This window comes from Bidens hawaiensis, unplaced genomic scaffold, assembly GCF_021521415.1.
Source record: "Bidens hawaiensis isolate Kalapana, Puna unplaced genomic scaffold, B.hawaiensis_p1.1 tig00001685_1, whole genome shotgun sequence".
NCBI classification, from domain to species: Eukaryota; Viridiplantae; Streptophyta; class Magnoliopsida; order Asterales; family Asteraceae; genus Bidens; species Bidens hawaiensis.
In genome coordinates, this window is record NW_027491095.1 from 494,397 (window position 1) to 566,485 (window position 72,089).

At 35.3% G+C, this 72,089-nt stretch overlaps 6 protein-coding genes, 1 non-coding gene and 1 pseudogene across 8 annotated transcripts; 4 read left to right on the forward strand and 4 right to left on the reverse strand.

Annotated features, from left to right (window-relative positions):
- Positions 1-15,256: 15,256 nt before the first annotated feature.
- LOC143591830 (uncharacterized) lies at positions 15,257-17,622 on the reverse strand (annotated as a pseudogene).
- Positions 17,623-26,350: 8,728 nt separating this feature from the next.
- LOC143592640 (uncharacterized) lies at positions 26,351-29,707 on the forward strand. Its single transcript, XM_077072515.1, has 3 exons — positions 26,351-26,634; positions 27,242-27,393; positions 27,485-29,707. The coding sequence occupies exons 2-3, from the start codon at positions 27,273-27,275 to the stop codon at positions 29,443-29,445; spliced, it is 2,082 nt and encodes a 693-aa protein (XP_076928630.1). The 5' UTR covers positions 26,351-26,634; positions 27,242-27,272; the 3' UTR covers positions 29,446-29,707.
- A 5,361-nt stretch (positions 29,708-35,068) lies between these two features.
- Positions 35,069-39,060, forward strand: LOC143592651 (uncharacterized). The gene is made up of 2 exons (XM_077072523.1): positions 35,069-36,236; positions 37,389-39,060. Exons 1-2 carry the CDS (start codon positions 35,216-35,218, stop codon positions 38,831-38,833), a joined length of 2,466 nt encoding a protein of 821 aa, XP_076928638.1. The 5' UTR covers positions 35,069-35,215; the 3' UTR covers positions 38,834-39,060.
- A 6,000-nt stretch (positions 39,061-45,060) lies between these two features.
- LOC143592660 (protein NETWORKED 4A-like) lies at positions 45,061-47,605 on the reverse strand. Of its 2 annotated transcripts, XM_077072532.1 has the most exons (3): positions 47,549-47,605; positions 46,669-46,776; positions 45,061-46,477 (listed from the first exon to the last, which is right to left on the reverse strand). In XM_077072532.1, exons 2-3 carry the CDS (start codon positions 46,757-46,759, stop codon positions 45,123-45,125), a joined length of 1,446 nt encoding a protein of 481 aa, XP_076928647.1. In that variant the 5' UTR covers positions 46,760-46,776; positions 47,549-47,605; the 3' UTR covers positions 45,061-45,122. The 2 variants fall into 2 exon arrangements, with proteins under 2 accessions (XP_076928647.1, XP_076928653.1); XM_077072538.1 differs by lacking the exon at positions 47,549-47,605 and having other exon boundaries at positions 46,669-47,183.
- Positions 47,606-48,952: 1,347 nt separating this feature from the next.
- LOC143591840 (methylesterase 17-like) lies at positions 48,953-49,928 on the forward strand. Its single transcript, XM_077071924.1, has 3 exons — positions 48,953-49,348; positions 49,424-49,558; positions 49,635-49,928. Exons 1-3 carry the CDS (start codon positions 48,953-48,955, stop codon positions 49,926-49,928), a joined length of 825 nt encoding a protein of 274 aa, XP_076928039.1.
- Positions 49,929-52,263: 2,335 nt separating this feature from the next.
- Positions 52,264-52,337, forward strand: TRNAI-AAU (transfer RNA isoleucine (anticodon AAU)). The gene has a single exon. It is a non-coding gene; the product is annotated as a tRNA-Ile (tRNA).
- An 89-nt stretch (positions 52,338-52,426) lies between these two features.
- LOC143592676 (putative inactive receptor kinase At5g58300) lies at positions 52,427-55,488 on the reverse strand. The gene is made up of 3 exons (XM_077072546.1): positions 54,860-55,488; positions 53,441-54,746; positions 52,427-53,182 (listed from the first exon to the last, which is right to left on the reverse strand). The coding sequence occupies exons 2-3, from the start codon at positions 54,693-54,695 to the stop codon at positions 52,551-52,553; spliced, it is 1,887 nt and encodes a 628-aa protein (XP_076928661.1). The 5' UTR covers positions 54,696-54,746; positions 54,860-55,488; the 3' UTR covers positions 52,427-52,550.
- A 2,120-nt stretch (positions 55,489-57,608) lies between these two features.
- Positions 57,609-61,717, reverse strand: LOC143590804 (uncharacterized). The gene is made up of 3 exons (XM_077071173.1): positions 61,213-61,717; positions 59,258-59,530; positions 57,609-58,116 (listed from the first exon to the last, which is right to left on the reverse strand). The coding sequence occupies exons 1-3, from the start codon at positions 61,450-61,452 to the stop codon at positions 57,850-57,852; spliced, it is 780 nt and encodes a 259-aa protein (XP_076927288.1). The 5' UTR covers positions 61,453-61,717; the 3' UTR covers positions 57,609-57,849.
- Positions 61,718-72,089: the final 10,372 nt, after the last annotated feature.

Genomic DNA, 72,089 nt, shown 5'->3' on the forward strand with positions numbered 1-72,089 from the left:
CTTTTTTTAATTAATTTTAACTCTTTTTAAAAAAAACATTGGGTCATATATGCTAACTTATTCAAAAAAAAAAAACAAACTCTTTTAACTGTCTTCTAGGTTTTTATTTCAAAATAAAAAGTAATACACTAATGTAACCTTTTAACATTTTATATATTTTTGTAAATTTTTTCGCATTTTTTTTATAAATTTAGTAATATATTCTTTATTCATTCTTACAACCGTTATGAAAGTGACATTGTTCATTCTAAACCGGTATTTTGAAACTAAAATCTTTATTTTTGTTGAAGAATTCTTGATAGGACAATTTGCTGGAAGGTTTCATGCAACTACGAATGTTGGTATTTTGACTTTACCAAGTCAAGCTAGAATTTGAGATGCAAGTTCTTCATTTTACTCTAGGTGCCAAACTGAAGGGCTTTGTTCAACTATGAATGTTGATTTTGGAAAGTCAAACTAGAGTAACTGCAAATTATAATTTTTTTTTTTATTTTTACAATACTGAATATATTTCAAAACTATTAATAAGTTTATCTTAAATGTTTATATTATGTTTAGCCTATTGATATTCACCTCCTCGAGTGTGTTTGCTTTAGTTTAATAACCAAGAAATGGATAATATTTTAAGCCATTTGACCAAATGGATGGTATTTAAAGAGTATGAGATTGAGAACTGGAAATTGATTAGAGCTGCTGTTATGAAAAATATATGCAGCAACATAATCTGAAAGTCAACAGGTAGGGATGAGTTAAAATTAAATGACAATTAAGAAAGTGAACATTTCTTTGTTAAGAATATATTCTCACATCTTTTTTTCTACGCTTGTTAGCTTTTGAAGGATAGTTCGTAAACGAGAATCTTTTCCAACATTAGGGATCCGCATGAGTAAGTTCTCTAAAGTAGCGCAATCAGGCATAAAACCTTGAATAATCATTTTTTCAAGAAATGATTCATTATTTAGTGTCTCTAAATCATATTCATTTTGAACTTTTATAATAACTAAAACTTGTGTTCTTAACTATTCAGTCGTCTCTTCTTTCTGAACCTGTTAGTTTTAGAAGGATGGTTCGCAAACGAGAATCTTGTTCTACATCTGGTAGTAGGTGTAGCACCATTGAAAAAGTAGTAGAATCAGGCAAGAAACCTCGGTTAATCATTTCCTCCAGAAAACTCTCTGCCTCTACATACTCGTTTTTCCTCCAACAACTCACGAACAATGACATTGTATGTGACACTATCTGGCAAACAACCATTCTCTTCCATCTTTCTTACCAATTCTTTACCTTTAAGTTATGAACCTATTACATGTTATTAGCTTTTTATTCTCTAAAAAACCATTTATAATATTAACACATGTTATTATTTATCTTACTATTATACTAGTTTTTTCCCTGTATTACGGGGTTGTTTACATTATTCGTTTATAATATTTATATAATCTTTTGGGTTTTAGTTTTATTTATTATAAGAAAGTTAATAATATACATAGGGTTTAATGATGAAATGGTTTCACATATAAATGAGATTTTTATAACCCGGTTTAAAAGCTATCTGGGTTTGGTGAGACGCATAACCCGCTTATTTTTTTACTATAAAATTGTTTATTAGTTATAAATAATATCTTTTTTTAAAAAAAATATGATTTTAATTTTTAGTATCTTCCTATTTTATATGATTTCATAACAATTAAATGGTGAGATTAATTTTTAATTTAATGAGGTGTTATAACCCGTTTAAGGGCTATCTGGGTTTGGTGAGACCCATACACAAGAATTCGGGTCAAATGAATGAGGAGTCTCCATTTACAAATAAAGCAATCTGGTGGCTTAATAGAATGTAGGAAGCAACCAGAGAGCTTTTAAAGGTTTCGTTTATATATATATTTAAAATTAAGATTTAAGATATACTAGGCATGTTTAAAATGCTCGACATTATAAACTCACTAAACACTCGATCAAACAATGCTCGTTCGATTTTATTTCAGCTTGTAAACGAAACAAACACGAGTAAACCCTCGCCTAGTTAGATTTGTCTAGTGAACAACCCTATCACATACACACTAGTAATATAAATTTTTTGGGGACAAGTACCTCCGTATAGTATGCAAACCCACTTAGACCATGCGTAGTGAGAGAGTTGTGAGTGGCGTTTTGCCCAAACTTTCCCCTACATTTCCCACTGAAAGATGTGGGTTTAAATGTTGTGTACGCATACAACGTTAGAGAAGAGGTTGTTTGGACGCACACAACGTCATGTTTAGTCAAAACTCAAAACTCTCCACCCTTGCATGAAAGTTGTGGGTCTTTTACCACCACAACAGTTTTTGCATTGTTAACTGAGACGCCACGTGACGTAAAAATAAAACACCCAATGGTGGAGAGTTTTGACTACACATGTACTTAGGGATGACAAAGTAATATGAGCCTGACGGGTATACCCGAAACCCGAAGCATCCGGGACGAGTATACCCAAATCCCAAAGGGTATTGTGCCAGGTATGAGATTGGTTATGAAAAATTTCGAGTGGTACGGGTCAGATATGGGATTTGGTGATACTCAACCCGATTACCCTAAAACACATACCCGTTTACCCGAGCAATATACCCGAATTATAAATCTGAAATTTTTTATCATTTCAATTTTCCTTAACTCTTGTCTAATAACATTTTATTTTTGTTAGTTCACCATACAAAAATAAATACTTTGTATTTAATAAATGTATATAAAAAAATATTATTTATGTTTTATATGTCATCGAGTTTATAAAAATTATAGTAATATTATTTATTTATGATAACGTTTATATGTATGTAATGTACCATATTTTAATTTGTAATGGTCATATATAAATAAAAAAAATAATAATTATATATGATAATTATAATGGTAAAATATTATCATTGGAAATCCTCACGAAAATCTTTTTAACAATCTGACGGGTATACCTGAAACCCGCGGGTATACCCGACAAGTAATGGGTAGGGTATGAGACTGAATTTTATAACCGAGTACTTGGTAATCTCAATCTCATACTTGGTTACAAAATCACATCTTGAACCCGTAGATATCGGGCATACCCGGGATATTGGGTATACTCCACAGTTTGTTAAATAAACTCGTTGGTGAAAATGTTTATAAATAATGATGAAGAATAAAATAAATAACAAATGGCATATTCATCAATTTCACCACGTAAATAGATCCAATCTGTCGGATTATAATTAGTTCGTATATATATTCGTTGAAACCGGTATGGGTGAAACCACTTTGGACCGTTTTAAAAACTAGTCGTTATGCAATGTGACTGTTGTTTATCCTTTTGCTTCTCATTTATTAGTATTTAAAGGTATGGGACGTGTTTGTTTACTTGTAAATTCATCACACTCAAAAAAACCCTCTACAATGATATACCCTATGCTATTGAATGTTCACATTTGACTTTCTTCTTCTTTAACCATGTTTTGACAGTTAGCACAATCCCAGTCTATTCCAACATATATTTGCTGCAGTACCCTTTATACCATAAGCTAAATCTACACCACACCATAATTTTGAATAAATTTACTGTTGACTTCTAAAGTTCAAGTTATTCTACAAAGGGTAACAAAAATAAGAAGTGTGAGAAACCATAAACAATTGACATGTGTCAAGTGGGGACTAAAAGAAAAATGGTATAAAGGTAATTGTACACATTTTCTCTCTACACATGCAAGACACATTTTAATACCCGCATCATTTTAGAATGTTTATAACTTTTTCGCATGATATTTTTTTTAAAAAAAAAATTCATCATAATAACAGGTGTTTTTTTATCTTTAATATGAGTATGATTTTTGTTATAAAAAATTTAAAACAAAAATCACGTCATTGTGTCTTTTTGCTTATCATTGTGTCTTTTTTCGTCATTGTGTCTTTTCGCACACCATTGTGTCTTTTCGCCTATCATTGTGTCTTTTTTCGGCATTGTGTCTTTTCGCATATCATTGTGTCCTTTTTCGTCATTGTCTCTTTTCGTCTATCATTGTGTCTTTTTTCGTCATTATGTCTTTTCGCACACCATTGTGTCTTTTCGCCTATCATTGTGTCTTTTTTCGTCATTGTGTCTTTTCGCACACCATTGTGTATTTTCGCCCGTCATTGTGTCTTTTCATCATTGTGTCTTTTCGCACGCCATTGTGTCTTTTCGCCCGTCATTGTCTTTTTCGTCATTGTGTCTTTTCGCACACCATTGTGTCTTTTCGTCCGTCATTGTGTCTTTTTCGTCATTGTGTCTTTTCGCACACCATTGTGTCTTTTTTCGTCATCGTGTCTTTTCGCACACCATTGTGTCTTTTCGCTTATCATTGTGTCTTTTTTCGTCATTGTGTCTTTTCGCACACCATTGCGTCTTTTCGCATATCATTGTGTCTTTTCGCACACGATTGTGTCTTTTCGCATACCATTGTGTCTTTTCACTTATCATTGTGTCTTTTTTCGTCATTGTTTCTTTTCGCTTATCATTGTGTCTTTTTTCATCATTGTGTCTTTTCACACACCATTGTGTCTTTTCGCTTATCATTGTGTCTTTTTTCGTCATTGTGTCTTTCAACTCATCATTATGTTTTTTTTAAATACTATTAACACCGTTGTGTAATAATAATATGTAAAAATAATGATAAAATAACAACAAATTATCTAATACATAAAACACAATGGTTAATACATGTTACACAATAACTTGAAACGTAAAACACAATGGTAAATACGTATAACACAATGACCTAAAACGTAAGACACAATGGTGAATACATATAACACAATGACCTAAAACGTAAGACACAATGGTGAATATATATAACACAATGACTTGAAACGTAAAACACAACGGAAACAACATATTACACAATGACACAATGAACAACAAAAAAACACAATAAAAGAACCCATTAATTTTTTTATAACAATATGATACTCATATTAAAGATAAAAAGCGCTTATTATTATGGTGATTTTTTTTAAAAAAAATAATGTTGTATGAAAAAGTTATGGACATTTTAAAATGAGGGGGGGAATTGCCATGTGCCTTGCATGTGAAGAGAGAAAGTTAACAAATATGGGTTATTACCTTCATGCCCCTTCTATTAATTTTTATTTATTAAATTAATCTGAGTCATTCAAATCTAAGATCAATGGACTTGATTCCTTCTTATCCTTCTCATTTTTGTAGTCTTTTGTATTTTACCTTTACCCTGCCTTCTAAATTCTCATGCCAAGTGACTTTCCAATTTTGACACCCACTGTTGCTTTTACAAATTATCCACTTCCAATCAAATAACTTGCTGCAATAACTCAGTAAATTCAAACGATTACACGTAGTATCATCATAAACCATAGCCCCATGTGATAATATCTTGACCCAATTTCATTCTTCCATCAATATTATAGGCCAAGAAATGACTGACTTAAATGAAAAGATAAAAGGGCCAATATTATGAGTAAAGATTTGGCATGGGGTTACGAATGCACCAATACTTGTCAAAGTTTAGGAAACGAGCCGAGATGTTAAACTAGGTATACTGACATCTTTTCTTTCAATACTTGTAAGCTTTTGAACGACCGTTTGCAAACAAGAATCTTGTTCTCCATTTGGGATACCATGGAAAAAGTAGTAGAATCAGGCAAGAAACCTCGCTTTATCATTTCATCCAGATCATTTGCAGCCTCCTGACACTCGTTTTTCCTACACAACTCTTGAACAATGACATTGTACGTGACACTATTTGGCAAACAACCAGTCTCTTCCATCTTTCTTACCAATTCTTTAGCTTTACTCAATAACCCTTCTTGGCAATACAAACTTATCATCACAGTATAGGTCTTAACATCCGGTCTCAAACCCTTTAATATAAGTTCATCAAACAGATCCATAGCCAACTTAGGCTTCCCACATTTTCTACAACCATCAATCAGTATGGTATACACCCATATATCTTTCATCACCTCCTTGTTCCCCAGCGAACGAAAAAGAACCAACGCGTGAGAACTCTGACCATTATCAAACATTCCACGGAACAAGATACTAAAGGTGCACACATCCGGAACCTGACCCTTTGCTTGCATGTTCTTAAACAGTTCTCTAGCTGCTGCAGGATTCTTTGATTCAAACAAACCTTGTAACATGATATTGTAAACAATAACGTTTGGAATCAAACCCTTGTCTTGGATTTCTTGAAAGAGATGCCTGGCCTCATCGATTCTCTTCTTCTTACAGTATCTTGAATCAAACCTTTGTTTGAAGCATTTCATCGAACACTTGGAGTGCATCTTCTACCTTATTTGCTCCTGAGCCACTTTGGAGATGCAGGATTCTTGCATTGAGATGATAGGGTGAAGCAGAGTAATAACGAGATCTAATTCTTGTAAAGCAGCTCATCATCATCCTGAAACCTTCAATTTCATGTATCAAAAACCAACCATTTAACTGATAAAGCCAGAGTAATACATGAAGGAAACTGAGCATGAAATATTTGAGATATTATTTTCCTGTCTACCTATATACATATATCTTTTTTCATGAAATACAATACATCTTAAATACTTGATAATAAAACTCTTTGATGAATTTATTATGTTAGATGCTTGAAATTGTCTTAGGTAAATAACTTGTATCACCTTGGGCAGGGGAACACAAACGTAAATCACCCTAGGTATGTGAGTATCGGGTAAATTTAAAATACAAAGGATAAAAATGAGAAGGATAACCACACAAAAAACTCTTTAAAAATAAGTTCAAAAAATAATAATAAAAAAACTTTAATTTAAAATATAAATAAAAAACGAACAAAAATTTTAAAACTAAAATGTATCCGCCATCATTCCCGTTAAAAAAAAATTGACGAAAAGACACAATGCTGAGATCAAAGCCACAATGACGAAAATGAACAAAGACGCAATTATAACTAAAAAAGACACAATATATCGCAAAATATAGCACAATGTTGAGTAATATAACACAATATAAAAAAAAGGCACAATGTCAGGGAACTAAAACAAAAGGGTTGGTAAAACTCGGGCGTTATTAAAACCCGATTGTTGTTGGACACACGCATTGCGGCAGTGAGTCGACGCCCAGGCGTTGCGGCGGTGAACGCGAATCTTGTTGGTTTAGGTTGCGTTCGTTAAGGTGTCAAAAAAATTAAGGTGATGTGGCCCACTGTTGTCCGCCACTTGAACCAATGGTAGCCTTGCATCTTGGTATTTTAGTCATTTTGTTAGAATTCAACAAAAGTTAATGTTAATACCAAAACTCGTTACAAAATTGAAAAATTAAAACCCAAACTTGTGTAATTGTGTCTTTTGTTAACATAAAATAGAGATTCAACACCACCAAATGCTCATTCAAAAGTTTGAACTCCGGGTTAGTTTGTTTTAATCTTGTAAAGTGTATTTGGTCTAACATTAGTTTTCGTTAACTAGACTGATAAGTTTGATCTAAATGAGTCGACGGAAGTATTAACTAGTCGACTTCGAGCTCAACACTTCAATTCGTGAAAATAAACAACGCAAGTCAAGCTAGCCCGCTTAACTTCAAGCCTTACCTGGTTCGGCTTGGCTTGACTCGGTTATAGCCATGCTTAAAAAGCATAAGCGCAGTGGAATAATGCTACATCTTTACAATAACATTGATACAAGCGTGGTGTAAAGTAACCGGTCTGATTACGTGAAACATGTGTACTCATTAAGCTTAAACATAACATAAACATTTTCTTTTTATTTTTCTAATTTCCTTGGTTTCAAATTTTTTTATAGTAAAAAATGTGTTTGAAATCACAACATAATTATTAGCAAACTGACGGTATACTCAATACCGGTAATTAATTACCCGACACATATACAATGAACATTGAGCAAAGTATCAAATTCATAATCGAGTATGTTACTGGGATTACCCATACATCTCATGTTGTCATCCTTGCAACCAGGGGGTCACTTTCGACATTCATGTAATCTAGTTGTTAGGTGTATCATACGTTTTACACATTCTCATACAAAATAATCAAATATGTCAATCTTTAAAATCATTTTATTTGTCATTATTTTTTAACATGTCTTTTCAATAAGATGAGATGTGCTATCAGTCTACATTAGTAGTGATCCTATGATATATTTTTACTTTTACCAAAATATAACACCTTTCATTCTTCAGTTTTAATCTAGTTGTTGAATGTGTTTGCTAAGATGTATGATGTATCAAGTAATTTGATCAGCAAGAATTTATTGTTTTCCCATCTTAACACTCCTTATCTTGAGTCAACATTGGTCTTTTAACCTTGTAAGTTAAAACCTTGTTTAAGCACCAAGTTTGAATCTATGTTTTTTATGACATACATGAATCTGTGGGTGCATTTTTCATACTAGACACTTAGTTTGCTAAACATAAATATGGCAACAAAAAAGCTAATGACAAAAGTTACATAACTTCCATGTCCACCAAAGCCACTGAATTGGTCACACATAATGCCAACCATAAATGACAAATCACAGAAATTTTCCCTTTTTTTTTGTGTTTATTAGTACAGAAGATTTTGAATTCTCCATTTTGACAGATTTGCAAAAGGCGGAATCGCTAAAGTTTTCAGTTTCCTTCAAATGTAGAATAACATATATAATATGTAAAATATATATGACAAGAAATAACATGAATTAAATCAGAATGAATAGATGTGTAACATCCCGAAATTTCAAAGGTAATATTAATTATATTACTTAATAATAGAGGGAAAGTTTACTCGGGTTATCAGGAAATAAATAAAAGAATAGGAGTTGGTATGGGTCGGGCTAGTGTCGGGTAATGGATGCGGGTTGTGGACTTGGATTATTTGAGATGGGTTAAATGAGAATGGGATTTAAGGGATATAAATATCCCCTAAACCCAAAATATCTTCATTCTCACCCTACACCCTAAAACTCCTAACACACACATACACACACATCCTAACCGATCAAGATTCGGAGCCGAGACCCGAGGTTTTGTTGATAGATCTGCGTTGGTAAGGTAAGAACATATCCAACAAAGCTAATATTACTGAAAATGGTTAGGATTGGATGGGTTAAACCGGACCCGAACCCAAACTGCCCAAATCGGACCACTAAAACGTCGATTTTAGGCCGATTTGATGGTTAGGGTTTGTAGGCGCCAATCATACGATTCCGTGGGTACCAAAATCGAGTTATTTGGCTAAGAAACGAAGGAGTTATGGGCAAACAGATCTGCAGCGCGACAACTTCGCCTGCAAGATTAAGTTCGCTTGATGAACTTCGCCTTCAAGCGTAACTTCGTCTACGGCCAAGTTCGCCTAAGGATAACTTCGCCTGAAGCCAAGTTCGCCTAAGGATAACTTCGCCTGAAGCCAAGTTCGCCTAAGGTTTAACTTCGCCTGAAGCCAAGTTCGCCTAAGGTTTAACTTCGCCTGAAGCCAAGTTCGCGTAAGGTTTAACTTCGCCTGAAGCCAAGTTCGCCTAAGGTTTAACTTCGCCTGAAGCCAAGTTCGCCTAAGGTTTAACTTCGCCTGAAGCTAAGTTCGCCCGAAGGGTTAACTTCGCCTAAAGCCAAGTTTGATTAGAAAATAAATTATAAAGCGATAAGTTAAAGTAAGCTAATACTAGGCCACCAGATTAGGTCAGGCGAGTATTGATACGTGTAACTTGTACAGTTAGCCGAGCTCAGTTAAAGAAGGGATTTACAGCTATCAGAAAAAGAAGCAGTATTCAGGTGAGTTTCTAGCCCCATTCCTTGTTATGTTTTCGGGGCTGTGTGCATACTCGATGTGTTGTTAATACATTTATCCTAAGTGATAAGTGTATGTCATATGTGATATGTGTGATAGATTTGAATGATTGTTTGTCGGTACGCGAACGATCTTCGGATATTGCGCGTACCGTCAGGTTAAAAATAAAGGTACGAATATTATATATCGTAGATGTATGAATATTTCAAATGATTGCTTGATGGTGCGTGAACGGTCTTCGGATATTGCACGTACTGTCAGGTTGTAACGTTATAAATATGGCAAGTATGATATGTATGTTTATGTGTATGAACGTAATAAAGTTAATAAAAGAAGGAAATGACGGTTGTATGGTTGTATGGTTACGAAAAGGGTACCGAGCCCTAATAATACTCGAGGTATGATGTATGGTTGTATGGTAACGAAGAGGGAATCGAACCCTACTAATATTCGAAAACAAGGGACCAGACCCTAATAATATCTGTGATGTTAGGGACCAGACCCTCATAATATCTGTGATGTTAGGGACCAGACCCTCATAATATCTGTGATGTTAGGGACCAGACCCTCATAATATCTGTGATGTTAGGGACCAGACCCTAATAATATCTGTGATGTTAGGGACCAGACTCTCATAATATCTGTGATGTTAGGGACCAGACCCTTATAATATCTGTGATGTTAGGGACCAGACCCTTATAATATCTGTGATGTTAGGGACCAGACCCTTATAATATCTGTGAGGTTATAGGGCGAAAGGCTCTTTAAAACGTATGATTATGAATGTAAAGAAAGTATGTAAGTAAGAAAGAAAGTATGTAAGTAAGAATGAAGGCATGAGTATTTATGTGTGTATGAAAGAAAGTTATGAGGTTAAGTACGTATGTATGTAATAAGGTATTGTATGGTATTGTATGATTAACTAGAACTCACTCAGCGTAGCTGACTTTTAGTATGCACGCAGGTGAGTAGGTTGAGACAGCTGGCTTGAGTGGAGGACACATGGCAGAAGACTAAAGCCTGGCATCTGAAGATCTGATATGTTTTATAAGTTATGTTTTGATTTTGAAAGACAAGAGGAATGTTTTAAGACATGATTATGAATCGATATGTAATGTTTTATGAAAGTTTTATATTCCGCGTAAAGTTTTTAATTAACTCTGATATTTAGAACTGTGTTTATGAGGAAATCCAACACGAAAGTAGGGTTACCGGTAACGGGGCCTTACAAGTTGGTATCAGAGCAAAGTTCAAGAGATTTAAGCATCCTACATGCTTAGACTTGAACAGAGAATGGGATTTAAGTAAGAAAAGAAAGAAGATGCCAGTTCAAGAATGCCATGTGTCGCTCGAGCAAGATCAGTAAAGGTGAAAGGTATGATTAAATGATATACGTTAATGAGAAAGAAAAGATATGAGAATGGTACGGATAGGAATAATTGATTGTTTGAATTGACTAACTACTTAAGTAGAACCAGCACAAATAGACTCATAAAAGGAAGTGTATAGGACACGGAAAGTAACGTGATCAGCTAATCACAACTGGCCACTGTTATTACCTGTTAGCCTTACTATCCTTGTACTAGATAGTTCCTTGAGTGATGATGTTTGTGTTTTCCCTTAGAATACTAATGGCTGGAGCAAAAAGGTTTGTTGGTAAGGGAGGTCACACTGGACGTCCTCTTGGAATACGCGTTGTCCGAGAACCTTCTGAAGAACTAGTTACTACCACGAAAAAGGATAAAAGTGAAACTTTGCAAGGACCAAGCAGCAATGAAGGGTATCAGCTGGATCCTGTTACTCAATTTGCCATTTCTTACGCTGTAGCTGCTGCAGAGAAGAAATTTCGTACTGACAAGTCTGCCGAAAACCATGCAAGGGCCACTGAGAAGGCAGGAGGAGACGGAAAGAAGGGTGATGATTATAAGGGAGGAGCGAAAGGAACCAAAGGATCTGTAGATGTCGTGGAGTATGCGGGGAAGAAGATACCAAAGGTCGCGGGAAGGGAAACATGCAAAGTGTGCGGGAAGATGCACCTAGGAGAATGCAAGGCTGGTCCAAATCAGTGCTACCGATGTGGGAAGAAGGGACACATAACTCGTGATTGCACCGAGAACCAGAAATGTTATAAGTGTGGTAAGTCGGGTCACTTAGCTAGGGATTGTGGGGGAGCAAGAACGGTGGGGGAAAAGAAGAAAAAGAACCCAACTCCAGAACCAGAGGAAGCCGATGAGGTGGATCCACGCAAAAAGAAGGCAAGGCAAGTGGGGTTCACTGCTTGTGAAAAATGTGGGAAGAGACACCCCGGAGAGTGCAGAAAGGGATTAGGTGTTTGCTACAGGTGTGGAAGAGCAGGACATTCCTCTGGGGAATGTGATGATTACCATAGGTGTCACAACTGTGGAGGACGTGGGCACCTAGCAAGGGATTGCAAGAAGCCAAAGGAAGGACATGAAGGAGAAAAGAAGGAGAAGAAATGGGCTACCTCTGCTAAGCGGTCTGGCGAGATGGTGACAACAACTGATGAGAGGAAGGCCAAGGTTGGGAACAAGGATGCGTGTAAGACATGTGGGCGAGTGCACCAGGGAGAATGTAAGACTGGGACAGACAGGTGCTATCGGTGTGGAAAGAGTGGGCATTATTCTCGAGAATGCCCTGATCGTCCAAAGTGCTTCAATTGCGGAAAAGCTGACCACATGGCTAGGGATTGCAAGGAATCAGGGGCGGAAGGTGCGAAAGGGTGAAGACTTGGGGAAACTGCAGAGAGGGACGCTTGATGAAGGAATAATTGCTTATGCAATGGTGTTATTAAGTTGCTTTTGCTTAAGGACTTGTTGTGTGTTAAGGTTTAAAACTTATGGTTATCAGTGACGTGTAATATATATATTGAGTTTGGTTATGAATGATTATTATGTTGTGATGAAAGGTTGTTTTAGACAATAGTGTTAAAAGTACTAATCAAAGCCCTTGGAGGTATGAGATGAGTTGTGGTACATCGAGGGTCTCATGGACAAGCTACCTTAAATAGCTAAAATGCATGACCACTATTCGATGACTGTAAAGTCAGAAGTAAGAAGGATAACTCAGAAAGCGAAGGCGATTCGATAAAGCGTGTAAATATAAGAAGTTTTCCTTTTATAGGGAATAAGTTAGGTTTCGGGGACGAAACCTCTTTAAGGAGGGAAGACTTGTAACATCCCGAAATTTCAAAGGTAATATTAATTATATTACTTAATAATAGAGGGAAAGTTTACTCGGGTTATCAGGAAATAAATAAAAGAATAGGAGTTGGTATGGGTCGGGCTAGTGTCGGGTAATGGATGCGGGTTGTGGACTTGGATTATTTGAGATGGGTTAAATGAGAATGGGATTTAAGGGATATAAATATCCCCTAAACCCAAAATATCTTCATTCTCACCCTACACCCTAAAACTCCTAACACACACATACACACACATCCTAACCGATCAAGATTCGGAGCCGAGACCCGAGGTTTTGTTGATAGATCTGCGTTGGTAAGGTAAGAACATATCCAACAAAGCTAATATTACTGAAAATGGTTAGGATTGGATGGGTTAAACCGGACCCGAACCCAAACTGCCCAAATCGGACCCCTAAAACGTCGATTTTAGGCCGATTTGATGGTTAGGGTTTGTAGGCGCCAATCATACGATTCCGTGGGTACCAAAATCGAGTTATTTGGCTAAGAAACGAAGGAGTTATGGGCAAACAGATCTGCAGCGCGACAACTTCGCCTGCAAGATTAAGTTCGCTTGATGAACTTCGCCTTCAAGCGTAACTTCGCCTTCAAGCGTAACTTCGTCTACGGCCAAGTTCGCCTAAGGATAACTTCGCCTGAAGCCAAGTTCGCCTAAGGATAACTTCGCCTGAAGCCAAGTTCGCCTAAGGTTTAACTTCGCCTGAAGCCAAGTTCGCCTAAGGTTTAACTTCGCCTGAAGCCAAGTTCGCGTAAGGTTTAACTTCGCCTGAAGCCAAGTTCGCCTAAGGTTTAACTTCGCCTGAAGCCAAGTTCGCCTAAGGTTTAACTTCGCCTGAAGCTAAGTTCGCCCGAAGGGTTAACTTCGCCTAAAGCCAAGTTTGATTAGAAAATAAATTATAAAGCGATAAGTTAAAGTAAGCTAATACTAGGCCACCAGATTAGGTCAGGCGAGTATTGATACGTGTAACTTGTACAGTTAGCCGAGCTCAGTTAAAGAAGGGATTTACAGCTATCAGAAAAAGAAGCAGTATTCAGGTGAGTTTCTAGCCCCATTCCTTGTTATGTTTTCGGGGCTGTGTGCATACTCGATGTGTTGTTAATACATTTATCCTAAGTGATAAGTGTATGTCATATGTGATATGTGTGATAGATTTGAATGATTGTTTGTCGGTACGCGAACGATCTTCGGATATTGCGCGTACCGTCAGGTTAAAAATAAAGGTACGAATATTATATATCGTAGATGTATGAATATTTCAAATGATTGCTTGATGGTGCGTGAACGATCTTCGGATATTGCACGTACTGTCAGGTTGTAACGTTATAAATATGGCAAGTATGATATGTATGTTTATGTGTATGAACGTAATAAAGTTAATAAAAGAAGGAAATGACGGTTGTATGGTTGTATGGTTACGAAAAGGGTACCGAGCCCTAATAATACTCGAGGTATGATGTATGGTTGTATGGTAACGAAGAGGGAATCGAACCCTACTAATATTCGAAAACAAGGGACCAGACCCTAATAATATCTGTGATGTTAGGGACCAGACCCTCATAATATCTGTGATGTTAGGGACCAGACCCTCATAATATCTGTGATGTTAGGGACCAGACCCTAATAATATCTGTGATGTTAGGGACCAGACCCTCATAATATCTGTGATGTTAGGGACCAGACCCTTATAATATCTGTGATGTTAGGGACCAGACCCTTATAATATCTGTGATGTTAGGGACCAGACCCTTATAATATCTGTGAGGTTATAGGGCGAAAGGCTCTTTAAAACGTATGATTATGAATGTAAAGAAAGTATGTAAGTAAGAAAGAAAGTATGTAAGTAAGAATGAAGGCATGAGTATTTATGTGTGTATGAAAGAAAGTTATGAGGTTAAGTACGTATGTATGTAATAAGGTATTGTATGGTATTGTATGATTAACTAGAACTCACTCAGCGTAGCTGACTTTTAGTATGCACGCAGGTGAGTAGGTTGAGACAGCTGGCTTGAGTGGAGGACACATGGCAGAAGACTAAAGCCTGGCATCTGAAGATCTGATATGTTTTATAAGTTATGTTTTGATTTTGAAAGACAAGAGGAATGTTTTAAGACATGATTATGAATCGATATGTAATGTTTTATGAAAGTTTTATATTCCGCGTAAAGTTTTTAATTAACTCTGATATTTAGAACTGTGTTTATGAGTAAATCCAACACGAAAGTAGGGTTACCGGTAACGGGGCCTTACAAGATGAGGTCCTGCATATTATTATACTTTCAGTATTCTCTCGTCTTTTTCTTTTGCACTTGTTAGCTTTTGAATGATAATTCGCATACGAGAATCTTGTCCTACACTTGGAATTAGCTGTAGCACCATCGAGAAAGTAGAAGCATCAGGCAGGAAGCCTCGGTTGGTCATTTCTTCAAGAAGAATCTCACCCTCTTCAATCTCGTTTTTCTTCAATAACTCTTGAACAATGACATTGTATGTGACACTATCTGGCAAACAGCCAATCTCTTCCATCTTTCTTACCAATTCTCTGCCTTTAACCAATAACCCTTCTTGAAAATACACACGTATCATCACTGTGTATGTCTTAACATTCGGTTTCAATCCTTTAAACACAAGCTCATCAAACAGATCCATAGCCAACTTAGGCTTCCCACATTTTCTACAACCATTAATCAGTATAGTATACAACCAAATATCTTTCATCAACTCTTTGCTTCCCATTGAATGAAATAGAGCTAATGCATCTGAATACTGACCGTTATCACACATTCCATGCAACAAGATACGATAGGTGCATGTATTGGGAGGAATTTGGCCCTTTGTTTGCATCTTGTTAAACAGTTCTCTAGCGGCTGCAGGATGCCCTGACTCAAACAAACCTTGTAACATGGTATTATAAGTAACAACATCAGGAATCAAACCCTTGTTTTGGATTTCTTGAAAAAGATGCCTAGCCTTGTCAATTTCCTTCTTCTTACCGTATCCATTTATCAAGCTGCTATATGTGAAGATATCGGGCATAATATCCTTCTTCATCATGTCATCGAGAACTTTCTCTGCTTCATCCATCTCACGACGTAAACAGTATCCATCAATCAGTGCATTATAAGTGATTACATCTGGGTGTAGACCTCTTTGTACCATTGCTTGAACAGCAAGCTCTGCATCTTTTACACAACCTTGCTTGCAAAAGGAATTCACCAAAGTATTGAAGGTAACGACTGATGGAGTTACTCCTTCCTTGTCCATATCCATCAGCATTTTTGCAGCTTCCGTCTCTCTACCAAAGTTACACAGACCCTGAATCAAAGAGTTGTAAGTGATAAAATCGGCACGGACACCCTTTTCAGTCATTTCAGTAAATAGTTGTAGTGCATGATCAACCATACGATCTTTGCAGAGGCTATCAATGACTGTTTTGTAATGATGTACACATAGGGTTTACACGAGCCTCCTGATTCCATGAACCTAAGTAATTGAAGGGCCTTGGTAGTGTTAGCTGCTTTACAAAGGCCATTAATAACGGTTCCATACATAAACTGATCAGGCTGACAGATTTTATCTCTTAGCAGTTTCTTGAACAAGTCAAGAGCTTCAGAAACCCGATCAGCCAGAACAAGGCCGTGAATGAGAGTGTTATAGGTTGTGAGATTTGGGTGATGACCCTGCTTGAGGACGGTTCCTAGTAAGGCGAAACCATAAGCCATCTGATTAAGGCGGCAAAGACAGTTAATAGAGATGGTGATTGTGTAGGTATTAGGAGGAATACCCTTCACCTTCATTTGCTTAATAAGTGAAAGAGCAGTGGAATAGTGTTTCATCTTTACAATAGGAGTAATGAGCTGAGTGAATTCGACGATGGAAGGCTGAGGTTTTCTTTGAAGCATTTCATCGAACACTTGGAGTGCATCATCCAACTTCACATTGGAAGCATTTTTGAGGTGCATAAATCTTTGATTGAAATGATAGGATGAAGCTGGAGCATTGGAGTAGTGAGAACGAAGTCCAATTCTTTGAAGAGGCTATCAATGACTGTATTGTAATGTGGCAAAAGGGGTTTACACGAGCCTCCTGCTTCCATGAACCTAAGTAATTGAAGGGCCTTGGTAGTGTTACCTGCTTTACAGAGCCCATTAATAACGGTTCCATACATAAACTGATCGGGCTCACAGATGTTATATCTAATAAGTTTTTTGAACAAGTCAAGAGCTTGAGGAACGCAATCAGCCAGAACAAGGCCATTTAGGAGAGTGTTATAGGTGGATGACCCTGCTTGAAGACGGTTGCTAGTAAGGCGAAACCATTAGGAACCTGATTAAGGCGGCAGTGAGAGTTAATAGAGATGTTGATTGTGTAGATATCAGTAGGAATACCCATCAGCCTTATTCTCTTAAAAAGTGAAAGGGCAGTGGAATAATGTTTCATCTTTACAATAACATTAATCAGCTGATGATGGAAGGTGGAGGCTCTGTTTGAAGCATTTCGTCGAACACTTGGAGTGCATCATTGAGATTCACATTGGAAGCGATTTTGAGGTGCAGAGTTACTCTTCGACTGAAATCATAGGGTGAAGCAGAAGCAGTGGAGTAGTAACAACGCAGTCGAATTCTTGTACAGTACATCCTGAAAGTAAGTTTAAATTTCAAGTCAGCGGTAGAGAATGATAATGAAGCACTACATCAAACCGTTGGAGGACATAGAAGAAATGAGAGGTGCGTACTGCGTAGTGTATGCTCGTGCACTTTCATCTGGCAACGTTCAACTTCATGACTCATTTTCCAATTATAACTCATGACCTGTAAGGGTTTATAAAAGTTTGAAAATGAATTAGTGTTTGATACGGGATCGAACCCAAAACTTAATGTTTCAAACATAATGTGCTTAGTAACTCCACTAAAGTGGTAATTATATTATAATTTTTCTACTTAACATATATAAATGTTATTCTCCAAGTATAAAACCAAAATTATATTTAATTGTTTACATTTTCATAATTCAGAATATCATATTGCCTTCTTATATCTCTTTAACACAACTATTTTAAGATTGTTCATCATTTCTTTTTTTAATATTAAAATATAATATATTTTTATTTATTTTGTTTTACAACCAAACCTTAATCTTTGTAAATTTAGTTTTTAAATTTGCTACAACATTTGTTATATTTCTACACATAATATTTAATATATCAATATTCATATGAATGTTTTATTAAATAAATCAAACACTAGCGTTTGATTTTCAACTTAAAATTATAGTGCATAAATAAAATTTATTATATGAAATAACTGAATTTAAGTATTACATATAGTAATTTTTTATTTTTATTATATTTCTCACCCGTGTGAAACATGAGCTCTAACCTAGTATAGATTATAATACAAAAAATAAGTAGAACTCAAAATGGGATTAGCACCCGTACAACTTATATAAAAACTTAATGTTATTTTATAAAAATATATACGATACCGACAGTAAACACAAAAAAATTAATTAGTGAACGTCCAAAATAGTGTTGACCCTCGTGTAGATTAGTGAACTCTAAACAAATATTTTTTTAAAAAAATAACAAAGTAATTAACCGATGATGTGGCATAAGGACTGACTGCAGCTGACCTGCAATAGCAGCTTTGAGCTGCCGCCGGGCACCGACATTGTATATCAATATAGATTGTTTGCTTGTGCGTTACGCCAACATTTCCATTAGGAAATATGGGTTGAAAGTGGGTTACTCGTCACTTGTTAATCTTTGTATGGGATCCCTAAAATACAATTACAACCTTTTGCTTATTTCCAAAAACATCCTTGCAACATGAAAACCAAACTGAGAAGTGAGATCTTGGCTATTCAATCTTGACATTGACTGTTTTGACCTTTCAAGTCAATGTGTTTGTAAATATGAAATACCGAAATCAATCTAGAACTAATTAATTCCAAAACTACCCTTGGTCGTTGGAAAGCCAAATGTTAGGTGAATGCATACTGAGTCAATAATATATAACATATGGCAGCCACTATGATAAATCAGCAGTGCAGTTCGAATCCATAAAAGTACGACATTGAATAATAATTATTGTTTCAAAATAGATAAACAAGAATGTTGGACTAATTATAGAATAACATGGCATTCTGTTTTTCATAATATACGTTTCTTTAGAGGCAAAATAACTTAAATGGCCACTTTGGTGAAGACATGTAAACTCCTATATGTTCAAACATTATTTTTCTTTTTCACCAAGCAAGTTGGCTCACAAAATCAATTAGTTTCATGGAAATTAAAAGGCCCATTGTTATTGGACACATTAGTACCTTTATGACCTGTGTAGAAGGGGTGCAATTGTTACGTGACGTGTTCAACATCTTTACTATTCATATCTGGTGTAAAAATATTTACCAACGACAATTTTAAGAGGTTATCATAAGAAATTCACAACGTCAAATACCCATCTAATAGCAAATTTGATTGTTGGTAGGTTAACAGTCGCCCATAGGTCAACGAACTCTAGGACCCCTAGCAAGTCATTGGAGTCGTTGATTATGTCTTTAGGAGTTAGATACACATACATACCCATATCGTAACATATGATTTTAATAATATTGATGTGTAAGATGACATATTACATGGGTCATGTCATTCATGATTCTATGATTGCAATAACTCATGAATATCATTTTGCTCCAAAGAGAACCTTTATTTTATCACATTTTTATTTCCACCTAAAATCCCCTTAACGCTTTTAAGTGTTCTGGTTTCAGTTTCAAACCATTTGATTGAACAGCAGCCAGAGATGCTTGCTAGCTTTACATTAAAACATTAGTCTAGTCATGATTGCAAGTAAATTTTAAAATAACGTAACATACGTTTATAGGATAAAATATCCCTCTTTGTATATACAAACACGTTTACTATTTATTCAAATCAATAATTCTTGTGCCGTGATTAAAATAATTATATATAAAAAGAAGATTAGAAAGAACATTGAAACCTTATCTCAAGTAACACAAGAGGTGTATTGTATAGCACTATAGCCAACTTTAATACGGTGGATTGGTTTGGTATGTATGAGTATGTCCCATTAAATTGTTTGACTTATGCTTGACTCACATACACATATACACACATGTACGTATGTGTGTGTGTGTGTGTGTGTGTGTGTGACGAGAGTGTATTTGTCCGCTAAATACAAGAGGTTATTTCAGAAGAATGGTAGTTTTCTAAAACCAGAATTTGTTTCGTTGATTGGTTAAAAATTCGTTGAATTTGTAATTTTGGTTTTCTTTCCCTCTTAGCTTCTTGTTAATAAGGGTTTTCATTATATTATCGAAGCAAACAATATAAAAAAAGTAGTTTCATCCGTTGTTTGCACGTTTTCCCACCTTATAGTTTTTAATTTTATAATATCATGATTTTATATAAGAACCTTTATGGAAAAACTAACAGATCGCACCATTTGTTGACTATTTAACACAAAACACCTCTACATTCCTTAACTACTTCATGCAAGACTCCACGTTATTAATATTATGATAAATTATGATAAATTAATATTAGCAACATATTATAAAGCACGGGCTATTCTTCTGGGTATTAATTTATTACTTTGTTTTTGTTAATCTAATCAAAAGACATCATGTTTATTACTTTTGCTTTTGATCTTAACTAATTTTAAGCATTTATATATCTAATAATGTAGCACACGTAGATTTACGGCTTAATTAGTTATTAGACCACCCGTCGTTATGAAGCAAAACGCGGGGGTACACCCCCCTGCGTTATGTTGATTTTCATTTTTTGTGTGTTGTATACAAAACGCGGAGAATGACACATTAATCAAAATTTGACCGTTGCTTTTTGACCGTTGGAGAATTAAAAAAAATTATTTTCTATATATTAAACCATTTCATCCCCAATCAAACCTCGTCAAATTTATAAAAATTCTCTTTCAACTCTATAAAAATTCCTTACACAAAATTCACTATATATGGATCCTCCATCTATATATAAACAGTTTTTCGGGCCCGACCAACAAGCTGAGGACATGGAGGAGGAACAGGCAGTCACGAGTGCGATTATGCTCGCGACAAAGTATATGAATTCCGTTACGAGTGCGATTAGCTCTCCACCCCCCGTTTCAAAAAAAGCATATATCGAACGAGATCGGCCGAAGCCAACAACCGGTTGATGGCGGATTACTTCTGCGACTCGCCGAGATACAAGAACTCGAAGACCTTTAGGCGTCGTTTTTGGATGTCTAAAAATTTATTTATGCGCATCACCAATGATTTGGAGCGTGAGTTTGATTACTTTCAGCAAAAGCCTGACGCTCGAGGGACACTAGGATTCACGGCTATTCAGAAGGTTACGTCAGCCGTATGCGTGCTCGCCTACGGAAACACGACTGACATCAACGACGATTATTTAAAGATGGCCGAAAAAACAACTCAGGACACCTTGGAGTATTTTTGTTACGGTACATTTTGTTTTTTTTTAAATAGTTTATCACTTGTTTACTGTGATCATTTATTTTATAAAAGTTTTGTAAAATATAGGAATATTTAAACTATATGGACACATTATCTGAGAGAGCCCAACGTTAACGATCTACAACGTCTTTACGAGGCACATACAAGAGTGCATGGTTTTCCCGGCATGATAGGGAGTGTAGATTGCATGCATTGGGAATGGGCTAATTGTCCAACTGCATGGCGAGGTCAATTCACACGACGTGACCAGAAGGGACCAACGGTCAGCCTTCAAGCGATCGCTTCATACGACCTTTGGATTTGGTCGGCATTCTTTGGTGTTCCCGGTTCCAATAATGACATAACCGTCTTAGAGCAGTCTCCTGTGATGAAGAGTTACATATCCGGGACCGTTCCCGTCGCTTCGTTTCGGGCTAACGATAACTTCTACCATCATGGGTACTATCTGGGTGATGGAATATATCCAGAGTTCGCGATAATTGTTAAAACATTCAGAGACCCGATGGGTGAAAAAAGACAGTATTTTAAGAAAGTGCAAGAGTCTGCGAGAAAGGATATCGAGAGGTGTTTTGGTGTTCTTCAACAACGATGGCATTATGTTAAAAATCCTTGTCGTCTGTGGTCTTTAGAAAGAATGAGATGTGCTATGTATACGTGTATCATAATGCATAACATGATCATCGAGGACGAGGGAAGAGCAATATGTCCAACTTTCATACCGGACCCGGATCCACCACGGACTCCGCAAGTATGAAGCAACGACTGGAAAACTCGGATTCCGTGCAGTCAAGAGAGATACATAACGCACTAAAGGAAGATTTGGTCCAACATCTTTGGATGTATCGGCCTCTGCCTGGTGAAAACGATGATCAAAACAAGGGCAACAATGATGACGATGATGAAGACAAAGACGACGATGAGGACGACGACGAAGATGGCGAAGACGACGAGGACGAAGACGACGATGACAACAACGATGAATAGTTTTTTTTTATTTTCTTGTAATATTTATTTAATAAAATATTATTGTTATTTGATTATTCTTATTAAAAATTAAAAAAAAAAACAAAAAGTGTAAAAGTGACTGGGCGCCACGTGACGCATAATGACTGGATGTGGAGAGTTATGACTACAGCCTGTTTTTGTAAAAAACCATTACTTTGACTGGGCGTCACGTGACGCATAATGTCTGGTAATAGAGCTTTATGACTACACATGGTGTTAAGTTCTATAGGCCGGTGATCGAGTTTGGTGGTAAAAATATAATTGCATTCGTTACTTTATTTTATGGTATTCGGCCTTTGGTTAAATAATAGCAAATAACAAAAAAAAAATACTACTATATCGTATATTGGTAATATATATTAAAATTCAAAATTTACACACTTTAATACTTAGAAATTAGAATAAAATTCAAAACCCACGTTCACTTTTAGGCGAGGAATTGTACAAGTGCTATTTGATGGAACATGATCGTCATTTTCTTTTAAGGCATCAACTTTCGAATACCTCTTAAAAGTATATAGTTGTAGCCAATGATCCTTTACTTAAATGGTTAAATGTGAGACACACCCAAAGACTTTAATTTAAAAAAGGGGTTTGAGGTTGGGTCAGGGGGTTTTCTCACATACGGTTTTCTCACATACGATGGGTTTCTTTTGAGGGTGGTCTCCGGTACTCGAGTAACAGAGATGATCGGATGGGTCAGTGACCCGTCACCCCGTCAGTGCTCCAAATTAGTCGTTCATAAAAAAAACAGAAAGAAAAACCCAGCTTATGGTGTAGGATATCATCCCCAGGATTCATTGTGTTTGAGTACTCAATCCCTACGAACTTTATCAGTTAAAACGTTTCAAAAAAGGTGATGTTTTCATTACTTGTTGGTTTATATAGAAAGCGCCAAATTAGTAGTTTTCAAGGTTCAACAATAAGAAAGGGTAAAAGTGTAAAACTTTCGTTTTAGAGTGAAGGAATTGATGTAACTTTTAAGTTCCATTATCTCGTTTTGAGTTGATTGTTAATTGTATTTATTTTATGTTTCTAGATCTTTGCTAAGCAATCGAAATAATATTATTCTTGTGTTTGGAAATATGTATGAACAAAATTCTATGTTTGAAAGGGGGGAAAGAAAGAACGTTGCATATGAAAGGAAATCAAGGGAAATATTTGACCTATTGTCTTGGGTGGCACGTGTTCTAGATGTTCGTATGGCGTCATCATAACATAAGGAAGCTGTCATATGTGTCGTGCCACATGGCATGATGTCACTGGCCAAGTTATCAACGAAGTCATCATATGGCCCACGTGTTAATGAAGCCGCGACTTGGACCACTAGCATAGTTCAAGAAACTTTTGTATCAATATCAATAGTAATAAATAGTAATAGAAATAGAAGAGGTTGTATATTTTTTATTTATACAAAACTAACACCTAACCGATTGATTGATGAGTACGGTTGCACTGAAATAATTAGGACAATGATAAGCTCAAGAACAAAATCATAACGATGCAAAATATAATCTTAAAATGGTCTTAGCGTCTATGATAACTTTAACAAAAAGTTTTAAAGAGGGCAAAGGTTTGAAAGACATGCTAAACATCCACGAGATTGGTATTATACCGAAGGGTTAATACCGAATGACGAATTGTAAAAGTGACAGTGAATGCTAACAAATTCATCTCTCGTACACCCTTCAACCTCTCTAGGTGTTTTTTTCTTTATTAATAGCGTCTATATCTAAATTAGTAGAAATCACCATCAGCATGTCTTGCTAATATGGTAGCGATCACAACTTCATCTCACTAAGGTGCAAGCGGTCACCAATTCGTCTTGTATACTATACCAGTTTTTTTGAGGTTTTTTCTAATTTAATTAATATTGTTTTAAAACGGTACCGTATCGATCAATTTTGGATTTAAAAGTCCAATGACAAGATTCTTGGTTTATAATTTTGATCTGGAAGGATTTTATATATTTTTTAGGATTATAATAAAAACAAAGGTTGTGATTTATGTGGATCCAAGTAGGCTACGTGGCACAACGTTAGTGGTTGAGGGCTGCCGTGGTCATTAGGAAGTAGAACTAGGACGATTCAAGTGTACCCCACATGACAGCTAGACGTCAATGCGATTGACTTTGACTTATACTCACAATAATCTAACGAACATTTTTTAGCTTAAAAATAATAAGTCATGAATTTCAAATAATAATAATAATAATAATAAATTAGGAATTAAGTTAAGTGATTGCATAAAATATGTAAGACATGTTTTGTTAATAAGTTTGTTTAAGAAAGTAAAATGTTCCAAAGTATTAGTAGGACAAAACTAATTATATTTATAGGAGTACTTAATTAAATCTATCCGTTAACACTCATACCATTTGATGTTATGTATTTAAGATACAACCCATCCTTAGGGTCGTCCTTAGAATCCACAAGAATTTCGGGACCGTGGGGGTAAAAAACGGGCCTTCAATCACTGTTGAGCCCACTCAAAGTCAAACATAAACCAGTCTTTCACTAGATGGAAACTACCATTTACATGAAGTGTGGAAGGTTGGATTACCTACACCCGCGATGTGAGAAAACCTTAAAAATAAATAAAATAGGAGAAAAGATAGAACGCGTGAAAAAGACCATGCCTTGAAATGACTTCTCCAACTACACTTATAAACTTTTGATGTATGATAAATGGATGTTTAAACTATATATATTATTTAAATTTTAGATAATTTTTTGTAAAAATTTCGAGCTTCCCGATAGATTAGGTCATGGGAGGTCGCCCATCTCACCCCTCCCTTGGCCCGGTACTACCCGTCTTATTGAACATAATAAGTGTGCTAGCAATTGTTTATCTAATAAATTATTATATAATAAAGTAAAAAAAGGTGATTATATAACTTCAAATTTTACAAGTGTTTATTGGGTTGTGTTACGGTTTTCTTGGTTTGTCATTTTCTTCGGTGACAATAGAAAATTAAACCAAATTCAAGCTGTCAAAAATCAAACCGAAAATCGAATTCAAATTCGGTTTGAATTTTAAACCATAAACTAGATTTTAACACAAGAAAACAAAAAATTAATAATAAATATGCTATGGGTTTCTAAGTTACGGCGAATGCATCTTATTCTTACAATTAAATCACACATGTGTGTGACTTAAACGATTTGAACTCTCAATCTCTAAGTTAAATAGTAGGCGTCAAATATACCACACATTTATTTATTTATTTATTTATTTATTTTTAATTTATTTTTTAAATAACTAACACTTCTAGTTCTGTAAGTAATACTGACAAAATTCACCATTTCGGATTCGAACCAATGACCTTTCTTTGAAAGAAACCTTTAAAAAAACCTCCATGGCCACCCACCAAATTATTGATGGTATATTAGACTTTTATTTATATTTTTTATTTTTTAGAACGCTGACTTTCTTGTATTTAGGCTACCACACTCTCTAAATTTAGAGAGCCCCGTTGCCCCCATTATGTTCAGACTTTGTTGTTTTAACCGGGCTCACGCTGGTTTTAGAATTTGGTTTTGGCGTTCCCCCGAGAAATCATATATTTGGCTGCCACTTGACAGTCGTTGTGCCGCTACAAGAGCTGAACTCTGTGACGTAGCACACGGTGGGACAAAAGCCCATGTGAGCTCGGGATTCAACTGGCCAACCTTACACAAGACTTTACTCAAATCATTCGTTGTCATAATCCATAAAAATAAGACAAGTGAAGATCAAACTTAAATCTGCGTTAAAGAACACAACTCTTGTATCACTACCCCACAAGATGATATCAAACTTTTATAAAATCATAAAATTATATTTGATCATATTATATTATCTTTTGGTTAATTTGATATTGAAGAATTTATGTAATTTGACGTAGTTGTTTGGTTGTTATGCAGCTTTAAATGATTCACCGCCGACTTCAATCTCTCTCTCATCCCATCTGTCTCATAATTCTAGAGAGAGACATAATAATATTCACCAGTCCAGCAGAAGACTTGTTAGAAGCTTTCATACTCATTTCTTCTTCATTACCATCAAAACTTCATCTTCTTTTCATATATAACAGATCATGGAATTCATGTTCACATGAACAACAACAACAACATCATTTATATAACAAAGTTAAACAAATTCAGGTACTTCACTCTATTTTATTAATACCCACTTCTTGATTTAATCATATGTTTCAAAATTTTGATTTTTTTTAATAAAAATGAGATTTTTCTCCAAACCCAGTTCTTGATTTAACCACAAAAGGGTAAGAATATATGATTCCAATTTCCAGAAATGAGTTCTTGTTTTTATGATTTAATTCATAGTTTCAAGATTTTTTTAATCCTTTTTGAATGGGTGCTTCTTTTTATTTTTTTATCCAATTTTTTGCATGAAAAAACAACTTTTTAGTAGGTTAAATTATAAATTGAGCTGAAAGTTTATAGCTTTCATCAAGAACTTAATTATTGGTTAGTAGTTCTTGATCAAGATCTTGATAAAATCTTCATTATCATCACTATTTGACCAAGAAAAAGTCAAAACGTGTGATTGAATACCATTTAATTTTTACCTGACATGGATTTTCTTTTTTCTTTTTTTATTCATTGTTTCATTCATGAACCATTAAAAGAGAGACATTTTTTTCAATTTAAAGTCAGAAGTTAGAATCAAAGTCAAATAACAAGTCTTTAGTATTTGTTGATATGAGCTTTTCTTAGTTTGATTCAATATTTGTTCAAATAATTTCAGGTTTTCATAAGTGATTGAACATTTTACAATTATGTCCGACAAGATAAACACCAAACCGCGATTTGTTCGCTGCCCAAAATGCCTGAATGTTCTGCCCGAGCCGCCTGATGTCCCGGTGTATAAATGTGGAGGCTGTAATGCAACACTTCAAGGTTCTAAAATATTACCACTTCTGTTTTCTTTCATTGAAACATTTTGTTTGTTTTTTGTTACTTGCTTTAACAATTTAATTTATTAATGCAGCAAAGAAGCGGAATAACAGTACAATTAACACCACATCACACAAACTGGACGCTGATTCCTTAGGAAAATCGAAGGTGGATCAAGTGTTTAGTGATCAAATTCAAGAAGCTGGCAGCAGCTCAAATCAACAGTTGCTGGTTAAATCTACGGATGAATCAGATCAAAACCGTGATTATGATGCGGCTAACATAGCTAAAAACGGTTCGATTAATGCACCGAAACAAAAATTAAAGCAAGTTTATGATGATCATGAAGCCAGCAGCAGCAGCTTAATCCAACAATCAGTAGTTAATTCGATTGAAGAACCACATCGGATCGTTCATAATGATCCACGCAGCTCGACTGAGCTTTCTGGTAACGAGGATCCCGAGTCATCACCAGAAGCCACAGGTCATATCAGAATAGATCAAGAACTTAAACAAAATACAAAACCAGATAATACCGATCTCAAGCAGCTTTCTGATAATAAAGAAACATGTAGCAGCTTCAATCAACAACTGATTGTTAATTCAAATTCAATAAGTAACAGTTATCACAATGAAGATCCAGAGTCATCACCGGATGCAGTAGTCGCTAACAGAATCGATGAAGATTGCATTGATGATGATGATGATAGTGATCAGGTGTTTTTAAGCTGTAGACGCGAGACTGACTTTGAAGACAGCAGTAGTGAATTTGAAGAAGCTTTAGCTAATAAAAGGATTGTTAGGGATTCTGATGGCGGCTCGAAGTCGAGCTTTAAAAGTTTAACTGCTAAGAAAATGCTTGATACAAAACTTAAAAAACCGGTGCGTCTGGATGAAGACGACGAGTTATCAGAAGATGACAATGCAGATATGCATTGTCGTCGAAGATTCAATCATATCAGCTTGATAGAGACTACGAAAACCGAAGGTTTTGGTGGATATGAGAGCAGTGTATCCTCTTTCAATAACCGAGCGGGTAAAGTCAAGCACCGATCGACTGATGTTCGATCATATTACGGTTTGAATGAGTTTCATCAAAACCGCAGGCATCGTTCTCATATGATATCAGAAAACCCCAAGTTGGAGAGAATAGAGTTGTTGAAGAAGGTTAGAGAGCTTCAAGATCAGCTCGACAGAACGAATATCTCGAATCATGTTTTGAACAATCCGGGAAGGTTTGGCCAGCGAATGGCGTTTTCGGGTGAAACAACCGCTGTGAACAGGCGACTCGACGGCGGCACGTGCTACCATTGCTGTCCACAAGACCGACGTTTCTCGGCTCAGCTTCCCCGCACGCATGTTTGCTGTAACGGGCCTCGTTACACCTCTGGCCCGTACTGCAGCCCGCGGGTTTCGATACCTTCTAGCCCGATACACAACTTTACAGAGTCTGAGTTCTCGGCACCTGATGATTACCGACACCGAAACGACATCACCAAACCGTTTCATTCCCCAAAAAAGAAACGATACATCCGGCCCGTTGCAAACGGGTCACCATGGATCACTTGTTACCGGTGCTTGAACCTTCTTGAGCTGCCTCAAAGCTTCCTTGTTTTCCACAAAAGATACCATAGTTTAAGATGTGGAGCTTGTATGAAGGTACTCAACTTCACACTATCAAACGGGACGCATGTTAGTCGATACTACCCGGAAGAAACGATTACAGCCCCACCAAGTAGTGAGGTGGAAGACTATAATGACTTAAACGGGTCACGGGCCGGGCCCGTTTCGTGTTCAGACCGTTCGTTTCAAAAAAGTTACTCTACAGAAACAGACAGAAATTTTTGGGAGTTTAGTGAGGAAAGAAGAAAGGCAACTATGTCGAGGGACCCGTCGGGCTCAAGTCAACCTTCTTGTTCAAAGGTTTCAGGCCCAAGAAAGATGACATCAGAAATCGAGGCTGTGCAAAGGCCCAACGGGTCACCATTGCATCGGCTCATGGGGTATGCGTCACCGAGTAAGGTCATAAGAGGTAGTGATGGAGTAAAGTTTTGAAAAGAGAAAGTTAAGTTATAGTGTGTACAGTTATAATGTTGTATCCATTTGTTCTATATGGTTTTGCTGGTAAGCATGGTTGATTATTGATAAATATATATAGAATTTTGTATATTGTGTTATGAACTTATAGTTGATTGCGAAATGAACCCGTGAAGCGCGCTTAGATATATAAAAACATTTTAAAAACTATGTTTAAATGTTTTAAAATAACTAAATTATATTAGTTATATTGACCTTAAGAGTAGATTATCACACCTAACACATGGATGAATGTTGATTGATGCCAATTTTTTTGTTTCTTTAGTTTCTACTTCTACATATCAAACCTACACTGTGTCACTATTCATGTCATATGAGATGCATATTTACACATTCACAGTTACATTTTCACAGCAAAGTTGATTTAAGCAAGGTTTACATGATTCATTTCCAATTTAAATCATATCAAATACCGCGATATAAATTGTATATTTTTTTTTTTATTTTGGGTTACCTTGAATCTACTTCAAAAGTTTAAACTAAAAGAAAACAAGAATCATGATCTTAGTAAAATTACACTCTTTAACAATAATCACTTATGTTTCATGTGTAAAGATTTGAGTAAATACACAGAATAACATCACACCTCATTTTATCCACATACTTTCCTGAAAATTAGCTAAGAAATTGTCAATGTTTTTACTCCTTTAGCATCAATAATCTGAAGTTACAATGAAAATTAAACGGTCAACGAGCATAAATTATGAATATGTGATGATCAAGCGTTGTTATACCTTAATCAGATTGCAGCCTTGCAGAGAAACAACTTGCATAAGGCATTGGCCATTTTGATTATTGATAAATACATACAGAATTTTGTATGTGGAAATGACTACACTATAATAATAATAATAATAATAATAATAATAATAATAATCCACCATCTAACCATATAAGGGTGAGCATGGCGATTGGCGTGTTTGGTAACTTTGGTTATTGGCTATAAGCCTATAACCGATGTTTCAGTTTTTAAAATTTCATCACTGATCAATTTGGTTAATTTGGTTAACCAGGTTGATGATAGGGATGAGCACGGTACCGTACCGACTGGTACCGGTACCGAAAATACCGATCTCGAAATCACTAATTATTGGTACCAGTAGCGGTACCGAAATATTCGGTTCGGTACCGGTATTGAGTGTCAAATTTTAGGAAATACCGGTACCGGTCCAATCCCGAAACTCAAAAGTTAATCGGTACCGAATTTACAAGCAAATTATAATTAATAAGAATTAGCAACTACTGACCAAAATTTTATGGTATTCTATAAAAAAACAATAATAATAAAGTAAAAAAGTTAGTTTTCAAACGACTTTTTGTGTCGAGATATGGTTTTTTTTAGTCGGGGGTTTCTTTATAAACAGTTTCTCTTTTACGTGGGATATAATCGGTTTGTCCACAACTTATCCTCTAATTTTCGTAGTTTTGCTTTGAGTGATATTTCCCTGAGTATGGTTTTAATAACTTGTTTTTTGATGGCCTTGGACTATTTTAAAATATTATATATTTTTGTAAGCAAACTAAATGAACACGAATAATTAAACAAATAAGGTCTCTAGTTCGTGTTCGTTTATATTCGTGTGCTACTAAACATGTGTTGTTTGTTGTTAGTTCAACTGGTGTTCTCCCCCAGTTCTTCTACTAACAAATCAATTTTGAAACTAATTGCTTTGCTTACCAGATGAACTGCACAAGACCTCGCCGTCTTTATTACTCCACATATCGTTTCAATCAAAGATCTTTTTCTCCCGGTGGAGTCACTAAGGTTGAGGATGCACTTTAAGTGTTCGATGAAATGCTTCAAAGTAGAGAAAAGTTGGATCGAGCTAGTTTTGTTTTAGGAGCTGGTAGTTAACCGAGCCGTTGGATTGGAAGAATCTGTCACCTCCACATTATTATTATTATTATTATTATATGATAAAAAGAGGAGTTTGGCGCCGCTAAAGTCCACGTCTGATTGGGCCAAGTATTATATATATTGTTTTTGTTTTTTGCTTTAAGTTTGATGATTAAACGGTTATTTGTGTCGACTTACCACTACAACGCTCGGAACAGACAACGTTTGGGATTTACCAACAAATAGATTTTACGGACATTTTTGTTTTAGTTCCGTAACCATAAAGAACGTAACCGAAACCGACCGACTTGATGTCGACTCATTGTCGTAACGTCGGGACCGACAATGCTCGAGTTTTTCTAACGCCTTAGTTTTATCGACTGAATAAATGCCATTTTAGATATTTATTTGTTTCAAGTTAAGTTTTACACCAATCGACTCGTATCCTCCTAACGATCAAAAGCCCTAAAACATTGGTTTGAAATTCAGAAAAAACTATAACAACGTTAAGTCATTTTTAACGGGTGGGGGGGGGCAACTTTTTGGAATTTGGGACCGCTAGTGGCGATAAAACGAATAGGGATTATTATCAGCCAATATCATTTAATAGAGATTATTAAAATCCAATATTCCTTTATTTTATTATATGTTAATTTGACGAATTTATTTTTTGGGTTTTAACGCTTAGGTTTTAACAACAATGTTTATACTGTATCGTAACAAACGTATATGAAACCGACCAAATTCGTGTCGACTAAACGTCACAACGCGGGGTACTGCCAATGCTCCGGTTTACCAATGTTCGGGTTTTAACGGCCATATAAACATCATTTTAAATGTTTTATTTGTTTTAATGCTTGCGTCTTAAGATTTCGAGTAACGTGACGACAATGTAAGCATATATGACCAATACTTGCTCAACATGCCGGGTAATTTACTAGCTTGCAATAAAAAGAAAATATAGATTGATTTGTTTGTGGTTGTCGTTATTTACCAAGAATCAATTAAGACAATATTTTCTTTGTGGTTATAAAGTTTTGCAAACATAAAGAGATATTTTGAAAGGAATAAAATATGTGTTTGCAAATATAAATGGTTCGTTGTTTATATGAGAAGTGACATGTCGGTTTATGAACCAAATTAATTGTCCAAATATTATTACTGGTGTGTAGAATATTATTTAACATGTTACTATGGTTGGACATATTTTGATTGATCAAGAATAAAGTCTCAGTATAAAATGAGATAATGATGATATGACTTCATGGTGCTTTATTGAGGGAGTACCTCAAGGCAGAGCACAATACAATATCATTGCGATGATTTTGGTCGGACGACGAAAGTGTTAAAAGTAATAACACTTTGAGATTGATGTCTAGTTATTGTCAATATTTATTGGAATTGTTGTTAAAAGTATTGTACACATTATCTTGTAAGTTCGGTTGTATTATTTGGTGTTCAATATCTTCAGATAACACGTGAATTACAACGAAATCAATCAATGTGTATTTTGACTTACAAAATGTTATTTTGTAGATTTCGTTTAATGTATAGTACAAGAAGATATTTGCGCAATAAACAACTTGAGAGTTGTTCCGTTGACTATAAGTCCGTGAAAATACATCAAATGTCTAATTACACCAAGTGCAAACTTCGCGAGTGCATTAAAATGTAATACACAAGAACGAGATATATCATTCAATGTGAGAGCATCAACATGAAAATGTACAAGCGCGTTTTGACAAAAGTTTTTATTACATGCTTTCGATCTTGAAACCACCCGTAAAAAGTTTAAAATATTTATACTCTCCACAATTTGAGTAGTAGACATGTTAACGTAGGGATGAGCAAATTCGGTACCGATACCGAATCGGTACCAAAGTTTTGAGTTTCGGGATCAGTACGGTACTGGTTTTTCCGAATTTTTACCTTCAGTACCGAACCGAATATTTTGGTACCGGTACCATGAATTCGCGATTTTCGGGATCGGTATTTTCGGTACTGGTACGGTACCGAGTTCATAACCCAAGCCCATAGCCATTTTGGGCGGAACAGATCTACTAATTCTTTGATTCCAGTTAGTAAGGTTAGTAAGAGGGATCTTGAACTAAGAAATAGACCCTAGAAACTAAAAAAAAGGTATCCTGAGCAATTGCAATAATCGAATTCGTGATATTCCTAGTATAGTAGATGCTATCACACATACAATCTTACTCAATTCGATGGAATTGTTTGATCTTAAAGGGGATCTTCTCTAATTTTGCACGTGATGGGTTATTTCTTGGTTCCGCCCAGTCATTAATAACTTAATTATTTTTAGATAATAGTATATAGAAAGAACGCTTGTAGGGAGTCATATTAAAACCAAGAAATATAGGTCTGCTTGCCATCCACACCAGAATAAACAGAGTTTTCCAAAAAAAACTAGTGGAGGCAGACCTTCTAGAGATAAGAGACATAGGGCTAAAAAGAGAGCCAAAAAAGGATCTTTCGTCTATAATCCTGCATCATCTCGAATGTTCTCGTAGACCAAATAAGACAATGCAAGCAAAAGTTCCTAGATTATGGAGATATAAACCCTAAATCCCTATGTTAGGCTAAGGGTGATAGGGCTTGGTTAAACCCAAGTGATCCAATCAAAACCTGACACGTAGCCAATGACATGGCCTTGGATCAAGCCCTTCAACCAAGCCCCAGAGGGTGTAGTGGTCCAGGTGATCCGGGACTTGATTGAATTTTTTATTTATTTTTTATTTTTTGTTATGCACACAATTATAAATTAAAATGCTTCATTAAAACATAAATAAAAAGGAAGATAAAAACATAAATTTAAAATACATAAAAATAGCGTTTTTATTTTTTTCTGCCAATTTCTTCCGAATAAGATCTTTTTCTTTCTCTATTATCGCTTGGTCGGATAGCGGTAGGTGGCTAAAGTCTTTAGCTAGAAATGCCAAACTCTTTAACCGATTTTTTGTATGTCGAGCTTCACCAATCGGGAGGAGGGTACTTGACAATTCGTTAAATTTTATCTCGAGCTTCACTAATCCCGCTTCTCCGGTTTTCTTCTCCTTACCTTTTTGGGATTGTTCTGCGGGTTTAGCCGGCTTCGGTTGTGTGTTGATATTATCGTAACCCGAGCCCGACATGGTTTTAAGTTTAAGAAACTTAGAGATGTTTTTAAAGTATTAGAGAGAAATGTAGAGAGAATGATGTGTTATTGTTATAAAATGAGGTAGTTATTTATAGTGAGTTTGAATTAAAAAAAATCACATTTAAAGCTACCAACGGCTAGTTTTGCCCCGCGGTCCCGGCCACAGGACTCATCCGCGCCCCTGACCACTTGATGGGTGTAGTGGTGTTCGGGAGCCACCTCACCCGCCACTTGAACCACGCCCCTTCTTTCATCCCATTACCCACGGCCTAATATCTTGTTTTGGGTGATATTTCATTGGGTATGGTTGTTATAACTTGTTTTTGATGACGTTGGACTATTTTAAAATAGAAATATTATATGCTTTTGTAAACAAACCAAATGAAACAATTAAACAAATAAGGTCTCTAGTTCGTGTTTGTTTATATTCGTTTGCTACTAAACATGTGTTGCTGTTAGTTCAACTGGTGTTCTCCCCCAATGTCTTCTACGCCCTAAATCGATTTTGAAGGTTCGATCAATTCAAACGAAACAGAGTTTGAATCGTATGTTTGAGATTAGTCTTCGTATCTTATCTTGAAAGTTGCAGACTTGAAATTGAAACTAATTGCTTTGCTTACCAGATGAACTGCACAAGACCTCGCCGTCTTTATTACTCCACATATCGTTTCAATCAAAGATCTTTTTCTCCCGGAGGAGTCACTAAGGTTGAGGATGCACTTTAAGTGTTCGATGAAATGCTTCAAACAAAACCAACACCTTCAATCTTACAGTTTAATCATTTAATCACTTCCATTGTGAAGTTGAAACAATATTCCACTGCCCTTTCACTCTTTAAGAGAATAAAGCTGCTGCGTATTCCTCCTAATATCTATACAATGGCCATCTTTATTAACTGTCATTGCCGCCTTAATCAAGTTGATCATGCTTTCGCCTTACTAGCAACCCTCTTCAAGCAAGGTCATCCACCTGATCCGGCCACCTATACCACTCTCATTCATGGCCTTGTTCTGGCTGATCGGGTCTTTGAAGCTGTCGAGTTATTCAAGAAACTCATTATACAGAAACTCTGTCAGCCTAATCAATATACGTATGGAACCATTATTAATGGACTTTGTAAAGCAGCTAACACTACCAAGGCCCTTCAATTGCTCACTTTCATGGAATCAGGAAGCTCTTGTAAACCCCATGTACAACAGTACAATACAGTTATTGATAGCCTTTGCAAAGACAAAATGGTTGATGATGCATTGCAACTATTTGCCAAGATGACTGAAAAGGGTGTCCTTGCAGATGTATACACTTACAACTCTTTGATTCGGGGTCTATGTAACTTTGGTCGAGAGACAGAGGCTGCAAAAATGCTAATGGATATGGAGAAGGAAGGAATATCTCCATCAGTTATTACTTTTAATATTTTGGTAGATTCCTTTTGCAAGCAAGGATCCGTAAAAGATGCAGAGCTTGCTGTACAAGCAATGGTACGAAGAGGACTGCATCCAGATGTAATCACTTATAATGCACTAATCGATGGATCCTGTTTACGTGGTGAAATGGATGAAGTAGAGAAAGTTCTTGATGGTATGGTGGAGAGGGATATTGTGCCCGACATCTTCACATATAACAGCCTAATAAATGGATACTGTAAGAAGAAGAGAATCAATGACGCCAGGCATCTCTTTCAAGAAATCCAAGACAAGGGTTTGATTCCTGATGTTGTTACTTACAATACCATGTTACAAGGTCTGTTTGAATCAAGGAATCCTGCAGCAGCTAGAGAACTGTTTAAGAACATGCAAGCAAAGGGCCAGACTCCCGATATATGCACCTACCGTATCTTGTTCCGTGGAATGTGTGATAATGGTCGGTGTTCAGATGCTTTGGCTCTCTTCCGATCACTGGGAAACAAAGAATTGATGGAAGATATAGTGTTGTATACTATATTGATTGATGGTTGTAGGAAATGTGGGAAGCCTGAGTTGGCTATGGATCTGTTTGATGAACTTGTATTGAGAGGATTGAAACCGAATGTTAAGACATGTACAGTAATGATAAGCGTGCTTTTCCAAGAAGGCCTATTTGGTAAAGCAAAAGAATTGCTTAAGAAAATGGAGGATAATGGTTGTTTACCGGATAGCGTGACGTACAATGTCATTGTTCAAGAGTTATTGAAGAAAACGAGTGTGGAGAGGCTGAGATATTTCTAGAAGAAATGATAAACCGAGGTTTTATGCCTGATTGTGCTACATTTGAGAATTTACTACCCCGGATCCCAAATGTAGGAAAAGATTCTCGTTTGCGAACCATTGTTCAAAAGCTAACAAGTGTAGAAAGAAAAAATATCAGAATACCTAATTTAACATCTCGGTTCATTTCATGAACTTTTTCAAAGTAGAGAAAAAAATTGCAATCACCAACTTACAAAATGAAGTATTGGTCCTGTAAGCATTGGAACGCATCTAAGTATATTGTTTAGCACGCTTGCTTGAATACTAGTACTTTGGTTGCTTACTAATATTTATAATTAATGTATTTAGACATTTGGATGTCGTCGATTTGATAATTGCATGCAGTACATATATGTCAATTGATAGTTTCCAGTAAAAAGTACCATAAGCAGTTAGTTGTTGCTGGGACTCAGCATCACAAACTAAATCAGAACATTCAAAGCTGTAAAGGTTTTTTCTTTAACCTTTCTACATACTTTTCAAGTGTTTTAATGTTGTAAATGAGGGTCATATAAGTCATTTTCATAGAATATTGACAAAAGGTTATTTTGCTGCAGAAGATTTTTTTTACTGTGTTGTTGTATTCCCTGTTAAAAAGCCAAGACAGGGAACAGTTTGACTTTTGCGGTCAACTGGCTTATGTTTATATAACCATGAAAGATCTATGTTCATTAACTTTATGATGGCGTTGATCATGCTTTCGCCTTACTAGCAACCCTCTTCAAGCAAGGTCATCCACCTGATCCGGCCACCTATACCACTCTCCTTCATGGGCTTGTTCTTGCTGATCGCGTTTCTGAAGCTATTAAGTTGTTCAAGAAACTGATTACAGAGAAACTTTGTCAGCCAAATCAGATTATGTATGGAGTAGTTATTAATGGGCTTTGTAAAGCAGGTAACACTACCATGTCCCTTCAATTACTCAGGCTCATGGAAGCGGGCTCTTGTAAACCCCGTGTACAACATTACAGCACAGTCATTTATAGCCTCTGCAAAGATCGCATGGTTGATCATGCACTACAACTATTTACTGAAATGACTGAAAAGGGTGTCCGTGCAGATGTTATCACTTACAACTCTTTGATTCAGGGTCTGTGTAACTTTGGTAGAGAGACGGAAGCTGCAAAAATGCTAATGGATATGGAGAAGGAAGGAGTATCTCCATCAGTCGTTACCTTCAATACTTTGGTGAATTCCTTTTGCAAGCAAGGGTCTGTAAAAGATGCAGAGCTTTCTGTACAAGCAATGGTACGGAGAGGAATGCTTCCAAATGTAATAACTTATAATGCACTAATCGATGGATACTGTTTACGTGGTGAAATAGATGAAGCAGAGAATGTTCTTGATGGTATGATGGAGAGGGATATTGTGCCCAACATCATCACATATAACAGCCTAATAAATGGATATTGTAAGATGAAGAGAGTCAACAATGCCATGAATCTTTTTCAAGAAATCCAAGACAAGGGTTTGATTCCTGATGTTATCACTTACAATACCTTGTTACAAGGTTTGTTTGAATCAAGGCATCCTGCAGCAGCTAGAGAACTGTTTAAGAACATGCAAGCAAAGGGTCAGGTTCCCGATGTATGCACCTATAGTATCCTGTTCCATGGAATGTGTGATAATGGCCAGTGTTCTGATGCGTTGGTTCTTTTTCGTTCGTTGGGGAACAAAGAGTTGATGAAAGATATATGGTTGTATACTATATTGATTGATGGTTGTAGAAAATGTGGGAAACCTAAGTTGGCTATGGATTTGTTTGATGAACTTATATTAAAAGGATTGAGACCAAATGTTAAGACCTATTCTGTGATGGTACGTGTATATTTCCAGGAAGGGTTGTTGGGTAAAGGTAAAGAATTGCTTAGAAAAATGGTAGATAATGGTTGTTTGCCGGATAGCGTCACGTACAATGTCATTGTTCAAGAGTTGTGTAAGAAAAACGAGTGCCAAGAGGCTGCAATTTTTCTTGAAGAAATGATTAGCCAAGGTTTCTTCCCAGACGCTTCCGCTTTTTCAATGGTGTTAGACCTTATACCAAACATCGGACAAGATTCTTGTTTGCGAACAGTCGTTCAAAAGCTGACAAGTATAGACAGAAAAGATGGCAGAATACCTTTTTAACAACTCGGTTCGTTTCCTATACTTGTCAAAATCCAGCTTGTTTATGTTTCACAGAACACGATTGTCTAAATCTGTCTACTGAAGTTTGTTATACAACTTGGTGTCATAGATGGTTGTCATACAATCTGACAGATGAAGAGGTTTTGGTGGACATGAACATTATGTAACTCTTCATTGTTTAACAAGATTTAACTCTTTAAGTGACAGTGTTTTATCCAAATTTTTTTTATTTATTAGTTAGTAATAAAACAAATATGATTACAAAATATTTAAAGTTAAACTTACAAATAACTGGTTTATATCATAAAAGAATTATAATGTTTAAGCATTTGAGAACACTCTTTCCTTTTTAGTTCACTTTTACCATTCGTTGGAGATTATAAAAATAAACCAAAATTAACCCTTGAATGGCCAAATATGTTGAGCATGTCTTGATCTAGGCAGAAAGTTTGACCAATTCCAGGTATGTTCCTAACCCATGCAAAGCCCCGATTTTAGAACCTCGGTCCGGGCCTGATAGTTATATCATTAAAGGGTTGAATTTTATAACCATTCACTTATATATTTCATGTCACTCTTTCTAAAATGTTATGTTAGTAATAGGTTTAGCTAAAGAAGGTCAAGCTGTAATAGTGTAGCGGTTAATGTTGTAAATGAGCATAACAAACGCAGCTGTTAATCCATCTACTTAAACACACCTGTGTGAATGCACTAATGCAGTTTTTATTTTAAACTATATGAAATATAAAAAACACAACATTTTTACACCATAATTTGACCAAAAAGTTGCTCTTAATGTTTTGTTTGTTTCCCGTCTTCAGTTTCTGTTAAACCGTACAAAATAGGCAGGCCAGGTAACAGGACTAACAAGTGATACTGTGTCATTTCAAAAAATTTCAACTTCGTGGGTCAAAATGACTTCTGACCAAACTAGGTTTAAACTAAACCGTTCAGATAAACTTGGTAATCAGGATATTGTATTATTGTGATTGTAATTGTTACATTAATAGAGTATATATAAAATACTATATTACACTCTAGACCCTCTAATATAATATAATAATAAACAATGTCTATTATTCCCCCGCAAGCTAAGGCCGGGAAGCTATCCTTAGCTTGGACCGTAAGAAGAGAAATCGCTTAGAGGGTAGAGACTTTGTAAACACGTCTGCAATTTGATCGTCTGTAGAGATGAACTTCACCGAGAGTTTTCCTTGAGCAACTAATTCTCGAACAAAATAAAAGTCCACTTCAATATGTTTAGTGCGCGCATAGAAGATTGGATTTGCTGACAAGTACGTTGCGCCAAGGTTATCGCACCACAATGTGGGGGGTGATCTGACCGGTACATGTAGCTCACGCAAGAGTGCTTGTAACCATGTTAGTTCAAGAACTGTATCAGCTAAAGCTTTATACTCTGATTCTGTGGATGACCTAGAGACAGTCTTTTGTTTACGCGCAGCCCAAGATACAAGATTCGATCCAAGATATATAGCATGTCCCCTGGTGGATCGACGATCATCTGGACATCCAGCCCAGCCAGCATCAGAGAAGGCACTCAAAGTATTGTAAGTGGCATCTGTGTAAGCATGGAGAACCGAGGACGATTGTTGTTTGATGAGAAGACCATGTGTGGCAGTACCCTTAAGGTAGCGCAAGATGCGTTTAACAGCGGACCATTGATTTTCTGTTGGTGAGTGCATGAATTGGCAGACCTTATTGACCGCATAGGTAATGTCGGGACGAGAAAGTGTTACATACTGAAGGGCACCAACAATATGTCTATATTTTACCGGGTTCTCAAACGGGGGGCTGTCACCCAAGGCCAAGTTGGCAGTTGTGGTAATAGGTGAGTCAGCCGGTTGCGCATTGGATAAGTGTGCACGCTGTAATAGTTCCAGAATGTATTTTTGTTGTGACATGATGATGTCCGAGCCTTGGTGAATGATCTCAATTCCCAAAAAATAGAAGAGTCGGCCTATGTCTTGGACCGCAAAGGACCGACTAAGATTGTGAACCATGTGATCAATTGCCTGCGGGTTGTTACCTGTCAAAATAATATCAACGTAGACAAGTAGATACAAGAGACTGCCCCTCGAAGAGTAAATGAACAGGGAAGGATCCGTCTTGGAACCTTGAAAACCGAGCCCCATAAGAGCTGTAGATAGCCGTTGAAACGAAGCTCGAGGGGCCTGTTTTAATCCATACAGAGACTTATGCAATAGACTAACATGATTAGGTCTCTGGATCAACAAAGCCTGGTGGTTGTTGTAAATACACCGTCTCTTTTAATTCACCATGTAAAAATGCATTCTGAACATCAAGTTGTCGTAGTTGCCACTTTTGTGCAATCTTTAAAGAAAGGACCACACGAATGGTAGTAGATTTGACAACCGGGCTAAAAGTCTCTTGATAGTCAATGCCCAGTTGTTGTCGAAAACCTTTTACGACTAAACGAGCTTTATGACGTGTAATAGCTCCTGTTAGGTCCCGTTTGAGTTTGTAAATAAACCCACTTACAATCAACAATATTAGAGCCCGGAGTACGAGGAACCAAAGACCACGTACCGTTTCTTATTAACGCTGAGTATTCTTCAGCCATGGCTTGGCGCCATTTAGGATGTGTGTTAGCAACAGTAAAGGAGGCAGGTTCGGTATCAGGATTAAGGGTGATAGAGAGAAAAGAGGTTGCATTAAAATGCTTTGTAGTTTTCGGGTTTTGGCGGAGATTCGACGGGCGTTGACGGGGTGGAGGCGGGGCTGTAGGGGCTGGTTCATTAGTGGTAGATGCAAGGGCTGGTTGAGCTGTGGGGATTGGTTGGGTTGTGGGGGCTGATTGAGTCGTTGGGTCGGTTTCAAGTGTGTTGGTGAGCGGAGATGGTGTGGCTGATGTAGAGACCATAGGAGCTGTGGGATTGGTGTCGGTGGTGGAGGGCTTAACGGTTTTGGCTTTGCGAGTGTAAGTATGGATAAGAGGTGGGCGGGTAGGAGGTGGGGATGGGGGTGGGGGAGGGGGTGATGGAGATGTTGTAGGTGGAATGGTAGGATATGAAGAGACATACATTTCTGGAGGTTGGGATGGGGACAATGGGCTGGATTGTTTGGTGAACGGGAAGTGTTGTTCATTAAAACGAACATGGCGTGCAACATAGATGCGTTCGGTTTGTGTATCGAAGCATCGATAACCATGATGAGCAGGACTATAACCTAAAAAGACACACGGGGTAGACCAAAATCCATTTTGTGTTTGTTGTAGGGACGGAGATATGGGAAACACTGAGAGCCGAAAACTCGTAAAAAGTTGTAGTCGGCTAGATGGTGAAAGATGTGTTCAAATGGGGATTTGGATGAATTTGTACGAGAGGGCATACGGTTTATTAGGTAGACTGCTGTGTCGAAAGCAAAATTCCAAAAACGTTGTGGGACATGTGATTGGGCTAATAAGGTGAGACCTGTTTCGAAAACGTGTCGATGTCGACGTTCCACAATATCGTTTTTTTCACTAGTATGTGGACACGAAAGACGGTGTGTGATACCTAGGGTAGTAAGAAAGGTAGATAAGATTCTGAATTCCCCACCCAGTCACTTTGAACGGACTTAAGCTTAGTGTTAAATTGTCTTTCAACCATAGTGATAAACTGTTTGAAGATTCCAAAAACACCAGACTTATGTTTGAATGGAAAAATCCACATAAACTTAGAAAAATGGTCTACACACAACAAAAAATAATAATGGCCCTCAAAGGACGTAATGGGGGCGGGGCCCCAAACATCACAAAAGATAAGATCTAAAACACGTGAAGTCTTAAAATTAGATGGCAATAAATGTAATTTAGAAGACTTTCCGACATAACATGAATCACAAACAGTACCAAAAACATTGTTTTGTAAAGGTAAATGATAAAAAGATATCATTGACTTTAAAAGCTGTGGATGAGGATGTCCCAGTCTTTGATGCCAAGTTGATGAGGAGGCACGAATCGCAGAGAATGATACTTTAGGCACGGGTTGTAACCGCGGGAGCTTCAGGGAGTACAAACCGCCATTACTTGGACCCGTGAGGAGGGTAGTGTGTGTAAACTTGTCCTTCACAGCAAAAAAGGTAGCATGAAATTCAAAATAAACGTTATTATCAAGGCAAAAATGTTGGACAGAAAGGAGATTTTGTTTTATTTTGGGGACATGGAGTATGTTATTAAGGTCAAAGGTTTTAGCGGGTGAGGAAAAACGAGTGGAACCAATATGCAAAATGGGGAGGCCCTTACCGTTGCCAACATGAAAACTGTCATCACCATGGTAGGCTTCAGAGTTATCGAGGCTGGAGAGATCCACAGCAACATGGTTATTTGAGCCGGTGTCCGGGAGCCAATTATTAAAAGCTCGTGAGCGATGATCTGCATAGTTGGCAGACGGTTGTTGTCTTGAGCGGAAAGTGGCAGGATCACGATTGGGGCATTCAGACGGTATATGACCTATGCCACACCTGTTACATGTGCCATAAACAGTATTTTGATTAGACGCCCAACTAAACTGATTTCGATTACCTCCTGTGTTGTTGCGGTTGTTAGAGTTGCCACGTCCGCGACCGTTGCCTTGTCGATTGTTTTGGTTACGATTTATGTTCCAATTTGTGTAGTATGCCTGTGACGACTGAGATGAAGGCGGTTGTAGCTGTAACCCTAGCTGGGCAGCCAATTGTTGGACTGCGTGAATTGCATCAGCCTGGGACACTGAGCTGGACGAACCTACGGTGGCCGGAGTAGCAGGTTTGCGGGCTGCTGTAAATGCTTGTGTTGGTGAGATATGAACCGTTGTTTTGTTGATCATGTAATCGTGGTCTGCTGGTAGTCCATGTAGTTCTATAAAGGCAGTTGAAAATTGGCGACCGATAATGGTTGACTTAAACCCGTTATACTCTTCTCTAAGACCCGAGAGAACTAGCATTACCAGATCTTTCTCCTTCATTGGTTCGCCAATATTTGCGAGTGCATCAGAATATTCTTGAGCCCTGGTCAGGTATGTGGAAGAGGTTTCATCGGCTTTCATCTCTAGTTTAAGAAGCTGAGTTCTTAGGGTGTATTCCCTAGAGGCTGTGTGAGGAGCATAAGCACGCTCAAGAGATAACCAAAGATCACGTGAAGTATGTCCTTGAACGTGCTGGAACGACGCCTCAGAGATGGTAGAGGTAATTAACATTCGTACATGGGCATCATTCGTGACCCATGTTAAGAAATTAGGGTTGGGGTGAGACACAGGTGGGGTTGTTTCTTTACCAGAGACTGTAGCAGCTTCAATGGTTTCTGGTGGACATGGTATTGTGCCATCCACATAACCGAACAGGTTATTAGTGACCAGAAAAGGTTGTATCATCGACTTCTAGTAACCATAATTGGTTGTGATAGAGTGAACCCAAACTTGCAGGAATTATGGGAAGTTTTCTCAGCTGTAGTAATTGCAGCAAGAAGAGCCATTGTTTGGCTGGAACAAACTGCTGTAGCAAAGCTGTTGGTGGAAAAAAAAAATCTATCGATGGTTTTTTTTGTTTTTGTTTTTAGGGTTAGGAGAGGATGGTGGCTGAGGGAGGCTCTGATACCAAGATAAACTTGGTAATAAGAATATTGTATTATTGTGATTGTCATCATCATCGTACTCAGTATATCCCACCAATAGCAATGCTATGGTAGGGTCTGAGGAGGGTAAGATGTAGACAGCCTTACCTCTATCCCATAGGGATAGAGAGGCTGCTTCCGGTGAGACCCCCGGCTCGATAGTAGTTTTGCATCAAGCCTTGGACATAAGGCACATAGCACTCAATCATCGGGACACCGGCTGATCGGTGCATGTGCCCTTGTTTTTCGACTATCAACGCCACCACATAATCGGTGCATGTATTATTGTGATTGTAATTGTTACATTAAGAGAGTATATATAAAATACTATATTACACTCTAGAGTCTAGACCCTCTAATATAATATAATAATAAACAATGTCTAATAGTTCGTTTAAAAAGAAAAATTATCAAATAAATAACACTAATAGTTATAGTAAATATAGCTAACATAGAACCAATGAATTACGGATCACATTTTTTCTGAAACAGAAGAGTTTGTTGTCTTCAATTCAAAGAGAGATACCTGTATATAGTTTCTTCACTTAAATAACAAATATATTGCATAAAATAATAAAGAGAGCTGAAATACCGCTTTCACAAATAGTTTCTTCATTAAGTAAAATTATTGCTTGAAAAATCATAAAAAAGTAGAAGCAATTAGCTACCACCTTACGTACTTTAAAAAGTAAATATAGGACGCCTTCGGTTTCCAACAACAAACGCTTGACGAAGTTGCTTGTATCCCGACATGTAATGTTCCAGTGAGAAAGATAACTGCCTTATTGCTTCCCTTTTCTCTTCTGCTCTAACTGATATAACTTCCCTCTGCATTTCCACCTCACTTTCCAATTCAGTCACTTTAAGTTTCAGTTCATTTATAACCTTTTGTGCATTGTCAAATGACGAAAGTACCCTCTCATGCTCAGGCTGTAGTGAACTCAAACGGGTCTCTAGTTCTCGGACTAAATCGTCCTGACAACTTTTCTCGTCTCGAAGAGTATCAAGCTGAGCTGTCAGTCCGTCTTTCTTTAACTTCAAACCGTCCAAGTTTTTATTCAAATCATCAACCGATTGACATTTTTGCATTATCTCCATTTGCAACCTTTCAATATCAGCCTTATGTGTGCTTTTGAGTAGTGAAATTTCATACATTGACTGGTCAATCTTTGTGTTTAGCTCTGTGATTTGATCATCACGCACCGAAATATCAGCTACATATACGGATACTTCCTCTTGCAATTCTAGATTAGTTTTTCTTGCAGAATCAAGTTCATGCATCAGTTTTGAGATTTCATCTTCTGCTGCTAATAATTTCTTTCTGGATGCATCTAACTCATCTCCCATTGTTTTGATTTGAAGATTAGAGTCAGATATTACAAGTTTAAGGTCAGAAACTTGTTTCTCTAACTCAATCGCCTTCGTTTTCTCTGTTTCAAAATGGGAATTCTGAGTTTTGATGTCTGATTCATTTTCTTGGATCTTTTGTTTCAAATTAGTGTTTTCTTGAGATAAAGTTTGAAACTTTTTGTTCAAGGTAACCAGCTCATCTTCTAAAGCTGAAATCTTTTGAAGTAAAACGGTTGTTTGCTTGCTGTCTTTGACTTTCAATGAATCTTCACCACCATTGACTGGTGAAATCAGAAGCTTGTTGGTAGAGATGAAAGATTCTGAATCAGAATCTGATGATAATGAGAAGGAAGACTCGGAGCCTTCACTTCTAGAAGCATAAGAACCGCCACCACATGAGCTTGAGACATCAAAACCAATAGGTGTTCTGAATTTTTGTGTGTTGCTCATCTGATCAGGTGTAAACATTTGAGTAACTTGAGGAGAGCTTGAATCAGATACATCAAGATGTTGCTTTTTGATCAACTGAACATGTTGGTTAACCAACACTCCATGCATGCGCAATAACTCTGTTACGTGCGTTGACAATTTAGACTTTTTGTCATCATAAACTTCAGCTGTCATTTCAGAGAAGTTCCCATCTTGTTCTATCAGCTTAAGGATTTCTTTGGCACATTTCTCGAACCCTAGTTGTCAAGAAATTTCAAGCTCGATTAGACGAAAGAGTAAAGTATCATTATATCTGTAAATGAATGAACTAATGAAGTATGATGCCCAAGTTGACTGATTTATTTATGTCATAATCATTTTGAAATTATTAGTTTAATTTACCATATGCCAAAATATATGAAAAATGTCTAAACCAATAAACCCTCACCTTGAACATTTTCTTCAAGACATACAGAAATTGCAGGATTAATCTGACTGCCGTCCCCTGTCACCAGTGCTTTTGATTCAACGCCCTCCATATAACGAGACTAAATGCCTGCAATAACAAATATCATACAGTAAAATTAACATGATTAAATGATGTTTAAGTTCAACAATTCAGTAAAAAATGCAAGAACATAGAAACAACATGAAAATAACATTGGGCGCTTATGTGTGCATCGTACCCGAACATTTACTAGTAACTGCACACATGATAGGTTCAGAATCAGAACCTTCAGCTTTTTAAACAATTTTTATCAGTATAACCTGACTACTTAAAATCATCTAACATAAAATTAAATACCTATAGCCAACACTTAAAAATTAAAACATAGAAAAAACAAATAAAACATAACAAATCCAGTGTAGTACATATCGCGATTAATCGGAAATCGGAGTGCTACCGATTCAATTTCACCTAATCGGTACCAGTTAAATCTATAAAAAAAAATTGGTCAAGTTTCGGTCAAAATGACTATTTGAAAATTTATATGTAAAATTTTGTAGTATACATAGTTTTGAAAAATTAAATATTATATTCCAGTCCGTTAGCACCTAGCGAGTTCTACGACACTAATTGTGATGGTTTAAGCCTTTTGAATTAACACTAACATGCAACTTCTAGATCCAAAACAACACAACACGATAAACCAAATAAATAACTTTAATTATCAATTCAATTCAATCGAATCGAAGCGATGCTAATGGTAACCAACATATAAGATAATGAAAACAACATAACACAACAATCGGACCATCACATATCACTACTAATCATAATCAACATTCAATTATCCACAACAAATAGAAACACAGATTCAACTAACCTTACACGAAAACTGAACCGGATTCACTGGCAAAAAACAAACTTTCAGAAAGCTTATTCTAGGGTTTAATTTAAGAAAACTAATAATAAAATGAAGACAAGTAGAAATGTGTGATATCCGAACATCAAGAAGAATACGGATGTTACCCGCCTTTTGGCCGTTTGAATTTGAAGTCACTAAAATACCCCTCTGGTTTTTAAAATTATTAGATGATTAAGGAGGAGATGTGAGGGGTAGTTATGGTATTTGAGTTGGAGACAGCTAAGTGACATCAATAATTGAATGGCCCATTTGTGATTTGGGCCGCTCAATGCGTATATTTCGAAATTTTGGAATTTGTAAAGCGGGAAGAAATGTTTTAATATTAGTGGTAATTATTTTTCCTGTTTTGTGATTGTGATTTAATAATTAAATATATGTTTGTGAATATTTTTTGCAAATGAAATAAATACATGGATCAAAATAAATTATATTTATGATTTTGTAACGACTAGAAATCATCAAATAAAGATTGATATAATAAATCATCAAATTATTTTTTTATTTTTGAATGGCTAATTTTATTGATGAGATTAAAATATCTAGACTAGTAAGTTGCTAGGCTAGACACAACATTACACCTTGATGGTTTGATATGTGTAAACAGATGAAAACGCACACTAATTCTCCCAATTCAAACCCATGAGTTTTCTTTTATTACTCATCCAAAGGTCTTTTAATATTATTTAGGATACCTCTATATGTTAAAATATATTTTTCCAAACATCCGTCATTTGAAATTGAAGATGTCTTCTTGACATCCGGCATTTCAAATGTATCCAAAACTAAAGATTTTCCTATTTTATTTTTTTTCGTAATATGTAATGTCTTTTTTGGTCTGTTATATATCCAAAACTAATCCAAATATTCAGTTACAATAAATTCAAAAAAATATACTAATGCTGAGTAATTGAACAAATCATAGGTATAAAAATGATACTTAACTATGAAATTATCAATTAATAGATGATGTTAGAAAAAAAAATACTAAAATAACATTTTTTTGAAATGTCATGAATTTAAAATTGGTAATAAAGTTACCTAATTGAGTAAACCACTTATATGAATAGTGGAGACTAGACAAGCGATTCACACTTTGGATTCTTTACGAATGATAATGCTGATCAGTATGCACTCGTGGAGACTAGACAAGCGAAAGTGGCTGAACCACATGATATCCATATATAGTGGTTCCTGGAAAACACTAAAATCCACACACAAGTACACAACACAACGATACAAATAAGTGAATAACCTTCTAGCTCGCTATGTGCGGTAGCAGTTGGACCACGTACGTACACTGTCCTATAGATTCCCATGGCCCATATTGCTCTTTCTTTTTAACTACTCTTCTCTGCCAAAAAGATGAAAGAATGTGAATATAGGATGGCAGGGATAGAGTCAAAGAAGCCACACTTTGTGTTCATCCATGGTGTGGGTGGTGGAAGCTGGTGTTGGTACAAGATTAAATGTCTTATGACCAACTCCGGGTACACCGTCACGTGTATAGACTTGAAAGGCGCTGGGATCGACACCTCTGATCCCAATAAGATCCTCTCGTTTGATGATTACAATAAGCCACTTATCGACTTCTTGTCATCATTGCCTGACCATGAACAAGTGGTTTTGGTCGGGCATAGTGCGGGAGGTTTAAGCGTCACGGATGCTAGTCACAAATTTCCTATGAAAATTTGCCTTGCGATTTATATCGCCGCCACCATGTTAAAACACGGATTTTTGACTCAACAAGATATTGAAGATGTAAGTTACTTGTTTTTTCTTTAATCGTTATTCGTCCATCCTAAAAGCATTGTTTCATATATATAAATTTGTTAGGGCGTCCCTGATGTATCCGAGTTTGGAGAGGTTTATGATTTCGAATTCGGATTAGGCCCCGATGAACCTCCCACTAGTGCAATTGTTAAAAAAGAATTACAACGAAAACTTATCTACAATATGAGTCCTTTAGAGGTATGTGTACGTTATAATTAATAAGCTTTACCTATATATTGAATAAAATTTGTTACATTTAATTAATGATTGCTAGGACGTTACGTTGGCTGCAATGCTACTAAGACCAACGCCGGTTTATGCATTACAAAGAGCCAGGTTCAAAGAAGGAACCGAGGGTGTCGAAAAGGTGCCGCGTGTATACATCAAGACGGTGTATGATAGAGTTGTTAAACCCGAGCAACAAGATAGGATGATTGCAAAATGGCCACCTTCAAATGTATATGTAATAGAAAGTGACCATAGTCCCAATTTATCTAATCCTTTTGTGTTGTGTGGCATATTAATTAATGCTTATGCATCTTCGGGTCATACTTGTACTTGTACCTAGAAGATCTATGCGGTTATAGTTTGGTTCTCTTGTATCATGTCTTGTACACAATAAAAACAATTTTTGAAAATGGGAATCACATGAAGTCCCTTTTTCTATGACACGTTGTATACATACAAGCCTCATGCGTGCAGTCATAAAGAAATCTAAAAATAGAATAAAATAGAAAGTGATTCTTCTATCCTAAAGTTCAGTAATTAACAAGACTTAATTAAACTATACAAAATTAATAAATAAATAAATATATAGAATGTTACAAATTACTAGAAAAAATGAACATTGTTGACTTCTTGGAACCAAAAGACATAAATAGATGTCAAAAGGCATAAACAGAGCCTAAAATGCATAATGACTAAAACTCAATAACTTTAAAAACTATTGATTAAAAATGTTTATTCTTGTAATTTTTTCAATCTAATAATACATTTTTTTTTAAAAAAAGTACGTCCTATTTTTAGCATTTTGTTATCATGTTTTATTTCCTACTATTTCAATACAATTCACTAACCGCGTTAAGTATTTTCACGGACGGTGAAAATAAGACTAAAGGTCTTAAAGCCGGATTGTATATCCGACTAACAAAAGTTATACTCGTACTATAGGTGCGAGATAGCAAGAGAATAACTCACGGACGGTGTTGGAAACCGATCCCTATCAAAAGGTGAATACGATCCACTTTTATAAACTTGTTTTCAAGATATCAAAAGGCACAAACGGATGTCAAAAAGCACAAACTGAGTCCAAAAGGCACAAACGAATCCTAAAATGCACGAATAGAACCTAAAAAACATAAATGGAAACCAAAGGGCACAAAGGGGGCCCAAAAGGCACAAAGAGATGTAAAAAAGCACAAACGAAGACCGAAAGGCACAAAAGGAACCCAAAGGACACAAACAAAGCCTAAAAGGCACAAACGAGGCCCGAAAGGCACAAACATAACCAAAAAGGCACAAACATATGTCAAAAGGCACAAACGAATGTCAAAATGCACAAACGAATCCTAAAAGGCATGAATAAATCCAAAAAACACAAACGGGTCCCAAAAGGTAAAAGAGACGTAAAAAGGCACAAACAGAGCCGAAAAGACACAAATGGAGCCCATCATCCCAAAGACACAAACGAAACTCAAAAGGCACAAACAAAGCTCAAAATGCACAAACATAGCCCCAAAGGCACAAACGGAGCCAAAAAGGCACCAACATAGCCCAAAAGGCACAAACGGAGCCCAAAACGCACAAACGGATGTCAAAAGGCACAAACAGAGCCTAAAAGACACAAACGGTATGTTGTCCAATTACAACGTTGCGTATAAGTTGCTTTACGCTAACAAATTGTGCAATTATTATATTGCGTGCATACTGTTAATGATGCATCTAAAATCACCTTTTATGTCATGTACTAGTACACCCTCTTCTGAAAATGCACATTCTACCACCTAAATAGTAAATACTTTACAAATACTTAGTATAGAAACCGAGATTTATATATACATATATTGTACACATGCTAATTGTTTGAAACAATATTATAGACGTCATGATCGTACACATCCATAGGTATTACGTTTGACCTGAGTTGTACGTTGTACAAGTTGGTATACATATAGGTTTTTTTTTAGTTTGACCAACTCAATTTTCGTGAAATCCTAATCAAGTCAATGCTCTAAATATTACTCCATCAAAGTCGGCGATTAACCCAGGTAAGGGAAAAAGCCAAAAGAGCACAAGCTTTTAAAGTCAAATCCTTTCAACTTGGTAAAGATATTATTTTTTTAAACTGAGTGTCATTGCTTAAAAATCAGCTTGGCTGTAAACAAGCTGACTCGGCTCGGCTCGGTTTGCAAACAATTGAGTTTAAGCTTGACCATGGCTTACCTCGGATCAGCTTGTTTAAATATGTTAAACTTTATTTTAATCTTAGTTTAAATATGATATATTTTGTTAGTGTATCTTGTTTTAATCTTGAAATTTTGTTAGCGGTTATTATTTCTTTTTAAGGATTTATTGTAATTATATGTTTATTTCCATTTAAAACGTCTTTTTAAAATAAATATTGGTAAAGCCAACACTCCTAGTCGAAATTGTATTGAATTATGGTTGTTCAGATAGTTCAAAGTCTCAAACCTCGTTGAAAAACGGTCGCTTGAAAACGACTTGGTGGTAAACGAGTTGGATTGATTGATTTGTAATCGATCTGAGTTCAAGCATAAATCTGGCTCGGCTTATGAACAACCTTTCTGCTGACCCTAATAATTCATTAACTCAAAAACTGTTAATACAATCGATCTATCTGTTCTGTTGGTTCAGTAGAGTAAACTAACAAAAATACACAAACTGGCCTATTAGCTCAGTTGGTTAGAGCGTCGTGCTAATAACGCGAAGGTCGCAGGTTCGAGGCCTGCATGGGCCAAATTTTATTTTTGCAATATTACTTTAAAGTTAAACGATTCATACTTTTGTAACATAAGATTATGCAATAAAATCTACTCATATATAACTTAAATGAAGGAAGAGTATATATAAATAGGAATATTATACAACCAAATTTCAAACCAACAAAACTGAAAATCCTAACAATAACATAACAACTTAATTTCATCAACTCCCAACCCAAACCAATTATTCACGGAGTTTGCGCATTTGATCCTTTAGACCGATTATCCTCCGAAGAATACCTATGTTCGGAAGAATCCGACGAGCGCAAGTCACCAATCATTTTAACAACATCATCCATAGACGGTCTCATATCAGAAACCCGAGCCACACACGCCAGCCCAATCTGAAGCATCTGCACCATCTCTTCTTCAACATGTGGGTGCTTCATAAGTTCCTCATCAAACACCTCAGCGGTCCATTCTTCACGAACCACTGACCGCACCCACCTTGGCAGGTCAACCACCTCATCATGACCCGAAGCTGGTAGAGGTGATTTACCTGTCAAAAGCTCTAGTAGCAATACACCGAAGCTGTAAACGTCTGACTTTTGAGTGAACTTCTGTGTCTCGGCTGTTTCTGGTGCGTAGTATCCAATGTAACGAGATTTTGTGGGAGGAAAGTTCATTAATGGAGCTAAGCCCAGATCGGATATGCAGCCGTTGAAGTCGGTTGAGAGAAGGATGTTTGATGATTTGATGTTTCCGTGTGCGAATCTTGAACCGCCTTCTGAATGGATATGTGAAAGGCCTTTTGCAGCTCCTAGTGATATCTTGACTCTTGTTTCCCAATCTAATGGTGTTCTTCCTATGCCTCTATTTCCTGTTGAAAATATATGGTGTTAGATGTATAACTAATTAAACTACAGAATTTATAATCTACATATATTAAAAATCAGGACGTTCTACTTTATACATATTAAAACTTTGGCTTTTATCTAAAAGAGCGAGCCAGTGAGCCGAGCTTACACTTGGCAAACCCAACCAGACCCAACAGAATCATCCGTTACCCAACCCGACCATTTTGCCACTTGCATTATTAACTAGAGAATAAAAAAAATGATCGACGAACTTTCATTACCGTGCAAAAGTGCAGATAAGCTTCCAGCAAGCATATACTCATAAACAAGCAGCTTCTCATCTTTTGAATAATAATAAGCACACAATGGCACAATATTCGGGTGTCGTCCCATTCTCCCCACAAACTCAATATGCTGTTCAAAGTCCTTCTTAGCAACCCCGATTTCTCTCACTCGTTTAACAACCACGGTTGTACTCTCATCAAGTATAGCCTTATACGCGGTTCCATAACTACCCTTGCCAAGAACTTCAGCTGATGCCCTCAACAAATCCTCAAGATCAAAGTTATAACTACTTCCTTCGAAAAACACTAACTTATTCTTCTCGGCTGCTTGCACACCGCTCCCAAAGTCGTCAGACTTCTCGTTTTTCCCGGGTGGGACCGCCTTTACAGTTAACTCACCAACCGAATCCTCGTCTTTCTTTTTCAAGAAACAAAAAAATAATATCGCTAGTAGGATAACAAGTACAAAACTGCCTATACCAATGGCTAGGATCACACCAAGGCTGAGTTTTTTGTTATGTTTCTTAAGCGTGTTAACGGGGTAACTAGGAGACGAAGATGCGCATGGGGTTAATGGGAGCCCACATAAGAAAGAGTTCCCTAAAAATGATGAAACAGGAAATTTTTGTAGGGAAGACGGTATTGACCCGTTAAGCGAGTTATGACTAACGTTTAAAAGCCGAAGCCTAGTAATGTTTAGCTCGGGTACAGGTCCTGTAAACGAGTTTAACTGGAGGTTTAACGAAGTCAAACGGGTCAAATTGGTCAGCGTTCGAGGGATGTTTCCAGAAAACGAGTTAAACGAGAGGTCTAATATGCTTAACTGAGGTGAAAGAGGGGTAGAAATATCACCCGAAAAGTTATTATTTTGAAGGTAAAGAAACTGGAGTGAAGGAATGGAGAGTATATCATTCGGAAGCGACCCGTTAAGGAAATTGGATCTTAGACTTAATATTCTAAGAGCATCTAGTTTTCCTATGCTGTTTTGAGGAATCGGGCCGAATAGCCCGTGGCCCGGGAGATGAATGGCTATAACGCGTGTTCCTTCATTGTTGCAAGTGATTCCAACCCATGAAGTGCAAATGGGAACTGTGGAATTCCAGTTAAGTTTTCTTACGTGTGGGACCGATGAAGCGAATTGTAGAAGAGCCCGCGCATCAGAGCGGATGTCACCAATTGCCACACAAAGATTATGCAGTTGGAAGATAATAGTAGCAATTGCTAAAATATGTAATATAATTGAGTTCTTCATTGTGCATATATGTAACTACATAAAGATGAACTTAGCTCTACTATATCTTGGCTGAAAAACAAAACACAAAATTATTTTTAACATATTATATTAAGCAAATGAAATTTATATGCAATGATTAATCTAACACAAATAGAAAAAGACTGCAATGAAATGGTTGTTACCTTCAAGAACTGGAAAATAGAAGCTTCAAACTTTGGTAGAAGATAGCTCCTACTGTGAACAAGTACTTGCTTTTTTTTCTTTTTCCAAATGTGAAAAAAGTAGAGAACAATTATTTAAGCTTTAGCTTTACATTAAAAAGTGCAAACTTTAATTTTCCAAGAATAAACAAACTTAAAGAAATAAAGAATCATTTTCATTGAAAAAGATAAAGGTAGTTTAGATCTTTCTCATCCATTCAACTAATAATTAAGTCTGATAGATTAACAAGCAAGAAATGAACAGAACATACTGAAAATTAAGAAGCAATAATAATAAAATAATAAACTTTATAAAGTAAATCAAACAAGAAAAGAGAATAATAAACAGAGAGAATCTGAAAGCCTTAAGAAAAGAAGAATCACTGATGGAAAGAAAAAGCAAAAGGTCACGAAATTCTTAGTCATAAAGAAAACAATATTATTATATTATTTTCAAGAATCCAATGCATACTCTTTGTTACAATAAAGGGTAAGCATACTTAACAATATTAACATTACTGTCTATACAATATTTGTATGATGAATTGACTTCACAGCTAAAATCATGCTATATCAACACACCAGGACAAAAAGTGGACTCACCAGGCGTGCATGTTTCATTGGGACCAAAAATGGAAACAAAGCTGCTGACAAACAAATAACTGTCATTATTTGGTCATGTCCTATGTTTTGTAAATTAATCAAGTAATTGTGAAATATATGTCATAATATCATATTAACTATTAATAGCAGCAAAGCATCAACTCAGCCTACTCATTATACAAAGTGCTAGTCCATGAGATCTCCTAAAAGCTTGCCAGTCTGGACTCATCATGATTCTCTTATTTTGTGCCATATTCAGCTTCAACTTGATCCAACCAAATGATGTTGTGTTGCTAAAAGTCATGTGATCTTAGATCTGAAAGCAAGCACATAGATATATTAATACAGTTAATAGTCAGTTATACATAAGTTATAACACCAAGCTCAGTATGAAGAGAACAATGTAAAGTTACAGGAAGTTATGCACGAGTACAGCTGGTAACGAAAATGTCAGAATACCAATATGTAGGGGTGTAAACGAGCCAAGCCGCTCGTGAGCTACTCGAGATCGACTCGTCAAAAACTTGAATTGAGCTGAGCTTAAATGAGCTTGAGCCTAAAAATAAGCATGTTTAATGAACAAGCTTGAGCTTCACTAGTCGTGCTCGACCGGCTTGAGAGCCTCAACGTGCTTTAAATCTATATAATTTTTAATATATTAGCCATATAAATTTATAAAATATTTATCATTATATATAAAGTTATGAGAAACAAAAGTAATAATATTATATATAAAATATATAACTAAAATATATACAAAAAATAAGTTTAGTATATAAAAAAATAAACGAGTAGAGCCTGATCAGCCAAGATCGAAAGCCTACTCATGAGCCGAGCATGTGATTTGCTCGGTTCGGCTTGTTTACATCATGCCGTTGCCTTCCAATAAAGTTAGGGATCTACATTCCGCACAAATTGACCTTGATAAGCCTCCATCATCATATTATTTACACATTCACTGGTAGAATGGAAACAAATATGGATCAAATTTCTGATGATTCTCTCTTTGACCTTAATTTCACACATGATAACCTATAAAGTAATGAAATGCAGAAAACTAGATCTACAGGAACAGTGAGAGTGAGTCTTCATAATCTGTATTGGTCAATCTATGAAAATTTCAACTCTTATATAATAACATTATCACAGTATTAGGGGAGAGATAACGTACAAATGAATATATCGTACAAACAATACGATGTAATGAAAAAAAGGGCGCCATGGCAATATTATAAATACTATTACTCTAGTTTATTTTCCCAGTAATTACGAAAATGTCACCGCCTACACGTGTTGTTAGTTCTAAATTATAATTTTGTTGGACTTAACTACGAAACAAATCTTTGTTTCTTCTGATCTCGAAAACAACGAACATTGACAATATCAATGGCAATTCTATATATGTATACAACAATTAATTAACATACTCTTAATGATCATCTCTACATGTAAATGACAATATCAATTGCAACTTTCAGTACCTCATTCGTCGGCTCAATTAGACACTTAAACAACGTCAAATCTACGCCATGCAGCAACCCATCATCAAGTGGCTGTTCTACATTAATTGCTAATCTTTATTTTCCTGGTCATAAAACAAGAAGGCGGTCGACAGTAGCCGTGTCTGCAAAGTTTAAGGGAACGCAAATGCGAGAGAAGAAGCTGGCGGAGATGATAGAGAGCAAAGTGACGGAAGCGAAGGAGGTGTGTGCTGGAGATGAAGGTTCGGATGAGTGTAAGGTGGCGTGGGATGAGGTGGAGGAAATTAGTCAGGCGAAAGCGCATCTACGGGTGAAGCTGGAGCATGAAGAGGATCCGCTTGAAGCGTTTTGCTCCGGGAACCCGGAGACGGAGGAGTGTAGCGTTTGTGATGATTGATCGGAGAACTCATGTTAACCGGCGGGAAATCTTTTATGTGTTTGGATTGCTTTGCCTTTTTCTCTTTGGTTTTTGAATATGAATCTATTGTTAAATAAATAAATGTTAGCACTTGACTCTTGCCTGAAATTTGTTCATTTTCATACAAACTAACAAAGAGCTCTACCATACTGCATATTTTGTTTAATACATTGTTGAAAAGCCATGTTAGCATTTGATTCTTTTCCAGAAATTGTTCAATTTCATACAAACTAACAAATGTTGTCTACCAAATCTGTAATGCAACCAACTTCATACTTATTTTTACCCGTTTCTCAAGAGTCGGGCTAACCGACTCAAAAGCCGATCTTCCAATATACCCTAACAAGTAACAACATTTGTGACTCGATTCAATCCGGCCTTTGTCCCAATTACAATGGTACGAAGTATGAACAGCTGGTTGTAAAGAAAACATCAAAAAACAACAAATCGGATGGGGAAAAAAGGGATCACTATGAGCCCTCTCTTTCAATCTTTTCAAGTTCTTCACGGTGTTTTCTCTCGGCGTCCTCAAGTTCTCTTTCTGCATCTTCTCTGTCCTCTTTGATGTCACGCGCTTCAAATTCTTTAGCTGCCGCCATTGCTTTAACCACGGGATCTCTTAGTTCTGAAATCAACCCACCACCGACTCTGTATTCTTCTTCATCTCCGATCAGGAATATCCGCTGATCGGGCCCACTTGCCATTGGAATGTCAACTGATAGCAACTTCATATCATACTGCCAAAAGCAGTAGACACTAGTTAGAACATGAACAATTAATAATTACTTCTTGTAAATAATATAAATTAATAATAATATATGTTCAAAATGTATTACAGAGAATGGGAAGAAGAAAAGAAGAAATCACCAAAACAGCCTTTCTTACCATGAAAATTACCCTCTAGCCTTCAACTTCTCTTTTCAACAAAATGACCATTGAATGAATTTTCAAATACAGTACATTATAAGCAAAATCAATTAATATAATATTTACTTGTACTTATTTACTTTAAACATTATTAAAAAACAATAAACCAAGTAATTCTCACTACATATACTCATGTAATAAAACAATTTATAGAAAATCTAATTAATCTTCATTATTTTTCATGCAACTTAATGACATACTTAAAAGAGTGATATGTAACTAGCTTGTTCTTTATTACGTCAATTTAGCTTCGCTAATAAATTTTGAATTGTACTTCAATGCACGAATATTAACTAAATCCTCTTATACTTATGCAATATAAAATGTTACCATTTTAAAGCTAGTATCTAAAAAAAATTAATAGAATATAGAAACTCGTATATTATCGTATCATATTTAGTTTAACTAGTGAGATTATGAAGCTAACTACCTGAAAGAGAATGTGAAGTCAGAGAATTAAACAAAATATGAGATTTAAATTCATTTAACAACATATGCTTTTTAAAATTCCATAGTTTAGAAATATTTCATTATATTTATTTGAATTTAAATAAAATAAAATATTTAAATCCATCAGTTTTTTCAATATTGGTTTTAAAAACATATGTTTTTCAAAATTTCATAAGTATATGAAGAATAGGTTATATATCCATGAATAAAATCCAATTCAAAGTTCATCATATAACCTAAACTGACACTATAAACAGCAAGAAATTAAATAGTTAGATTAAGTATGCTAGCATACTAACAATATACACATCATTAACAATAATAATATAAATGTCACTAACTTTTAAGAAAACTAATGAAGGTATTTTATATTCTAAACTATTTTATTATATGAGTATACAGAGTAACAACTAATTCAAAGGCACATGTAACACAACTAGAAAGATTTAGGAAAAGTAATCAAAGGCATTAAAATGTTTAAAACCACAACTAAACACTAACCTGCCCTTTTTTGTTCTTGACTTCAACACTAACTAAACCTTTCATTTCTGCACCTCGTATTGGGAAAATAAGAAAACACCTTTTGCTTCTGAGTCCTGCTTTGAAATTTTTCAATGTTATACCACCACCTGACATAACATATGCTCTTAGATCCGATCCAGTTAGTGGAGCACCCATGATTTCAAGAATGTCTGCTGATGTGTTAAGTTTTCTCATTGCCATTCGGTAAACCTTGTCGGGGTTTATTGTGAACCTTGAACGAAGATATAATCCCTTAAGAAAAGCAAAAAATAAGGTTAAACAACTCCTCATTACATAACGTATTGGAAGGATATTATAATAAACATTAACAAGTCATAATAGGAGCCTATAACAATTATGCCCAGAAGCAAGCCACCTTATAAAGTAACTATGGTTGGCAATTTTGACCAGAACAGATAAATATGGATTAATTTGAACCCTTACTAAATTGTTAAGGTTTATCAATATACTTTGTGGGTAAAGACGAGCAGACATAGAAATAAAAAAAGGAGTGGGCTGAATTAAATAAAAAAGAACGGGCGGTTTTTATCTACGTGACTACGTCAAAAAAGCCATCGGCTTCCGTCCATCTCGTCTCCCTCCAACACAGTCGCTCAACGCCCCTTCAACTCTATAATTAACCGTGTTTTCTTTTTGGTTGTTTCTAGATCAATGCGGTTTTAGGGTTCTTATTGTTCATTTAAATCCACAATAAAATAAAATTAAACAATGATGAAGAATTAAACAAGTTCATGTTCTCCATGGTTGGTAGTAATGGAATCAACACAAATGAACCCAGTTGTTTACGGATCTGAGTTTTATGCCCCCTTTTCTTCGTCACATTCGTCCCAAAAAGATTAAATTCTTATGTTGATTCTCTAAGTTTTCTAAAGAAATCATAAGGTCGACGAAAACAGCTTTGTCGTTGATCTAAATCATACAAAAAACCTGGTAATTTTGTTTAAATTTTTGTAGTTTTTTTTCTTTTTGTTGCTTTTCTAAAAATGATTTCTAAGGTTTTCCGGTTTCTACTGATCTTTCTTTGCTTCATTTGAATCACTAAATCAATCCCTCTTTTTTTGTAAAATTTTGTTTTTATATTCGATTGAAATTTCTTTCAATTATTGTGTTTGCATTGTGATGATTTTGTGGATGCCAAACATTCCTTGAATCTAACTATCTGAACTGACTGAATCTTAAATTTTCATTATCTAATACTATATAGTCTAAGTTTAAAATTCATTGATTCAAAGAACAGTATACAGTTGAATATAAACATAGGATGTATTATCTTAACATTATTATGACGACTACACACATTTACATTTCCCTTAAGTTTATTATACTATGACATCATGGACCGTTTTGACCCGAACCTATATTGATGAGAATTCGTTCTGACCAAAATCAAACTCTACCCTTTTGTTTTGGCCTATTCTGACCAGAATCCATCCTTAACCAAGCCCATTTTGACCAGCCAGGTGCCACCCACCCGAACCGCTCGATTGCCAGTCCAAAGCTAAAAGTAACTGAGCAAGAATACCAAAACTAATGATGACCTTTCTCAAAAGCGTAATTTAAGTTTAAGAGTGTCACTGCGACAGCGTAGATAGAGGTTCGGTTGCAATTTGCTTTGAACATTAAAGACTTATCTTCTAAACTTCTAATCAATGAGGGATACAAAACCCCATCCTATAGATAATACGCTAACTGCTTACCATTAAATTCACACGTGTATGTATAGATACATGAAATTTAAGTGTAAGATTGAGCGCAACATTTTTACACCATTCTCAAAGTCCGATCCTCACGCTATATATGTCTAACGGACTAACCTATAATGGCCCGAGTGCTAAAGACAAATAAACCCCAATAGTGTTAAATGCCTAATAGCACAAATAATATCATCAATCAACAATGAAACCGAAACTCACAGCAAATGCGACGATAGCAGTCGAAAGCGCAAGAAACCCGTACTTGGCCATCCCCTCAGACAACCCAACAAAAGTATTAGCAATCCCAAACATAATCCTCCAAAGCAAAATACACACAAACACCCCACCAGCACCCACCAACACCAAACTATTCCTCCTCCAAAACGCATCAATCTGCAACCCCACCGCCTGCTTATACCTCCCGAACGCATTCGTCACAGCCTTTGTAGGCTCCTTCATCTTACCCTTCAACAAACCCACATCCAGTTTACCCAATTTCCCCAATTTCGAACCCTCGGTCGAGATGCACCTAAACCCTAAAAAAACCCTAGATAGATTCGTTTCAGTTAGTGAGTGTTGATGAATCTTGGAATTGATTGAGGGGAAATTGTGGGTTTCGTGTGGTGATGGAATCCGTGGGGTTAATTTAGGGTTTGACGAGTGAATTTGACGAATTTGATGGTGAAGGTATCGAATAAAGAGTTTGGAAGATGAGGGTTTTGACATGGTTTAGATTCACGGATGCACAAACTCGGAAGAAGAGATCAAAGGAACCGGATCAAAATGGGTTGATCGATAGCTTGATTGATCTTACTTGATTAGTCCACGGAGAAGTTGATATATTATATAGAAATACAAATACACTGGCTAGTGACTGTGTCTGTGTAGTGTGATATGAGTTTGTTGGATCATGTTATTTTTGGGCTATAGAATTTTGTCTTTGCCATATGAGGCCCAATTAAAATCGAAACCGAAACCGAAACCGAAATCGGTTAATAACTGGTATAGTATAAACTAGGGGTGGCAAAACAAACTCAAATGAGTTGTTTTGGGTTAATATGAATAACTTTTAAAATTATATAATATATTGTTACCCATTCAAGTAACCAACTTTTAGATTAATCTGACCCTTCAAAGTCTCCATCTTCAAATCATGGCCGTATAAACCCCTTGAAAAGCTTCTAGAAGCAGTGGTTAAGAGCAGTTAGACTAGAATGCTTCTAGAACAAGCAGTTCATGACAGTTATACTCTCTTGTTCCGATTCCTCCCCACGTCTCCGATAGTTTAGCTTCTTAACCCCAGTTGTTCCTTCTCACTTCTTTTTAACCCCGATCATTTACAGTTCCATTTAATCGAAATAGCAGTTCCAATTTTGAGTTGTTATACTAGGTAAATATTCATTTTCTATTAGCATTTGGTAATTTGTTTATGTTATTTATAGACTATAAATTATTTAAATATGCGTTTATTTTTATATTTGATTTATGTGTTTCTATGTATTTTGTGATGTGGTTCAAGTAATTGGGCAGTGAAGCCCACCAAAGAAGATGAGGAGGAGAAGCATGATTATTATGTTAATACATACTATTTCTTGTGTTCAGGTGTATGACAATTAAGTCGATTTTGGCGTCACAGGCGTTTGACAAAGACAAGTCACAAGCATACGGTATTTGATTTTTTTTTTTCTCTATATATGTATTTGTAATTGATTTTATTGAATATTTGGTATGTGTTTAATCCTCAATCACATGAAGATTGCGAGTCCATTCAGAAGAATCTGGTGAGTTGGGCTCCAAGGAAGATTGAGGATTTGTTGGAACGATCCCTCTTCACCTGGATAAGTTGGTATGATTTTTATACAATCATTCGATTTTTTTTTCAGATGTATAATGTTGCTTGTAATTAATGTCTAGGCAGAAGGTGCACTGCCTCAAAAGTATGAAAAGGACCTTGCATACTTTTAGGAGGTTGATGCATTGCATTTGGCTCTTAAGAGAAACGCTCCTCAGCCTAAAACAAGACCAAGTTTATCGGCATCAAAAACTGAATGTTACGGTTGGCTTGCTTTTACAGTTATCTCCTCACTTAAATGTATTTGTTAAGTGTCTTGTGGATCCATGATTTAATCCATGGAACATGTAATTTGCCCTTTAGTAAGTTTGTTTTATTTTCTTTGATTTTTTTTAATATATAAAAAAATTTGATGGTTTTATGTGCAGGTAATCAATCATAAGAGTTTCAACATTGACATAGTTCCTTGGTCTCAATATCGATAATATGATCTAAAGAACGCACATGCGAATTGTGTTTGCAATATAGGTTATAATGGCTCACAGCCTCAATAGTTATGGCTAAGTTGTTTGAACTGTATAAATGTTAAATAAGAATTTGATTTCTGTAAAAAAAAAAATTACATATATTTTAGTGAATTGTTTGTACTTCTTCACATGTAATGTACGTCTTTATACAATTTCATTCATGGTAAAGATTTTCGGTCGTTGCCGGTTTTAGTGTCGTTTCTATTAGATTCAATACGAGCAGGAAGAGAATCTAAATACCACTAAAAAGAAATTTTAAGATAACAAAAGTGTGTAAACAAGGTAGAAATTTATTTAAAAGAAAAGCAAGATGTACCAAAAAGAGATCTGGCCGTTCAAAAGCATTTAAATAATAATTATAATTAAAAACTTTAAAAAACACCAAATACCACAATGTCATCTATTCAAAGAAGTCACCCTACGAACTAAAACAAATAGAGTAAAATACAAAATGAGTAAAATACAAGTCAAAATTTTAGTTAACTAATTCTGATTCGTGTTTTACATCTCATTTTAATTCTATGCATCTTTGACCCATTTATCCTCTTTATTTTGATGCATATTGAATTTAGGCATCTCAAAATTAATTCAAATAACCTAAATTTGCATTATCTATAAATTTTTAATACTTTTATACAATTTTTTATGTTTTTGGAGTTGGGCTTTAAATTTAGTTTTTTTTTTCAAAACTCCTTTGTTAATTCACTCTTTTGTGTGTGTTCTTTTAACAAAGTCATATATTTATTTTTTACGTATAAATTAAAGAGTTGTGCTTTTATCTAAAACGTATGCTATTTTGGTTTAGAATGCAAACAAAGATAGTTGTGCTATTATGACATTGAACGTCTGTCCATCGAACGGGTATAAAACTAGTTGAAATGGGTAAAGATGGATAAAAAAAATGTGGCAAGAAGGTCAAGATGTGTTGGGGAATTGCTAGTGACTTTAGTTATAGGTTAGAATGGGTTTGTTTGTGGATTAGAATAAACTAAAACAAGCTATATCCAATTTTATTTCAAACAAAACCCACGAAACCGAATATAAGCCGATAAATCGAAACCGAAATCATTGAAACTGCACATGTACCGAAACCGACCGAAATGAAAAAAAAAATCGAATAAAAAAGATAAACCGAAAAAACAAAACCTGAACTGACACAAAACTGGATTTTTTTTAATGAACGAGGACGATGATAGAAACATTTTTGTTATTTTACATTTTGAGTTTTCGATTTATATTTTGAGTTATTATTTTTTATTAATTTTTTAGGGGTTTTTAAAACCATCTTGATCCATCACTCAAATCCAACCCAACCCATTCATATTGCCACATCTAGGGTATTGAAATATTATCCATTTACTGCCCGAACAAGGTTCGGCATGGACCATTCGGTAGGTAATTGCCTTTCTTTTGATTCTAGTAAGTGAAATATTTGTGATGTTTTTCAAGATTTCATCAAAAGGTGGAGCGCTTTGGGCATCAGATTCGATTATGTACTTTAAATAGTTGTTCCCGAATTTAGGTGGAGCGCTTTGGGCATTAGATTCTGTACTTACTACTTTATTTATAGTAAAAGCATTTACATTGGGCTCCTTTTCCCTAGGTTTGAAACTATGTGGCACTAAGCAAACATGTTGCAAGCAGACTTACACCAATGTAGAGCCAATATTTGTTTGGTGTGTTTGTGACTGCAAACTTGTAGAGGACAAGAATGGTGGGGCCAATTCATTCTTCACTTCAATAATTAATTTTTTTATGAATTAAAGTTGGAATAGTATGGTTCATTTTTTTATTTAAAATGATATAGTAAATTCTATAAATGCACACAAAATACAACAACTGCAAGGGACAACGTGAAAAATGAACAAGTTGCTGATAATGTCAACCAAAAAATGCAAGATTTTTTTATATAAAAAGACATATTTGGATAAATTTTATGAGTAAAGGAATGAAATTATGCTTAATAAAAAAATAAACATTCTAATGATGGACCGCTCGAACATGGATTGACTCGTATTCCATCTATTATTTAATTTAAGTTGATGTATCTCTTCTTATTTGAAGTTAATGTATGTTTTTTTCTGTTTAAAATTTATTCATAATACTTTATTTTTTATTTTTATATATTTTAAATACATATTCTAATCTATAAATATATAAGAAATATAAAAATTAAGTTTGTTGTAAAAGTTATTTGATTAATATAAAATTAATTGAAGGAGTGGGTGATGATGTGGCAGTTTGTGAAAGTTTGTTGTTGTGGTAGAATTTGAGATTTTTGAGAAAAGTTTGGAATATGATTTAGCGCTGATGTGGCGGTTTGTGGAGGTTTGTTGTTGTGGATGCTCTAATAGTAAGCCGGACTTGAGAAGTCTTGTTTTATGTATAAACCGATTTGTAATTCATGTTATAGGGATTTTCACACAAGAACCGGTTAACTGGCAATAGTAATAGGTATTAGGTTGGTAAGTGTTAAAAAAAGATTAATATCAATACGTTAATAAGGTTAACGAGTTATTAACTGAACCAGTTACGCAGGTTATGGGTTTTCCACCGGAGAACTGATTAAGAATGAAACCGGTTATTGGTAATAATCAGCTTATTAGACTGTTTGAGTGTTTGACTTTTAACCGGTTACGGTTAGTAATCGGTAATCTAAAAACCGGTCAACAGGTGTCTGCAACTTTTATAATATACTATTGCCGTATATATCAATTATAATTAGTCTATGTGTGTGTAAGCATTTGTTTTAATATTTATAAGTATACTATTGTTGTATATATCAATTATTGTTAGTCTATACCATTGTATATATCAATTTAGTCCATATATAAATAGAAATAAAGAATAACAAATCGAACCTAAGATCACTTCACTCTTTATGTACAAACTAAGCTCTATATTTAGACATAAAACTCTAAAGTCTAAACCACCTACTCTCAAATTTCTATTAAGCAGTTAAGAGTTCTGAGTTTAGCGAACACGAGTTTTAAGTAAGCATTAGCAGTGGTTGTTTTTAAGTCGCGTGTGATCAACGTGGAGAAGATGACGAGTGATATGGATGAGAGTGGGGTGGTCAGCTGGGACTTACGCTCTCTAATGGATTATGTTAGATTTGGAGAGAGAGTGGAGCACTTTCATGTGTTTATAAAATCTATTTGGGCCGTGCTTACGTGGATCCATCCGTCCTCACATCCATGTCCAATGCTTCTAGATGTAGTGGCGAGACCAAAACCTTTTAGTTAGAGGGTCGTCATCAAGGTTTCCTTCTCTTTCAACTACAAACTCATGTTTTGTTTTTTAAAAACCAACTTTCATATCTACAAAAACAAATTTTGGTGGTTGCAGCCTTGCAGGGTCAATATACCCTCTTTGATCCTCCCCTGGTTTCACACTTTCGCCCATGTCTAGATGTACGATGAGCATGCTATATCATATTAAAAGTTTTATTTCCTTAAAACAAAAACGTCGACTATAATAACATTATTTTCTTGTCATTTGCCTTCTAATGTAGTTTGTTTAGAATACTCAAGTAACTCAACTATGACAATATAAAAGTTTAACCAATTTCATAATGTTGTATATGAGACTTAAAAGTCTTACGAGTTCATAAGACTTAAAAGTTCGAAAAGCCCATAGTAAATAACCAGGGAGCCCACACTATAAGGTTACCATACATGGGCCCAAAATCTAGGTCGATTATCAACTTCTCATGCAGAAATACAGAATTACAGATCGATTTTGATTATTTTGATCAAATTTTCTATGAACGGCTATTATTTTGATCAACTTACTTATCATAACAATCGATCACACCTTGAAGATTAAGGGGATTCACATCCCTTGCTTGGAGAATAACTAAACTTACCTAAGGTTAATAATTCACATTCGTTGCTTGGAAGAAGACGTCTCTTACGTAGGGTTAAACGAGACAAGCCGCTCACAAGGCACTTAAAATGAGCCGATGTCCTCTTAGTCTAGAGGCACATGGTGTTTAATGTTTATTCCTACCAAATTGACGCGTGTTTGAATCAAAATATAGGTGCATTTTAAGAATAGATTTTAATTTTTTAGGGATGTGTTTTTGTCAAGAGCTCAAACCAAGTGGAGTTTATCAAACTCGTTTAAAAATAAGTTTGTTTAGTAAACAAACTTGCACATGAGCTTTATGTATCGATTCTAGGCTAACATGCCTAAACAAATATGTTACTTATATAAGTACAATCTTTTATATCTAATATAACTATTTTGCATGAGAAAAATAACTATGTTTGTATTTATGATAAAAATATCACATTAAAATATTTGTAAAATAATTAAATTTTAAATTACTTTAAAGTCTAGTTAATATCGTTTTCTGTTGAGTGTTATAAACGTTTTTTTTAGAAAAACTGGTTTATGTTCGTCTTTCTTTCTTGTGACTTCTTTCACTCTAGCATATTGTAGCGAATGTTCGTGATTTCTAAAGATGAATAATCAAAAGTGAAATTTTAACCTATCACGATAGCCATCTGTTTGATCTTTTTATTTTTTTAACAAATATAATTCACAAATTGGGATTTGGTGTTCTGATGAATCTTGGTGCTTAAGGAACTATAGATGCTACATTTTCTGTATCTATTTTTTTAACAGCTTATTTCCTTTATCTATACTTTGTTTGATATGAATTTGAACAATTTATGTATGGCTTTGAATGTTGTCTAGGTTTTTTAGTACCATATTAAATAAGTTGTGTTGCTTGCAACGATAAACAACGTATTAATAAATGCTGACAGTTATGAGAACTCATTTCACACATGTTATTATAATAAGTTAGGTTGTACAAATATAAAGTAACTTACTCATGTGGCACTCCTAAGTCCTAACTTCCTAGTAAGTTCGGGTGTCTTTTCTTCCTAATTGCTTTCTTCCATTATATGCAGTCGTATAATTCAATTCTGGAAACATATAGGCAGACAAGTATATCTAAATGAAAGTTATATTGCAATTCTGGTTGCTATTATAAGTGTTTTTTTTTACTCCAAATTGTTGTCATTTGAAAGACTTGAATCAAATACTTCTTACTCTTATTTGTTTTAAAGGCTTTGCCTTTAGCAATAAGCCAGTAAGCCACCAACCCCAATGGTGGTTGCTATTATAAGTAGCACTTATTTTCCTTTCTAGTTAAGAGGTAATTTATATATATATATATATATATATATATGGATGGTAGAGATACTGTACACGCTAATGCCTTAACGTACGAGAGGTACGCGAGATGCTCAAAGGCAAAAACCTAAAACGCTCAGAAAACGCTCACAAAAACTTAAACGCTCACAAAAACTTAAACGCTAACAAAACGGTCTTCGTGAAAAAAGTGAAAAAATGATCGTTTAACGATCCAAAACTGTTTTTTTTTTCGGTTAACCAATGATTAATTGGATATGTGTTGACGATTCCTAGATGTTGGGACGTGATTTCATGGATCGATTCGTGAAAAACGGGATTCGCGTACGTTAATGTACGTTAAGGATTAGTGTATTGGATCTTTTCAATATATATATATATATTATTTAATAATACAAAATTACCATCTTTCTTCGTACAATCTAACTATATTGCAGTATACAATATATAAACTACTGGTAGAAAATAATTTACACATTTTAGTTCTCGTTATACTCGCACGTTGATAAGTGTAGGCATGCAAACGACCCGAATTTGGCTTGATATCATTTAATCCGTGATTTATTAATTATAAGTTATCTCAAATTTTGAAGTATCTACCTAAGCTATGTATATAATGTTTCAAATTTGTAATAAATAATTGAAGATGTACCATGCTAACTTTTTTATTAAAAACAGTTCAATCTTGGGATTAACTTATATATAATAGGGTTCATACAAAAACACCTTATAGTTTGTAAAACATGTTTTCTAAAAATATAAAATTTTATAATTTTATTTTGGTTTAAAGTTGGTAAACCTTAAATATCTTAGGAATCTTTATATGATTATAAAGTGTCGACATAATGACAATCAAGTTGACCATCTTTCCAATCAAGCAATGCCCCGTCTTAATTATTAATTACAACAAGGTAAAATGCACATAAAAAACTGCAAACGACGTTGCAACCACTTCATTAAGGCCTTTGTGTTGATGTAACCACTATTTTTCTAATGAAATGAAGTACTATATGTTGGCCCTCAATGATTGTTTGTTTTGTGATAAATTGACATATTAATACTATTATCTTTGTAAAAAGTATGATTGATGATAACAAACGATACTTAAAGTTTTATACTAATCTAAATCTAAATATTACTAATTTGTGATAAGATTACTTATTTGTTCTTTCAACTTTTTACTGTTAGGTAATTAGTTTATCTTGAATTTTTAAACTAATAAAATGACAACTTTAGATACTTATTAATTAAAAAAAACTTTCGATCAGAAAATCAACAAATTCTAGACCCCAATGCACTTAGGTTACTTAATGAATTATAAGATACTGAAAATTTTTTCGGCAAGAAAAATGTTATACATTTTAATGAGATAATATAAATATAGAAAATGAGGAACACTCATTTTATGACCAATATGTTAAGAATCATATCTTACTACTATAATAAATAACTACTACTACATGTCATTTGTCACACTCTCATCCATTCTAATATTTTTTAACCCATTTTCAAAAATATAGATTCTATATGGGTCATTACCTACTCACTTTATTGTTATCCAAACCTACTATCTTTTATTCAAATCAAACCCTAGATCCCAAATTTCCCCCAGCTCCATCACGAACTATCGGCCTTCTCCATGGCCTCAAACACCACCACCAGTGCCGGCAACGAAATAACCCCTCTCCACGGCCACCACCACCACCGCTACTATCGCCCCTCTCCACTATATCTACTATTTATATACATATGACACAACCGTAAGCCTCAAAACCCCTAAATCTCTTTCTCTCATCTTCACCTGGTAATAATAATATTATTAACTCTTTTCTTCATCTAATTCGCTTTATTTCTTATCCAATTGTCTTTAATTTCACAAATCATGTCGATTTAATCTTTTTGTATGTTTTGATTGAATTTTGATATTAGATTGATTAAAGGTTTAGGTTTAATATGTTTAATTTGATATTTGTGTATTAATTAGTTATTTATAGATCATGTGTATTTGATATTATTATTATTATTTGCTGTTTACATATCATGCATATGACAAATTATTATTATTATTATTAATTAATTATTTACATATCAACGTTAAAACTTATTATTATTATTATTATTGTTATTATTATTTACTTTCAAGAAACTGTTAATGAAAATTAGGTGTTAATTTGTTATATGTTAGTTAGAATGGATGTAGGTGTTGATCTCTATGCAAATCTGGAGTAAGATGTTAGTATTGAACTGTTGAATTTACTTGTATGTTATTTTACCTTATTGTTGAAAGTGAGTTTATGAAAAGTTATTTTAGGAGTTGGAATTGATTTGAAGCTGAATTATGAATTTTATCGATTCATTTTGTTGATGATATGGTATGCATGAGTTTACAATGGATGTAAGTGTTGATTTGTATGCAAATTTGGAGTGAGATGTTACTATTGAATTGAAGAATTTGCTTGTATGATGTTTTGCATTGTTGTTGAAAGTAAGTTTATGTAGAGGTATTTCAGGTTTTGAAATTGATTGGAAGCTGAATTATGAATTTTATTGATTAAGGTTGTTGAAGATGGAAAGAAGAATTGATCCTCTTGTACCACTTGATTATGTTGAGCTTCAGGTTTTCCAAGCCATAACAGGCTTTTCTTTTCTTAACTTATTTGACTGAGACTCTACTTGACAAATATATCTGTTCACATGGGTTTTGAATTCTCTAAAATTCAATTATAGAATTCTGTGTAAGACCTCATTGTATATACCTAGAATTCCATATGATATGTAACTACAAGTATTGTGAAAATATTCCTCTAGAGATCATTTGTATACCAGTTATAATAATGTGCAAGGTGGAATCTTGATTGATCTATATTTACTCATAAAAAATATGTTTCAAACTAATATCTATAATTAAAATTTTACTCATAAAAATTACAGTTCAAACTAATATATATAATTAAGTTATAGTTTTATATGGAATATATCTAATAATTTGAGTAACTTATACCTGGTCAACTAGATAGCTTTTTGAGTAATTTAAAAAATGTAATTTATACAAGATTATTGACCAGTTTTGTATTTTTAAATTTTTTCTAAATAATTATTGAGTAATTTAATCATAATATACATATGGAATAAATCAATATCTATAATTAATTTTACTTATACATTATATCAATATTGTAATAACTTACTAATGATGATTATAAAGTTTTAATATTAATAATAATACGATTTTTAAAAAATGTATTATTATAAATCAATAACTTAATTAAGTTAGAGTTTTATATGAAAGAGATCAGTATCTATAATTGATTTTAATTATACATTATATCAATATTCTAGCAACTTACCAATGTTGAATATAAAGTTTCAGTTAATATTAATAATACGATTTTTTAACAATGTGTAATTATAAAACAATAACTTAATTACGTTAGAGTTTTATATGGAAGATATCTATTAGTTTTCAAAGTAATATCTATAATTAAGTTAGACTTTTATATGGAAGATATCAAATAATTTGAGTAAGTTATGGACCTGGTCAACTAGATAGCTATTGAGTAATTAAAAAAATGTAAATATTTAATAATAATTATAAATTTCAGTAATATTAA

What these genes read in the sequence shown, in the direction of transcription:
- LOC143592640 (XM_077072515.1), top strand. Translation starts at nt 27,273, where the DNA reads ATGTCCGACAAGATAAACACCAAACCGCGATTTGTTCGCTGCCCAAAA. An exon ending in CTGTAATGCAACACTTCAAG is followed by an intron (nt 27,394 to 27,484) that starts GTTCTAAAATAT and finishes TTATTAATGCAG; the next exon opens with CAAAGAAGCGGAATAACAGT.
- LOC143592651 (XM_077072523.1), top strand. Translation starts at nt 35,216, where the DNA reads ATGCTTCAAACAAAACCAACACCTTCAATCTTACAGTTTAATCATTTA. An exon ending in ACAAGGTCTGTTTGAATCAA is followed by an intron (nt 36,237 to 37,388) that starts GGAATCCTGCAG and finishes ATTAACTTTATG; the next exon opens with ATGGCGTTGATCATGCTTTC.
- LOC143592660 (XM_077072532.1), bottom strand. Translation starts at nt 46,759, where the DNA reads ATGGAGGGCGTTGAATCAAAAGCACTGGTGACAGGGGACGGCAGTCAG. An exon ending in TCTTGAAGAAAATGTTCAAG is followed by an intron (nt 46,478 to 46,668) that starts GTGAGGGTTTAT and finishes CTTGACAACTAG; the next exon opens with GGTTCGAGAAATGTGCCAAA.
- LOC143591840 (XM_077071924.1), top strand. Translation starts at nt 48,953, where the DNA reads ATGAAAGAATGTGAATATAGGATGGCAGGGATAGAGTCAAAGAAGCCA. An exon ending in CTCAACAAGATATTGAAGAT is followed by an intron (nt 49,349 to 49,423) that starts GTAAGTTACTTG and finishes TAAATTTGTTAG; the next exon opens with GGCGTCCCTGATGTATCCGA. An exon ending in ACAATATGAGTCCTTTAGAG is followed by an intron (nt 49,559 to 49,634) that starts GTATGTGTACGT and finishes AATGATTGCTAG; the next exon opens with GACGTTACGTTGGCTGCAAT.
- LOC143592676 (XM_077072546.1), bottom strand. Translation starts at nt 54,695, where the DNA reads ATGAAGAACTCAATTATATTACATATTTTAGCAATTGCTACTATTATC. An exon ending in CTTATCTGCACTTTTGCACG is followed by an intron (nt 53,183 to 53,440) that starts GTAATGAAAGTT and finishes TATTTTCAACAG; the next exon opens with GAAATAGAGGCATAGGAAGA.
- LOC143590804 (XM_077071173.1), bottom strand. Translation starts at nt 61,452, where the DNA reads ATGAAGGAGCCTACAAAGGCTGTGACGAATGCGTTCGGGAGGTATAAG. An exon ending in CTGCTATCGTCGCATTTGCT is followed by an intron (nt 59,531 to 61,212) that starts GTGAGTTTCGGT and finishes GCTTTTCTTAAG; the next exon opens with GGATTATATCTTCGTTCAAG. An exon ending in TCAAGAACAAAAAAGGGCAG is followed by an intron (nt 58,117 to 59,257) that starts GTTAGTGTTTAG and finishes TGCTTTTGGCAG; the next exon opens with TATGATATGAAGTTGCTATC.